A 60,676-nucleotide genomic window follows, 5' to 3' on the forward strand; every position below is an offset into this window, starting at 1 on the left:
ACATTCAGCATCACCTAAATCACTTTTCTTGCCCATTCTGATGTTCAGATTAAACTTCTGCTGGCTGTCTTGACCATTTCTAAATGCCTTAATGCATTGAGTTGCTGCCATGTGACTAGCTGTTTAGATATTTGAATGAAGGTGTACCTAATAAAGTGGCTGATGAGTGTATAAAGAACACTGAACTACATTTTGTGCACTGGAAGCTTTGTAAGTAATTTAAAACATTACTAACATGATTTGCAGCTTGGAATAATAAAACCCCTTGCAATGGCACGGGGCCAGCAGTAGGGGGCAATGTGTTTCACCTTACTCCACCATCTGCCTACAAGTCCTGACAGAGGGCACACATTACCCGGCAGCCACTTCCCCAGTGTATCGAAGCAAGATGGCAGCTGTTGTTGAGAATGTTGTCAAACTGTAAGTGTTGGACTTTTCTACTTACCTTACATGTGTGCAGGTGACACACACAGCCATCACATTGTAACGGCTGTACTATCGTACACCCGCTGTCGTTAGTTAGCTTAGCAGCATTCCAGCTGACTTAGTAAGGTTAGCCAGAGGTGTCGGACCGTCGTGTCTGTTCACATCCTGGAATGGAAGTGTAAGTTAGCAGACACGCAGCTGACGTTTCTGAAACATGAATCACGAGTCAATGTAGACGAACTTGTGTTCATTTAATCCTTCGTGTATTTTTAGCGGTGTGGCGGCCACTTGTGTTTTTGTGACCAAACGGACGCTGTGGTGCTAACGTCAGTTGAGTATGGCAGCTAGGTGTCTCGCACGCTAACAAGCTAAAGAGAGTGTAATTGTGCCTAACGTCGTTAGCGAAGGCTGGAGTGGCTGGAGCGACTAGTTTAAAATGAATGAAAATCCCTCGCTGAAGATTTGAACTCGAGAGCCCGGAGCCATAGCCGGTGTTTCCGATTCACATAAAAGAAACGCTTATAAAGTTTAACGTTTCAAAGACCAGAACACTGTATTGTGCTCTAACGTGCTTCCATTTCCGTCGTCTTACATCGTGTAGCCGTACAGCCCGATTCGGGGTTAATGTCACACGCCAGCTTTTACACGCATACGCCGTACCTCTACCTGCGATAACTGTAGCAGCACAAACATATAAAACTTACCCGACACACAACAAAATATTTTAATTTGCTTCCAAACTTAATTTCCTCGTGAAATAATATTGACAAAGAATGAAAGATGATGTAATCTTGAAACCAAGTCTGTGCTGCCAAAAACATATAAATGAACTGTTGTTTACATGCTAGATGTGTTGATTTGAATGAGCTGGTATCCTTTGTGTATGCACTATGCTATAGTTACATTGACAGAAATATATTCACCTGATTTCTTTTTTTAATTTCTGTCCCCTCATCCCACCCAAAGAGCCTCCTCCATCAGAAGTTTATTCCTGGTGAAGGGAGATTTAGTTCCCTTTCCACTGTCCCCAAGTGAATCCTCATAGGCAGTCATTGGCTTTCTCTTCATAATATATGAAGCTCTTTACAGTATCATGTGAGGAGCCTTTGAGATAACACTGGTGAAATGGGGCTATGTGAATATATATATATATTTTTTTTGCAACTCAACAGCTGTTTAATTTTTTCCCTTTGAAAGAATAATGCACATCCATCAGCATCACTCTACACATAATAAAACCAGAGCCACTCTGCTGCTCTGAGTATTTCTTCATTTCTGTGGTGTGTTTTTCATAAATCCATTTTCTTCTGCTTATCCTTATCATAGTCACAATTAGGGCTGGAACCTATCCCAGCTACCATAGGGCGAGATGCAGGGCCAACACAGAAAGACAGAAAACCGCATTCACATTCATACCTATGTAAAATTTTGACTCACCAATTAACCCAAACCCACTCTGTGCATGTCTCTGGACTGTGAGATGAAGCCAGAGAGAACCCACACAAACAGGGAGAGCATGCGAACTCTACACAGAAAATGGTGGCGTTTTTATATAAATAATCGGACATCATATACGCCACTACTAGAATATGTCAGTACTAGCCAACCCATGTGTGCATCTGCTGTGCTCTCACGCATTTGTGACGGCTTCTTTCTAGTTAATTCACCCTGCCTGAAATGATTTCTCTGGAACGAAAAGCAAGTGTTCATTTTCGGCTGGACCCCACAGAGCACAGACAGCTTTTTGCAATGTTATTATGGTCTTACAGCAAGTTAAATAATGAAGTCTTTAACTGGAGATTGAAATCTATGAAAAGCTTCTTTAAGGTCTAACACAATTACATGGTTTATTATCTCATCAGGACTGAACTGTTGCCCTCTGGGGGTTCCTGACAGCCTCAAGAGGTGCAGTTGTTGCATCACGAGGTTCTTTGTGCCACCCCCCCCCCCCCCTTTTTTTTTTTCTTTGACACTTGATAGCTTGAGGGAATTGTAAGATGTCTTCCTGTCTCAGTTTGAGTAGCTTCAGCCCTCAGCTTCTTTAAAAGGGATTAAGCAGGCAGCACTCTAACAGTATATTTATGCTATGAACACTGAACACTTGGCTGTGCCTGTGCTTCTACCAAAGCTCGTTGTTGTTGTTGTTGATGCACCAACAAAAGAGCACCTGCTGTTGCACTAAACATTTAGTCTGAAGCACAAAGACACTGCTTAGTAGGAGGCAGCAGAGCAAAAAAACACAAGCAGTTTTAAAATAAACTGAGACTGCACTTGTTTTGGAGCAGCAACAGCTGCTGATTTCTGTCTTGGAACCATAATAGACCTAATGACCAGCATCTGCCTCCGGTTTTGTTTCATCAGGCTGGGAGAGCAGTACTACAGAGATGCCATGGAGCAGTGTCACAACTACAATGCCAGGCTGTGCGCCGAGAGGAGCGTTCGGATGCCGTTCCTCGACTCGCAGACCGGCGTGGCTCAGAGCAACTGTTATATCTGGATGGAGAAAAGACACAGGGGACCAGGTGAGACACCATACATGAGCGTCGAACTGCTCACCTGCGCTAAACACGTTTAAAGTTGTAAGAGCTGGACAAAATGAGCAGGAGAGAAGTGATCCAGAGGAAACTGCACAGATGCTGTGAAGCATTTGTTATTAAGATGAGTAATTAAGTGATTAAGATGAATCATCATTTCCGCTGTTTATCAGAATTTGTCGAAGGAGCTACAAATAACCTCAACGCCTTCAAAACAAAGGACTAAATACACCATGCATTCATGTTTAAAATCACAAACAGAGCTTGTGTACTTAATGCAACTCCCTGGCAGCCAGGTGGTGCCTGCTCGTGTTTAAATGCGAAAATAACCGATTCTGAAAAGGACAGTCTAAGAAAATTCAAACGGAGCCTGTGGATTTTTTTTCCCCCTGCCAGTGTGTCAGAACTGTCTGATAACTGTGAACGCCTTCCTGTTCTGCCTTCCCTCAGGCATGGCTCCAGGACAGCTGTACACTTACCCAGCCAGGAGGTGGAGGAAGAAACGAAGATCTCATCCTCCAGAAGACCCCCGGCTTATCTTCCCTCCGGTTAAATCAGGTAGCACAGCAGCTCTGAGCAGCTTAGCTTATTCTCCTATTTTACTGTGTCAGCATTTAAGGTGGATATCAAAGACTTTGTGGGGATGAACATGTGGTGCTATCTTGTAACAGATATCCATCAATAATTAAATCCAACTTGAATTGTATCTGTGCTTACAGTTGTATGTATCAGTGTTGGTGTTGTTCCTGTTGACTAAGCAGGAGAAAACATGATATGTCGACTAGTTTAAAAGTCAGAAAAGACTCAAAATTGATACTAATCACGGGGCAAACAAGTATTTGAATGTCGTTGACATGTATGGCTCTTTGTGCCACGCATAACATAGCTTACACCTTATATCTGATTGGTTTGCTGAGTGCGGCTGACATTAGCAGTGCTAGCACCAGCAGTTTTCTGTCCTTGTGGTTTAACATCCTCGTGCTTGTGCAGAATGTGGTGACACACTGTTCAGAGGGCTGGTTTTGAGGCAGTTTACTCTGACATTGCGTACACACAACCGCTCATTTTCTAGATCAGTGCAGAAACTTGCTTCATGCTGATAGCTCACTGTATCATCTTGTTTCCCACTACACAGAGAAAGGGAGCTGCAAAATAGGCTGGTTTTACCTCAGTAGAATATCACTAATTATTTTAACCGACTAAAATGTCTGGCACCAACATTTTCAGGTATACTATATTGTGTTTTGCCTTTCCTGTTTTTCATAGAGATAGATTTAGGACTGAAGAAGGATGCTCTGTTGTCATCGGATGGCAGCAGCCTGGAGGCCCTGCTGAAGGGGGAGTCCTTGGACAAAAGGACATCCGCAGACCTCCGAGGCTCTGAGGAGGATTCCAACATGAGTGATTACACCGGAGGCCTGAACCCTGCCGCCCGGATCAGAAAGGTTCTTGTTTTGAGATTTGAAGTAAAGCTGCTGTAGATGGAAAAGTAAAATATAATACACCCTATTGTCATGCCTTCCTCATCCCTGCAACACAGAGAATCATCGAGCCTGACGACTTCCTGGACGACCTTGACGATGAAGACTATGAAGAAGACACGCCTAAAAGAAGAGGCAAAGGGAAAGGGAAGGTAAATAAAAGCTGTCGATCGATGCGGTTTCTCGATCCTAAGCATGCGTTTAAGGGCCCGTCTGAGTCTAATAATGTGCGCAGGGCCGAGGAGTGGGCAGCAGCAGGAAGAAGCTGGACACGGCAGCACTGGAGGACCGAGACAAGCCGTACGCCTGTGACAGTGAGTCCTGTTGGCTGAGAGTAGAGCATGTGAATACAGCTCCGAGTAGAAGGTCACCGCAGGTGTTCATAGCTGTAATGTTTATATTAGCTCGAGTCCTCATTAACTATCACATTTTAATTCACCCTCTTCTTTTTCTTTTCATGTGTTCCATCTTTTCTCTGTTCTTCGTTAGACTTCTTATATCTGATATTTACAAAGCTAGTCGATCTGTATTTTTGCCACTATGATGTCATACTTTAATTTACAGGTATTTCCATGTGCGGGGAGAAAAAAATGTCTTTCTCTTCTTTGGTGTTGTCAGACTGCTTGATGTGTTTTGTTTTGTTTTTTCCTCTTTTGTGCTCAGTAGGTCATTGCCGACTGACTTGACTGATCCTCTGTCGGTCTGAGTCTCTGTCTGTGCTTTCTCTTCTCCTTCTCTTCTCTTCTCTCTTTCAGACACTCTCAAACAAAAGCATATTTCAAAACCTTCTGAAAGAGGTATACTTCTCTTCATTCCTTTTCACTCCAGTCTGCCGTGTCTTTTGTCTTTGCTGCCTGTTTTTATTTTCTGTCTGTTACCAAGTAGATTTGCTCTTTGTGTAGTTCAGTTCATAAATTAAATGTTCTGTTACACACATCGTCCTGAATTGTAATTAACTACATTTGGAGAGCGTAAATGCCCTGTTATTATATGCTTTACCTAAAGTGTAGTTTGTAATCATATAATCAGCCACATATACGAGCCATCTCAGCTTACAGAAGATTAGCAGTGGCCTTTAAAAGTAACTTTTTCCACCCAATCTGGCCTTGAACCTCCTACAGATTTTGATAAGCTGAAAGCTAGATCCTCCTGATGATGTTTTCTTCCCCTTTTGTGAGTGTGTGTGCTGTTTTTTTCCCCCTTGTGTTATGTAAATTTTGACTGCATTTCTCCTCTTCACCACCTCTGCACCCTGTAAAATCTCATTCCATGTTCCATGTGTTCGCTTGATTTTTGAGTCACTTTAATGTCTGCTTGACTTTATGGGGAGTATTTTGTTTTCTCCCTCTCCCCCAACCCCACCCACACAAAAATAGTTTCTGTTTGGCTGTTAGCCTCTTGGTTAGATGCTTCCCGAAAGTCGAAGACCTAGGATTGCTGGACTTTTGAGGAAATGAAAATTAGAGAAAGTGTGGAAGTGAAAGAAGAAGTACTGTTTGACTGCTATGACAAACATCACACCCTCCCTGTGACAACGGCTTCACACAGTGGCATCTTTGTTCTCCTTTAAGTCAGTAAATCCTCCTTGCACAATCCCACTGGCTTTCTCAACTGTTAAAAGAATACCAGTTCAAATCAGAAACATGATGTTTTGCGAAATGGTGACATGCGTTTCTTAGTTTTGTTTCAGTGCAGTGAGGTCTCGAGTCAAAACACTGTCAATGCTTCTAAGACCCTTAAACTGAAGAAGTTAAAGCCAAGATCAGAGCAGTTCCAGCATATTAGCTGCAGCAGGAGTGGTCGAGATGCTGTCTTATTATTGTGCTTTACTGTAGATTTCGAGCAAAGAGGAAGCTTGTCTCAAGTAAACAAATAAATACATAAATAAAGCATGTTGTTCATCTTTCCTATTATTTCACCGCCAGTTTATCATGTCATTGTGCCAATTTTGATACTCAACAGAAAGCAGGAGACCTCAGGAACCTGGTGGGTTCTTAAGTGATTTCTCTTCTCCCTCCCCCATCATCACTTTACCACATAAAAAGTTGTTGACATGTATTGAGAGAAACCACCATACGAGAGTCGTAGCTTTCTGTCTCGCTGTGTCACTAGTCTGTTGTGTCAATTTTTTTCCTTTATTCACATAGTCAAAGGCATTGTGTCAGTTTAAAAAAATAGAAATACTAATAGTTGTGTCAATAATTGCAAAGTAACTGTTTTTCAGTTACAGCAGTTAAATATGTACATGATATGAGGCTACATTGTAAGTAGGACACTGCTGCAAGAGTCCTTTGATCATCTTAAGATACTTTTAAAGATGCTAATTATGATAATGTGAACAGTAGGAAGGGTTTCACCATCCTCATCAGCTTTAAGGTGTCCCATGATAGCACTGTAAAGAATAGTCCTTTTCTTCATGAGTCACCCTCACCTTCCTCCACTGACATGGTAGAAACACCTGATTTGACTGGTCTGTTCTTTGTTTTCATATCATACATGTCGTATTTTGTGGTTTTGGTGGCAGTCTGTGGGAAGCGCTACAAGAACCGTCCTGGCCTGAGCTACCACTACACCCACTCCCACCTGGCCGAGGAGGAGGGTGAGGATAAAGACGACATGGAAATGAACGAGCCCGCCCTGTCGCTGCCCGAGGAGCCAAAAAGTAAGCGACAGCGGCGCAATGTCGATTCGGAGGAGTCGTCAGTTGATTATCTGAGGTCACAGCGCCGGTGTAACTGAACACTGATATTGGTCTGCATGTTTTCATCTTCCCACACAGCTCCAAAGAAAGGTCCAGATGGGCTCGCGTTGCCTAATAATTACTGTGATTTCTGCCTGGGAGACTCCAAAACTAATCACAAGACCGGCCAATCAGAGGAGCTGGTGTCCTGCTCTGACTGTGGACGTTCAGGTAAATAAGAGTAGCGATATGAGAAAAGCCACGCAGCAAGTATTCTTGGAAAGATGTAACGTGTTTAAACGCTTTTCTTGACGCAGGCCACCCCTCCTGCCTGCAGTTCACTCCTGTAATGATGGCCGCCGTCAAGACGTACCGCTGGCAGTGCATAGAGTGCAAATGCTGCAACATGTGCGGCACATCGGAGAATGATGTGAGTCGTCTTTAGAGATTGTTTGGTTGTCTCTGGGTTAAAGTGAGATCTAGGTTGTTCGTGCAGAGAACTGGAGTGTTTTTGTTTTCCAGGATCAGCTTCTGTTCTGCGATGACTGCGATAGAGGCTATCACATGTACTGTCTCAACCCCCCCATGTCTGAACCTCCAGAGGGTAAGTCCACCCTTTTTCTTTTTTCCTACTTCCTAGAAAAGAATGAATCTGAAGCCCTTTTCACAGATGACCTGCAGCTGCATTTTCTAGACGTCACTCAAAGGTGGTGAATGTGAGATTACAAATGTCTGAGGCATTTATTTTGGACATGAGCTTGTCTTTAACCTGTCAGCAGCGTTGTGCAAAACGACTCCGTGATGTCGGATTGTGCCGATGTGTGAATAGAAGAGTGCGTTTACCACACAGGGTATTTCCAGTAATGCAAACGTGGATTATTTCCTGCTGTGTGCTGAATGTAGACAGGACAGCCGTGGAAAATGTCACATCCTGATTCTCTCATAATCACACATGTCCAAAGTTCATGTGTGAATCTTACTGAAATGTAGAAGCCCAGTTCAAAAATAGTTGACTGTTTCAGTGCCATGTAATATTTCAGTTAAGTATACGGTTTATATGATTTGCAAATCATTGCTTTCTATTTTTATTTACAATTTAGAGTGTGTGTGTGTGTGTGTGTGTGTGTGTGTGTGTGTGTGTGTGTGTGTGTGTGTGTGTGTGTGTGTGTGTGTGTGTGTGTGTACACAAAAACAGGCAGCACTCAGAGAGCACAAACCTCCGCCAAGGCAGCTCACTCTCTGGGCATTGTTTACTTTAGGGTAGCATGACAGATGTTTACTTTGATTACACAAACATTATGTAGGAGTAGGTAATGGATAATTGGTATTGATTTTTAAATAACTGAACATGGCAAAAATCCAACGAAGCTGATTTTTTTTTTTTAAGGTTGAGCAAAAGGACAAAATATCTGCAATCTCAGTCACGCACCTAGGGAGCCAAGTTTACAGAACCTGAACGAAAGCCTTTGGACAAAGCTGTAAAAAGTCTGCTTTTATATCGAGTTTTTGTCTCAGCAGCTTCTGAAAAGCTAGCTGTTGTGTCTCTGTGAGTCTTTCTTCATTGTTATTAAACAAAGAAAACAGCAAGTCTTTTGTAATTAAGGTACTATTTAATAAAAAAAAAATACATTTTATTATCTTATTCAGTGCCAAAACATTTTAGAGAATCAGCAGTGCATGCTGTCTCATTAATCATGTAGAGCAGCGGTCCCCAACCCCTGGGCCGGTCCGTAGGTCGTTTGGTACCGGGCTGCGAGAGTTGAGGCTCGGGTTTGAAATTTCTGGTTTTCAGGGTTTTATCGGTTTTTAAGGTTATTTTTTTTAAATCATTTTTATCATTAACATTGTTTCCCTGGGTCTTTTCAAGTGTGTTATCAATAAATCTTCTTTTTTTGGGGGGTACCGGTACTGGTTTTATTTTGTTGTATTTATTTGCGACACCTTAAAGGTCGGTGCGTGAAAATATTGTCGGACATAAACCGGTCCGTGGCACAAAAAAGGTTGGGACCGCTGATCTAGGGGCCTCTACTGTTCTCCTGTTTAAATGCAGTTTAACATCAGATTTTACCGCCTCTCTCTGTTATTTGGGTACTCAGGAAGCTGGAGCTGTCATCTATGTCTGGACCTTTTGAAAGACAAGGCATCTATATACCAGAACCAGAACGCCCCACCGTCGTGATGGCCGCTCTGGCCCGCACGCACTCATCACCCAGCCGTCCTGCAGCAGCGTCGTTTACCCTTCAAGATAAGATGACAGACTTCCCCGACAAGCTGACCTCAGAGAGAGTGTGTTCTGGACATGGATAAAGGGAAGGAATGGGAGGTATACCTTTACCAGACTGGCTTCAGTTACCATCAGATACGACTGTTACACAGTTCCAACCTCAGATTCAGTCCCACAGATTTTTATTTTCACCGCCTTGCCACATAAGCAATTTCAGCACCAATCATGATCGCAGATAGAAGCATAAATAGCCAAATAATCCCTTCATGTTCAGCTTTTTTTTCTTTTTTTAATTTTGTTGTTTTTTTTTTAACACATGCAAAGTTGCTAAAACCTTGTCAGTGTACTGATTTTATGATTAGAGCATAAATAGAGCTCATTGATTTCAAATAGCATGCCAATGCTCACTCATAGTGTAAAAAAAAAAAAGACATTTTATAATATTTATATATTTCTATAGTATAAATATATATATATATATATATATTAGTGTTGAGTGTGAACAAATTGGAAACAGAATGGTTATGATATGTTTTAGAGCCCATTTCATCCAGCACCAGGTGTTGTTTTATTGAACTGTATTTGGCTGGTCATTCGATAGAGTCAAAGGGATTTGCTGAGACTGTAAATAATTTTTCCATGTCATCCGCTGCCTGCGGCCACATAAAGGTACACAGAGAAACTGCTTGTCGAAGGTGGCTCCAAAGGCTGAAGGACTTCAGGGACGTTAGACTGAAGTCCAATGATGGACTCGTGTTTGTGCTGCACTCAGAGCTGCTGAAAGACCTACTAATGTGCTAGTTTCATTTGGCATTGGGGCCTTTTTGACCAACCTGTCGGCTCTTCTCCAAAGCAAACTTGATATTGTATCTCTCACCGGGCCGCACATCTGGCCTGTGTTAGACAGATGTGATAAAGTCGAGTCAAATACAAATCCCACTAGCATTATCAGCCCGATTAAAGGGATAATCGCTGTGTTCTAGCAGTTTGCTGATGATGCACCATATCCATCGTTCTGTTGATGTTGTGACACCACTAGATTTCTTTTTTTTTTCTTCTTCTTTTTTTTTTTTAATCTAAGGACAATGTGACCTCAATTATGGTCACTTGCTGACAATGTAAAAGCAATAGAAGAGCCCTTTTAAGGAGGCAGGGATGACAGGGACTCATGGCTGAGTCTGTTTAGGCTCTGTTGCGAGATAATGTGCGATACTGTAAATGTTCTTTATCAGAAAATGCTATTACAGATAGTGGACTGTGGCAAGAATTATGGATGGCTCCATACTGTAGAAAAGAGATTATAATGTGTATATGTATAATGTGGGGAGATGGCTCTTTCTGTCACTGCTTTCATAGTTTGATTATGCAATGGTTTCCTTCTGTGTCAAGGTGAGAGGAAGTCTGGCTGAACTGCTAAAAGCAGTAACTTTACCTCACACAGAAACAGTATTTAAAGGGTTGAAACATGCTGTAGATAGATGGCACAAAGACCGAGGGATAAATAGTCATGACAGCTGCAGCATCTGCTTCAATAACTGCATAATCTTACAGTTAAACAAGTGCATGTTCAGTAATTGTCAGCACTCGTCTTCTCCGTAGTTGTCTCAGAGTTAGGCCGGCAAAGGTGTTGGGAAGTGGTGTAATATAAATTAACCATGCTGTCATGTTTCAATAGCCAACTAACAATTACTAAAGCATTACACAAGTATAACTTGGTTTATTTTCTCATCATGTTTTAAACTTACTGTTCTATCTAGAGAGACGGTGGCTACTAGGATATTTTGCTGGTCGTTTTTTTTTTAAATTTTGTTTGTTGGTTTTTTGTTTTCTTTTTGTGTTTGTTTTTGTATTCATCAGTGATGTTTGCATACCTGATGTGTGGGACATTTCGGGACTCAAGCGGAAGTTGCTTTCTAGTTAATCCTGTGATCCAGGTCTGAACTGAGCCGCTCTCCTCCAAAGCTCCACAACAAGAAGCAAAGTCCATAATGTGATTAAGAGGATAACGGCGTTCAGCGGTTAAGCAGCCAACATCCAAACTAAACTGACATAAACAAGAAGCACGTGTTCGGCTTTTGTTGTCACAGACGGTTCTTGTGTCATTTTAATATCAGACTCGGGTTTTCTTGCTTCCAGCTTTGGGTGAGACGCGTTCAACTATAGTAATAACATATTTAACCCTTTCATGCATGCTGTCGGCGCTGGCTTTGTACCCATTTTTATTCCTGTGTTGCATGGTGTCCACATGTGTGGGCAGTGAGATTTTATTTTTAGAAAAAGAGGAAAAACTTTTAGCACAATTCCCATAATTTGTGCATGAAAGGGTTAAATCGAGGTCATAGGTTTACATAGTAGGGGAATTCTCATAGGGTGGATTTTGATTTGGATTGTGATGGAATGTTTTATTGTATGAAAATTTATCTTCAGGAAAATAAAAATACTAAGCACTATAGTCTCCTGTTATTTCTTTTCCTCTTACATCGTGACATTCACTGTGACGGATGGGGAAAAAGTAATGGAAGCTGGGAGAGTTGAAAATGACATTAGTGTTTATTTCAGCTTAAACATTTCTCCAGAATTCACCTTCAGTTTAGTTCTCAGTTAAATAAGTGAGCAAAATTGTGTTAATCACCTAGTTTGGCCGTGGCCCAATTTCTTTTCTGGTTTCCTCCATTAGACGCTGGTCACCACACTAAACCTTTTCCCTTCTAGACGTCCAGTGGGACTGACCACGTAAAGTGGCACCTTCATCATTTTGCAAATCACTGCTTCTTACAAAAAAATGTTAAGAAAATCAGTTGTTATTGCACTTTTTTTTTTATTGCACTCAAGATACAAGAACAGTCTTCTATGATCCAATACAATCTCTATAGCAGTAAATTTGTAGTCTAAAATATCTTCTATTTCCAACATCACAGCAGAATAACCAGAACATTGTTTTTTTTTTTTTTATCATTTTGCTTTTTTGTGGTGAAACCACAACAAGTACTGCAGCAAGTCGAGCTGTTCTGACGCTGCTTATTATGAGGTGTGTATCAGGAGCTTACAGCGGAGTGAAAAAAGACTCTGGTGTCACACACTGCTTTAACCTCCTAAGACCCGAGCTCTTTCATGTCATGCATTTTTAATTTTTCTTTGCTATTTGGGTTGATTGGGACCTAAAGAATGTAAAAACAAAGAATTACCAATTTTTTTTTTTTACCTAATTTTTGTTTTTGACAAAAATGAGATCCACATATGAGGGCATTTGTTTCAAATTTTGATAGAACAGTGGCAGTATAATGTTCTCGTAAGTGGATATCAGGCCCTTGTAGAGAAAAATTAAGTATTTTGGTCTAGACGTCCCAAAATGTGATGTCCACATATGTGGACGCCAGGTCCTAGGAGGTTAAGTAAACTGCTGGCAAAAGAACAAATTTTGATGGATGAAGGATGGAGATGATAGGAAAAAGTTGAATGCAATCATTACCTGATATTCTGTGCTCATATTGGCAATTAAACTTTAAGTATAGTGATACTCAGACTGTGGGGGCGGCCACTTTATGAGGCAAATTTTCACCCAACATTTTATCCCTGTTTGCCTGTAGTGGCTCTAAGATGAAGGCTTACCTATACCTTTTTCTATAATAATAATAATAATAATAATGGATTAAGATATTGAGTTGGGAAAACATTACAAACAACACTGACAGTCAAAATCAGAACCTTAGAGGAAATCATTATAAATATCACCTGTTTCTGTAATTTTAGTTACATATTTGTCCCTCCTGTGTGAAAAGAACAAAGATCTTCATCATGGCTCCTTTGAAAGTTTGAACCGCACAAAAAATTATAACATTAATGTTGGCCAGTGACATGTTATTTACTGATATGCCAACAAAAGTGAACAAGGCCAGTGTTGGCCAATGAATACGCAATAGCAGCTTAATATGTCAGCAATTATTATGATGATTAATTTCTATTTAAAAAAACAAAACAAGTTTCAGCATTGAGTAAACGTTTCCCTTTCATTGTGAGTGTTGCACAAAAACAGACCTCTGAACCTTGACTGCACGCCACCATTTTTGGAACCTGCTCATTAATTCGACAAAATATCAAAGCAAATCAATCTAAAACCGGACTTTGATAACATGCGAGACTGTTGCTGTGATCTGAAATATACAGTTAAGCCCATAAATATTTGGATAATTGACACTTTTTGTAATTTCACCTCTGATGTAAAATTCACTGTGGTGCTGTGAAAACGGTCTAGATGTGATTAAAATGCAGATTTTAGGCTTTGATTCAACGGGTTTTTACAGTTGTATTTATAAATATTAAAATGATTTGGACAGCATCATTTTAAATAGAAAGTTTGTTTTTAATACTTGGATGAAAACCCTTTGCAATCAATGGCTGGCTGAAGTCTACAGACGTGGTCGTGTACAGAGGCATAATTACAAAAACAATGTCATCATCCAAAATCATACACACCTAACTAGTTAAAAGGCAAAGTAAAAAGTCTAATAGTCAATTAAAGTTAATTAAAAATAAGCTTCATTTGCCTCCACTGCAGACAACCAACTAAACAACTTGGCACAGATAAAAGAAATTCACTGTTTTCTGCTCACAAATTTCAAAGTTCTCACTGAATTTAAACCTGTAAATGGGAGCGTCGACTTCTTTGCTCTCTTACGTGAAGCCCAGCCGTGTCAGTGAATCAGCCATGAAACAAAAGATTACCGCCTTAAAAAGGTCACTGAACGCACCGGCAGAGCGCGCATTCGTTTCCATTACAATAACTCACAATTAACTTTACATCATGTATTTAAAAAATATATTTAAAAACACCACAAAACTAGTCTCTGTAGGACATTCATTATTGTAAAACTATGTAAATTATTTAACATTTACAAACAGTAAAAAGTATTGTCGAATAGACAAAGATAATAATTGTACAGCCATTTGAAGGAAGAAAAAAAATCACCTGGATCCCTTTGCTGGAACATTTAAGATTTGAATTCACACAACAAGCTAAAAGAGGACAGTTTGTCCATCAGAAACCAACAATTACACTGTGTATCTGAGTATATATTGTTTAACACAAAGCGATTTTTGACACGATAAATACACAGCAGATGCGTCTCTGCGTGTGCGCGCTGTTTTGTGTCTGTCCTGATCGGCTGCTTTGCTGCACAATGTTCCACCAAAGTGACACGATCGCATAAAACGTACAAGAAATACAAACATCGATAGTCGTACCTAAACGTGACGTTTTACTAGTAACCTGCACATAAAGTCATTAAAATCTGTGACACTGATATTTTTATATATATTAGATTTCATAGTAATAAGACCTCAAAACGAAAAAAACAAAACAAAACGTAGTACTACTGCTACTCTTTTTACTTACAGTAAGCTGCAGCAACACGTGCTTAGAATCAGGCAAAATTGTCAAAATATTGTGAAACTGTGCATTTCATTTCGGCTGTATTAAAAACAGTCTGACGCATGTATGGTTTCCTGTGGTGCAGGACTAAAAAGTACCCACTTTCTCGTTTGACGTGCTCTGCTGTAACTCAGTGCCAGCTGCTACATTTGAATGCATGTAAATATTTTCACACAAACGTCAGCTACATTCAGAAAATACGAGGCTATTCGAAAATCTCTATTCGTAATCTCTTCGCAGCACGGACAAAATGACTTGAAATGACCAGCTTAAATTGTGCCAAATATGATGCGAAACTCCTGTGATGTGATTGAAAAGTTATTTCTTGTTGGTAAGATTCAAAACTGCAGTGGTTTCCCTGTTTTTTATTCGCCTGCTTATGTTTGGACGCCTTCTCTACTTTTAACATTAGGCCTAAAAATGTCCTTTTTTGATAAAGCATATAGCTAGGGCTGGATCACATGACCCTGAAGCCTCCCTTAGTTATGATGCAATACACCTAGACTGCTGGGAGGGGGGGCTTCCCATGATGCACCGAGTCTTTATTCCCAACTCACCTTTTTTCATTCTCTATGTGCTTACACACCACTCGGCATTTAATCAGTAATTATTAATCTCTGCCTCTTCTACAGTGACTTTATTATTCTGTGTCCCTCCCCCTTACCCCTCACTGGCAGATGGCCGCCCCTCCCTGAACCAAGTTCTGCTGGAGGTTCCTCCCTAATGAAAGGGAGTTTTTCCTTCCCACTATCGCCATGGCCTTGCTCATATGAGGGGGTCACCTGATTATTGAGGTTTTCTCCCTATTATTGTGGGGAAAGAAACATATCTTATTCCGTATTATAAAGACATTTTTCTGTACTGTATACAGAGTAGGATTTGTACTGTTGATGCATCATTTTTGCCCTCCATCCAAGCTGTGTAAACCTTTCTCAGCCGCTTTGATTTTTGTAGTCAGAAATTAAAAATACTGAATTCCTGTGTGAAAATATGTGGATTCAGTATTAGACACAGGTCAGTAAAATGAACCCTCGCAGAAACCATTTGTCCTTGTTGCGATGGTGAAGTCAGCTAGGTAGTGATGTTGTCATGAATTAGCTTGGCTGAATTACCACTGAAAATCTAAATAAATGAAAAAAGTAGAACATGTAAATTTACTGTATTACTATTGCTCTAAAATGAATGGAGAACAGGGCGATCTGAAATCTATCCAGCAGAAATGGGAAAGATTTCAGATTTTTCTGCTCTTAGGGTCGCTAACATGTATCTCCAAATAAATCTTGGTTGGTGCTGGACTGGATCAGCTGGGGGAGGTGATTGGTTGTTAGCCCTTTCACTGTGCCTGTAGGAGTCTCATTAAGAGTAGAGGGTTTTTGAAGAGATGCACTTAGAGTGCACCAACCAAAGCTCCAGATCAATGGCAGTTTGGCAGCATTTCCACTTTGACAAGTTCTGCTCTTATACACCTCTATATTTCAGAGAAAAGTATTTACGTCTCTGCGTTTTCTTGACAGATTTAGTTCTGAGTTTATTTTCAGACTAAATACAGACATAAAAAAACTGTACTAAGAGCTTAAGAGATTAATACTTTGCTATAAGTTATATTGGAGTTTTTGGTTGTTTTTTAAAATTTTATTTCAAATTAGAGATGAACGAATATTTCATGACTCAGAGTCCTGGACTATAATCCAGGATTAAGGGCTTGAGTTTTTAGTTTTACAAAGACAGTTCACTTCTTAGCAGGAGTAACTTGTACAAATCTAAACCTTTTCATTGTTCTATAATTATTAATATAGCTATAGCTAACTTTTGTACTTATTGTCCTTATGTAAAATTTGCAAGTCAGCTAAGCCTACTAACTGGACTGAATTATTTTCATACACTGTTTGAGAAAATAAAATGAGTGAACACTTAATCGTCCCAGTATGACACAGAGTCATAAACATAAACCACTGTGAATCTGCATTGGTGCAAATGAAAGTAACAAGTGCAGTGGAGATGAATGGCTACCCCCCATGATGGCTTTTTTAGTTTTGCTTTTTCTAGTTTTTTCTAGTTTTGCTTTTCTGCTAGACTCCTTGTTAGTAGTGGTAGCATGTGATGGTACCTGAAGCCCATTCAGGCTACATGGGGCTGGTCTGTGAGAACAGGTCCCGCTAAAGGAGACCAGGGCCACCTGTTTCAGACAGCTTGGTCAGAAACATGCAAGAGTAACCCATTGGAGGTCATTTGCAGCGCTCTAGAAGTACTCTTCTTCCTCATTGTATACAGGAGAAGACAGCAGTCTTGCAGCAGGATTGATGAGTTTTGTAGTGCTCTCTCTCATGTAACAGCCCACTTCCTTCTTTACAAAAGCACCAAACGATGTGTTATCCTGCTGAAGCTGGAAAACCCGTAAACCTTGAATGCAACTGCAACTACTGTGACAAGGAAGCTGGCAAAAGGCGAATCTAGAGAAAAATCAGTCCGGAGAGAGTCAGGAGAGAGTGCCGGTCTTTGGGGGTCATCATCTTCTTGTCACTTTCATTTGCACCAAAGCAGGTGAAATGTATTCGCAGTGATTCCTAACTGGACAGAGCAACAGACCAGAAGTTTAAATGATTTTGTGTTACACTGTGATGAGCCAGTGTTGTTCTCAGACATGTAACAATGACTAGTTTGCAACTGAAGGACTTCGGCCAAAGCTGTCCTAAACCCCAGAGGAACTTTCATTTAGGCAACCAGCACCTTAAAGTAATGCAGAGTAGTAGCCTAATTACACCCAGACCCTTTCTACCTTCATGATCGAGCAGTGATTGAGTATTTTGTATTCAGCTATAAATGGCTTATACTCATATAGCATTTTATGTTTTAATGAGCAAAGTTGTCTTTCTGTCACACGTACACTGCTTTGTAGCATTTAGCATTATGAAGTCTGACCTTATCTGATTTGGTTGTTTTTTTTCCTTTTAATATTACAGTTTTAATCTTTGTAAATCATGTGGCAATAATGTCAATACACTTGTCCATGTTTACGAATGGTCATCTGCAAACACAGTCCCTCTCACATGAACTCACTCATTGCTAATTTAAAAAAAACCCTGGGCTGACTTTTCTGAGTTAACCATGTCAGATTTATTAGGATAACTGAAGCCAGATAAGAAAACATCCCTTTTAAGCTGGACTTGCTTCAGAACCGAGGCCTTTGGTGCACCTCATCTCCAAACCAATTTAAAATGTTTTTAAAGCAAATTAGCAAATTAGTCCACAGCTGACAAATTTAGCTGCCACATGACCTAATCATGAGCCTCATCCATCACCTGACAGCAGAACAGCCAATCATCAGTCTAGCACCAACCATAAAGCTTTTGTAATAGCATGTTAGCGGGAAAGGAAAGCAGAGTGGCTGCTGTAATACTTACACAGAAAAACAAAAATTTAGCTCAGCTCTCTGTACAATTATCATCAAAATATTGGCCATTAAATAACCACACCACTGTGCAACAACAGCACTTCAACATTTTTAAGTTACATAACTTGTGTGTGTTTTTTTTTAATATTACTAAAGGCCCAACAGATCTGCTGCCTCCATCTGCCACATTTCTACATTTTCTGCTAGATCACCCAATTTAATACCTAAAGACAACTTTTAAACACTCCACTGTACGAGAAGGACAAAAAAAAGCTAAAACTTTTTGTGTAGTTGCATGTGTACAGTATCACTCTAAAAAGTCCCACTGAGGTGCAGAGGAATCAATAAGAGGAACACAACAATGCCATCACGTTTTTTTTCTCCCTTTTTTTGGCTTCAGGAAAGAGGACGTGTGGTAGAAAGGTAGATACTCAGCATGGTGTCTGAGCTTGGGTTGGCCTCTGACCTGTAGGCCTCACATCTGCCCAAAGAGGATAGAGCAGAGCAGGAAGATGGCATAGAGAAACATGAGACCCAGACCCAGCCGACGGTCCAGTCTCCAGCGGTTCAGATGAACACTCAGCACCTGCAAGCAGACGCAGAGCATGCAGACATGCTGATCAGGGACAGAATCGCCTAGAGTCCATTTATTTTAAATAAAATTGGCTTTAATGTATCTACCTTTTTAGTTTAGTAAAAAATACATAACTGGACAGCTTTCTATTTATATACGTTTCAACCCCAAGGGGGCAGTGCAACATGTTGCAAGCTTTGCTCTCCACCACATCCCGAGGGAAACATCTGGTTCATTAGCTGCAAGCTGCTCCACATGTTTGCCAACTTTGTTAGTGTGGCAACTGGTGCCGAGCACCCAATGCACGGCTGATTTAATAGAGTTATTTTGTAGCCTAACAAACACACACTGGTGAGTGTATATTAAGTTTGCAGCAATGTTGCAAACCAAAACACTCAAAGAGCCCCAAACCTGGCTGAATGATCTAATAGCATTATTGATTTGTATGACTTTAAATCTGGTTGATATAGAAATGTTCTGGGTGGGATTTTTTTTTAAAACCCAACTTTGGCAGAGCTCTCTGCTGTACACTTTATACTGGTTACACCTTTCTGAACATCAACACCCATATATCTGCACAACCTTTGGTATTTAGTATTTACTTACTGTCAGAAACACAGACGCCAGCAGCAGGATGACAGAATATACAAGTCCTTTATTATTTATGGATATCTGTGGGAAAGAAAAACATCAGTTTTATAACCATCAAGCAAAAGTGAGAAGCTGAAAACCTCCGCTCTGATAACTCGCACAGAAAAATTAGTAACCCGGGAAAATTAGAAAGGAGAAGTTTAAATAGATGTTATATAAAAATGAATGTAAGCATTACTGTTGATCCGTGGTCCACCACAAGTGTACGCAAAGCCCAGGGGAAACCCAAACCCAGCAGGATGTCAAAGATATTGCTGCCTACGGAGTTGGACACTGCCATGTCCCCCATGCCTGAGTAAAGACAGGAATAGTGACAGAGAAATGCTTAAGTACTTGCCTCACAAAGAGACATAAAAATGAAAGCGGGAGAGTTCACGCTGGACACATTTACCTTGTCGAGCTACAATCAGACTCGCCATGCAGTCAGGCACGCTTGTCCCTGCCGCCAGGAAGGTTATGCCCATGATGTAGTCTGGGATGTCTAGTGTGAAGCTGATGATGGTGACCTGATAGAAACATATAGAAAATATCAGGATAAAGTTATCTTACTGGGCTATAAAACCTTCAAACTGGCTTAGTTTTTTGTTTTGTTTTTTAATTTACAAACCAACACGCAGATGTACATCACATCACTTTCAGCAGGTGTCTGAGAATACAAGAGATACTGTAGACAGAAGACCAGCTCTTACCATCCACACCATGAGGTAGGAGAAGACAGCGATCCATAAAGTGGAGGCCACAAAGGTGACCATGAACCAGCGGTGCCAGCGTGGCAGAATGCAGTTAGGCACAGTGCAGTAGAGCAATAGGCCCAGAGGCCATGTGATCACCCACTTTACCCGCGCACACCAGCCATCTGTGATGAGACAGCATTTGGACTGTGTCAGCAATCAAGGGGTTAACGTGATAGAGGAGTAAGATCAGTTTAAGGCAACAATAAACTGACAAATTCTAGCTATATTTATTGAAGGCTGCTCAGAGGCCAGCGAAAGCACAAGTAATCCCTGTGATTACTCTTGGGGCTTCATGATATCCTTAATATGATTATCTAAGGTGCACAGCTCTCTGTCCACCCCATCTGGCGTTTAAACCTCCTGTTTTTAAGGGGCAGCCAATCAGAAGAAAGTTGATTTAGAGGCAGGGTGGCCTTAAACAGGCAGGAGGTAAGTGGATAAACTCAGGGTCTGCACAGAGATGAATAAGGATTATTTTTAACCTTGAATCGTGCAGCGCTTCTCTAGTAGAGCAAAAGACTATGGAGTAAGAAATGAGCATTATAGCACAATCGTCAATCAGCTAATCAATCAAATCAATCAAATCATTATATCGAACTTAGAAGCAACAAGTGTTATTACACATTAAAAAATGAACAGAAAATCAGCGAGAGCCATCATATTCACATGGAAAACTCTCTTTTTTATTGCTGAAGCATATAGTTAAGGGTCTCCCTTAGTTATGCTGCAGTAGGCCTAGGCTGCTAGGGGCTTCCCATGGTGCACTGCGCATTTCTTTTTCACTCACTATGTGTTTATACACCACTCTGCATTTAATTATTAGTTATCATTAATTTCTGGCTCTCCTCCACAGCGTGTCCTTGTCCTGTCTTCCTTCCCTCACCCTCAACAGTCAGCTCAGATGGCCACCCCGACCTGAGCCTGGCTCTACTGGAGGTCTCTACCTGTTAAAAGGGAGTTTATCCTTCCCACTGTTGCCAAAGTGCTTGCTCATAGTGGATCGTCTGACTCTATATTATTGTTACTATGTTACTAATAATACTGTGTTATCATTGTAGGGTCTTTAGCTTACAATATAAAGTGACGCAACTGTTGTCGTGATTTGGTGTTAACGGAATTGAACATTTGCTTTTTGAAAAGGAGGAGGAAGCAAATGTTTATGAAGTCCTACCCCTATCTAGCTCATCTTATATATCTGTTTTGATTATACAGTCTAAAATATACATTCCTCACCTGGAATGCGCACTGGACTGAAAATCCCATCTTCATCTTCATCTTCTTCTTCTTGCTGGCACACCTCGGCCCCTGGCTTGTCTCCTGACTCTGTGTCGACCATCCCGGGTCTCCCGCCTCCGTTCTCCAGACTGCAGGAGGCTGTCCTCTTCAGACTGTTGCTGGTGGACCCCCCTCTTGACCCGGGTCCGGCCTCAACGTCCCGTTGATTTTTTGAAATACGGAGCAGTCTCTGTCTCTGCCGTCGAAAAAGATCATTTAGAATTTTTTTTTCTTGTGTGTGAGTGTGTCACAGTATGTGAGCATTAAATACCTCACTGATGAGCATGCGTCCGGCCATGGAGAGCCTGGTGCGGGGTGAGAAGTGGGGGGTAATCATAATCCGCAGGCCGGCCTCTGAGAATGACAGTTTGTGAGGGTTGAGGATGAGAAGCTCATCTACCATGACGACTGGAGAAGCCTCCTGACCATGGGCTTGGCCTGTGTATGAGATGTTGGCAATGAAAAGCACAACATATAAAACTACTTCATTCACACTCGACACACGAATCATTTAAAAAAACAAAACAAAAACAAACCTTTGTTGAGAAGCACCATAGATGTGTTGCACGCCGAGGTGTCTTCTCCCAACTTGTTGTCTCGCCGTTCTTCTGATCGGAGGCAGCACGGCCTGATGCTCCTCAACCGACGTGTCACAAACACAAAAATCTGGGAGTTGAACCTGTGACAGAGCAAACCACCATCATACACCATCCAAGTATTCTTACAACTCACACACATGGAGCTTTACTGACTGATGAGGAGGTTTTGTCTTCAGGAAACTTACTTCATGATGATAATGTAGATTCCATACATCGTCATTAGCAGTAAGGACTCCCACCTGCACAATGAGCAGAACGTTTATGTAAGTCTGCTGCGCAGACCTTCACAAAATCAGTGTGAAGGCAGGCATGTGAATGTGAATATATAGAAATAATATCAAAATTCCAGAGGAATGGCTAAATGGTTCTTATAGAGCGCTTTTCTACTCGAGCAGTCAAAGCGCTTTATACAACATTCCTCATTCACCTACCATGTGCCTTCTACCCAACTTTCACACTCCGATGAATGTATTCGGAACAACCTGGGGTTCAGTATCCTCCCCAAAGACTGGAGCAGCCAGGGATTCAACCATCAGCCTTCCAATTAGTAGAGGACCTAAGGCTAAGATTGAGCTCGTAATGCTGCACACTGCATTTTTCTGGGGGGCTATTCCATCTGTATTTCAAATGTGAACAATAACGTGACTATTTTTTTTTTTTATTCATATTGGGAAAATGATGGAGCAAACACCTTTACAAATACTTCATATAATATTTATGGAAACTTTGAAAAAGAGAGATTTCTTACCCGAGGAGGACTATCACACTATTTTCAGATGAAAATGTTGTGTGTGTTTTATTCAAGCTTTAATATCCCTGAAATCCTTCACTTGTTTTAAACTCTTTAAAAAAAATCTCAAGCTGTAATAAATGTTTCTACAGACCTCAAAAACCGCTGTCAGAGATGCCACATACAGATTTCAAACTTTCTATGTTAACTACACTCCAGGGAGTCCATATTATCAGAGCCACAGTCTTAGATATTAAGTGATATTAAAAACCGAGGACCAAATTCAAGCAGTTGAGCCATTTTTTATGATGGAATTTAAATATCCCTGCTGAATAAAATGCTATGAAAGCATCTATAATCACTCCTACTTTCATCCCCATCCCCAAGTTCTTCTTCTTCTTCTTTTTTTTTTTTTTTTTTTTTTAGAAAACTAATGACAGTATTGACCTCAAACTCTCCAGAATTCCTAATAAGAAGTGTGCCTTACCTGGAATTTTTGTTTTCCTCAGCGTGAAAAGTCTCTTGATAAATTGAGAATGACCCCAGATCGCTTTGTTTAGTTAGGATAATTTGATTAAACAGAAACAGCTGTTTATTTAACTTTAAATCTATCCAGCTCTCTTGACCACACTTCCTCCTCTTCACTGCTTGGTTTGTGTTCTTCTTTGGTCACCTTTTATTCACAGTTTCACTCTGTCACAGTGTAGCAGTTCAGTCTTTGGTAGCTTACAAAAGAAATTTATTTATTTATTAAATCTTTTTTTAAAGATAGAAATGTGGGACACATTTATCTTTTATGTTTCCCCCTTTTGTTTGAATATTTATAACTTTAATTTATTTATTTATTTATTCATAAATGTATAAACTTATTTATTTATGAGAATTTTGCAAATTTAAATGTTTAACTGTAAATTCAGGCTTTTATTCATTTCCAACACTGCTCATAATGAAAGTCACCTTTGTCTTCTGAACCTCTGAATTACCAGAAACCACCAAAAACATGGCTTTAAAGTCCATTATCATTCAGATTTTACCTACAGACTGTCATTTGAACTCAGTAACATAGGAGCGCTCTAAACCAACTTCTTATAGTCTCTTATAGTTTGTGGTTGAGTAGTCAGTTTTGCTCAGAGAGATTCCAAACTCAGTGAGGTATCCCAGAAGCATCTGGACAGGGGCCATGACAGTAGCAGATCTTCTAAATACTAAGAAGGGGTACTTCAGTGCTTCCTGTAATGCCTCCTTTAGCAGAGGAGACACTTGGGCATCATTTATTAAATTGCAATCCAAAGTGATGGAGTGTGCAAACAAACATCCAACCTATTTTCCATTTCCATTGCCATACTCTGCTGATATGTCCCAATGCATGCTCACTAATCCAGGGAAAGAAACCCTGATAAAGTTAATTCTGTTCACGTGACTGCAGCTTCTGCTTCTTAGTTGAGCGATGAAAAGTTTCTCCCACTGAAAACATTAAATCTGGATAAAGTGAATTAACTTTCTCGAAACTAATAAAAATGTTTTCAATCTGAACCTTCAACAGGTTCTTAAACCCACACATGAGCTATGAACATTACAACATGAAGGTGGAGAAGATCGTAACTTGGATAAAAAAAAATGTGTACAAAATAAAGTACAAGAACATATAAGTAGAGAAGACGAGCAACTAATCTCAGTTTTATAAGCACTGCATTTCACTTTATATATAAAAATTTGAATATAAATCCTTTAAAAAATGCATTTAAAAAGCCTGCCATTAGTCATCCTGACACTGCATTTCTCTTTTGCTAAGTCCTTATGAATTCCCCTTCATATCTTTCCTTGACCTCATGGCTTTTTCCCATAAAGGTCAAAGAGAAGTGAAGTGTTTTGTGAATGATTTTTTATATAGGGATATAAATGTAGTTGAAATATATATAAAAACATCAACACAAAACAAGGCAGTTCAGAAACACTGACACAGAGTGAGTCATACAAAGCAATTTGTAAAATAAGCAGCTAAACGTCTAGTACACACTGTCCAGTTCACTTCAGGTTATGCATGTTTTCTCTAGTTATGTGCGATACCACTGATTTCCTTTCCAATCCGATACCAAGTAAAATTCAGGGTGGTATCGACGATACTGATCCGATACCGATACTTTGTACAAAAACTTAATGTTTCATTGTATTTCATAATACAATATATAATTGCATTATGTAATTGTAATAATAATATAGCTTCATAATGATTACAGGACATCAGACTACTTTTTCTCATTGCTTAATAATGCAGAATAATCATATAGAAATAAAAAACCTGAAGTTGTGCGCTATTTGAGCATGTTGCCTGCCTGCAGCACTAAAGGACTCCGCGAGGGACGTCTGTCTCGCCCTAGCAGCACCTGTCCCTCTTCTCCTCTTCAGTTCGCCTCAACATAAGCTCATCATATTCTGTGATATGATTTACTCTGAGGTGTTTGACGAGGTTAGTGGTCTTGCCACATGTATCGCAAACCGCGTCTTGGCTGTTTGTGGAGGTAACGTCCACACATGACTCCGTTTACGCTCAGCCATTGTTGTGAGTGCACACGCCAGGGGCTGCGACACATTTATACAGCCGAATGATATAGTTTCTTTCCACTGCGTTCCTTTTAATGGGAAAAACTACAAATTTACCCCAGAGTACTAAAATATTGATATTTTAATATGAGAATCGATTCTAGAACATAAATTACTGGTATCGGAAGAATCGATATTTCAATATCGATTCGCACACCATTAGTTTTCTCTTTGTCTTTGAATATGAATTCACTGAAACTGTCCCATTGCTCCTTGGCCATCTCTATTTTTTACAGCTAAGCCTTCACAACATCACTTCTCAACATCACTGCCACATTTTCACTGTCACAGTTTGAGATTCTTTCCAAAACCTGAGAATTAGTCAGGCACAAATCCCTAAACCGACCCTCAATAGGCCCGCTGCATACTTATTCAGCTGTGGCATGACACCACTGTCTCCAAGGAGACACAGTGTTGGTGATCTAGGCAAATCACACTTCAACCATTGGCCCATACAATCGTAAAGATGTCTTCAAAACAGAAAAACTTTAGCACACTCGCATGCATGCACATAAGTGCCTCTTTTTGTCTTACATTCCCAGCATATAGCATCCTTAATTAAACCCAGTTTGTTTAATTGAGAAGGACAACAGTTAATTATTTTATATTTGATAAAGTTACTTCTACTTTCCCTGATTTACGAATAAATAAAGCTATGACTGACAACAGTGAAATGGACACAGAGAGCACAATAAGTTCAGTGTGCTGCAGTCTGCTCTGTCCTTTCTGAACTACTTTGAGCACTAGGATGCCAGTGAACAAGTTCAAATACAATCCGTACCAACAAACAGGACTGACAATAAAAGACGCCGCTGCAAACAGCGGTGAGGTGAAATACACCAAGATTGCCTCGGTTTGGGACTCAATAAACAGCCTGCTATATATCACAAAGGAATTCAGCGCCACAGTGGACATTAGATCCTTGAATAAATCTACCCTTTCAATAAAATCCCAACACGGCGAACAATGGAAAGCTCTTTTACTTTAAAGGTCTCGGGAAGAGAAGTGAAGAAGGCATCCAGAGCGGGAAAAAAACAGCCGTAAAGGAAGAGTTACACAAAAGAAATCAATCTAACAACCAGTCTCAAATCAATCTTACAACTAAGCTGCAAATGACTGAAATGAGTGCCACTGATGGCATAAACCTCCAAAAGAAATCAATCAAAATTAATTTACTAACATTTTCCTTTCCTGCCTCTGATTAGAAATATTTGTTCAGATGTTACTATTTTTCAAGAATAAATCAGAAACATATTTACCATGGTCCGCTATCACAGCTAGAACGCTGCCATTATTAATAATAAAAAGTAATACAAATCACTTGAGGAATGAGGTTGTGACATCATTTAGAGCATGAAAGAATGCGCTTTAAATTCATTTTTTGTGACATTTACAATTCTCGTCATCAGTAAACCACAAACGAGGAATAAAATCATGTCAACAGGAACGTCAGCTCCTGTTGCAATCCAACCCATTTAATCCGATTCCTGACAGACTTTAACCACGCCGAGTCTCAAAGGTCAAACTAAGCTCATTTATACAAGCAGTGAAAACAGTGTAAAGTACTGGCTCACACACAAAAACAGGGAGTTGAAAATTTCTTAAAACAACCTTTAAAAATGAAAAAGCTGTGTGGACTCACCAGACGACTGTGGCATCATAGATCACCTAAGGAGAAAGAAAAGACGGTTTAAAAGCAAAAAGGATGACAGGGAGCCCAGAGGAACTACTCTTTATTGTTTGAATGTGTATCTCACCATGATGAGAGTCAGTACTGACAGGATGTAGTAGGAGGAATCTCTAAAGAGAGACCACCATGTCAGAACCACCGTCTGTGGAGAACAGATACCAGTGTTACAATATTTTATTATTCATTATTCAGAGCTGCGCATGAACAGGTTTCTTCTATTGCAACATCTTCTATTAAATTTTATTAATAACATTTGCCAATTTTCCATTTCAAAGCCAGATTAAATGAAGGTTCTTTACACCAGTTTGATAAGTTGCTTTGTCCTGAGATGACCACGCTCACACTAAACCCTTCTGTTTGGCAGTGGAGTGGAAAAAACTGTGGAAGACCGAGCCTTTAAAGCAGTCTGAAGTCGGGGATTACTTTCACATAAACTGAACTCATTTGAAACTTTAATAATGTTTAACAAACACATCACCACTGTAGCAATATCTAAAAGCATAACAGTTTCCCTTTAAACAAGCATGGAAAAAGAGAAGTTACACCACATGTGACAAACATCTGGCAGTAAGATGTGAGTAAGAGTCACAAGTTTAATCTACCTGGCCTGCAAAGATTCCACTCAAACCAATTATGACCAGGATGTTGAAGACAGCTGAGCCCACGATTGTGCCGACGCCAACGTCCCCTTTAGTGATGAAGACACCTGAAAAAGTGCAGAGGATTTGTCTGACGTCAGATAAAATCTGTCTGTAATTCTGTGTTTTTAGGGGCTATTTATGCTTGTAAACCCCAGATGAGAATCGACAAGCTAAAATATGATCTACTAAGAAAAATCATTGTGCCGCTTTAAACTGGACTCTGCTGACATCTCCTGGATATGTCCGGTACCTACTTAGATCAGGACCTTTGAAACCACGAGAGCATTGAAGAGAGCCAATCCTCTCCCAAAAGCTTTGCTTTATTTTGAAAGTTAAGCAATTCTTTTACCCATGCTCCACTTCACCAGGTTTTGGCACTGTCTGCTGACAAACATCACTTTTTCTCATTTAATCTGATGACAAGCAGTGAAAACAAGTGTTGACATGCTCTCCCTGAATGGAAAGAGCTGCTACTTGGTTAAGACTAGCTGGGTTACTAACCAATGAGAGAGGTGAAAAGCTCTGGAGCTGAGCTTCCAGCAGCCATAAATGTGGCCCCGGCTACATCTTCACTGAGCTGAAGGTTCTGGAAAATTAAATTTAAAAACAGTTTGAATAGTCCGATAATAATATTTTAAAATAATAAATTTATATCTGAAGGCCAGCTGGGGCTGGTTTTCCTCACCTCAGATATTTTCTCAAGGGAAGGAACAAAGTAGTCATCACAGACAATTGCCAGAGCGTAGAACATGTAGATGGCCTGGAAGAGAGGGACCCATACACACTTTGCCTTTACATAACATAAACCAGCTATATATGTCGTCCTGTTGTGTGCGTTTATTCTGTAATGATGTCAGGTGTCAGCATTATGACTCAGGGTTATAAATGGAGAGGAAAAATGTGTAGATTTGAGGCAACATTGCAAGAAATACTCACACAGAGTGCATGGAGACACACAGCCCCATTCTTCCTCTGCTCCTTGGTGAAGATGTCCTCTGGAAACTCATGGATGGCTGCAAGGTACACACATTTTATTAAATAAATGCCAACTAAAAACTGAAACCTGCAAACAAAACAAAAAACAGAAAGAAAAACCCCCAGAAGACTCTATTTTTATTAATCATCATTTGTAAACACGTTTTAAATGAATATATAATTTTTATCATCATCATCATCATCACCAATTTCAGGTGAGATCTCTGACAGACAAGCTACAAACTGCAGCATCACAAAGACGCAGTGTTCGTTTTGCAGTGACAAATGAGACAGGAAGTGAGGTGGAAGTGAAACTGGCAGCTGCTTCCTGTCCTCCCTCGAGTTTAAAGAAAAAAAAGGGAAAAAAAAGAACTGTTAATGACAGCTTAGCTCCCCTCTGTTCCCTCGACACTGCGAAAGAAAGCCTTGAGTGTGTGGTACAGCTCCAATTTACAACTCTGAGCCGAGCTGGATGAATGTAAACTACTGGGGAGCGTGAAGCTATTAATAGCCCTTCTGCTCTGTGAGACAACAGCGGGTCGACAAGCACACAATAAGCACAGCGTAGCCGCCACGATACACGCTGCACCTCGGCTGCATGGAAACCGAACAACAGATTGCATGGATTAAAAGAGGGTCCCCTGTGATCAGGGATATGAGATTTGATCTTTGACTCTGCTGCGGTAGAGATCGAGAGGAGGAGGAGGCCATATGGTCCCGAGGAGGGGGACAGAAATTTGTTCAGTTTGAAAAAATAAATGTTTGTGCAGTGACGTTTCCGCATTTTTGCTGTTGTGCCACGAACTGCTTCTTGTGCATCGTTTTTAAGAGTCGAGATGAGTTTGTGGACGGGCTGAGGTAAAAAAGCTCCTTTGTGGTCCAGCTGTTACTGCGGGGCACAGCTCGTCCAATAAACTGTCAAGGCTTAGCACGTAAACTTTCTGTCACCCAATCTCACAAATGAAAGAGGCTGGATTTGAAGCAGCTCCTCATGCACCTTCTCAAGCGGCCTGTCAGCTGTCGGACATGTGTGCTGTATTTCGTCCGCCTTCTTTACTCTGGAGGACTTCTAACACAAAAACTCTCAGGTTAGGATGGAAACGAAGGGGCTTCAACATGTAGCTCAGATGGACCCTTTGAGGGGTTGCTCTGGTGAAGGTAGTTACTATGGCAACCTGCTCCCTGGGGGCAGCTTTTTTTGATGGGTGGCAGGAGGAAGCCATAGGCAAGGCAACTGAGTGAGCAGTGAGAAAAGGGGAGGTGAATATGTGTTTCCCATGGTTAGGGTTTATGAAAAAAGGAAAGAAAAAAAAAAGTGACAGCAGCTCTGGACTGTAATGTCTAAAAATATTTATTTTTCCTAACAAACCCTCAGGAGAGGTCTGAGAGAGCGAGGGGGGGGGGCACGGCACACAGATACACAGAGACACAAACAGTCTACTGGCTTCCTCAAGGTTGCTGAATGTGCTTTTGCCAAGAGTCTTACACTGTGGTCTCACAGTGCAAGGCCACAAACGGAAACACCAGAGGGTCGAAGATGATCGCACATCTGCAACTTTCCCAATCAGGGGATTTGAGCCAGCTGCGCCGTCAGAGCAGTAAAGTCACAAGTTTACTAATCACTCGGGAACATGTGGACAGCAGTGCTGGTGTGTGGTTACTCTGAGAATATATATAGTCTATATATCATTTCTCTGGGCTCAGTGTTTTTTATTGCCAGAATCACAAGAAGCTCCCACAGCTCATTCACCTCTGATCCAGTTCTGTCTGTCACAGTGTTCACAGCAGCTCACTTATCTTTGTTGCACTCCTCCACAAGCAGTACTGCTAAAGAAGAGACTCTCTTCAGATCTGTTCAGTTCGCTGTGTGGTTGCTGGTAAAGTGACAGACTGTCAGAAACACGAGTATGCATTGTACTGCTGACAGGAAGGACTTCTTCACAGCCTGAACTAGCACAACCAAACAGCTTTCGTAATACTTTACAGCTAAGTAGGGTATAAATTTAACTTATTCCTTTTTGCTAAACAGAAATGTAGTGGGTTGGTAGTTTGTTACATTTTGTTGGCATATTAGATCCAAAGGGTTTTTAAAAGCGGGGTATTAAACACGGTGTAAATATGTCAAATCTGAAAATACTGTCAATAGCCATGTCTTTAGGGATAAAATGTTCTATAAATCAAACTGACTGATATCTAGACAAACTCTTTTAGCTAAAACCTTCAGAATACAAACATGAATGAAACTGTAAAGTCTGGTACATAAACATAGTATAAAAAGTAAGGAGATTTGTGTTTGGCTGATTATTTCTTTGTTGTAAAAATGCATCTTGGTAATAAATCTTATACGGTTGGGAAGTTTATTTCCTCTTAAACAGAGCCACATTTGTGGGTTGAGCAGCAGAGTTGAGCATGTGGGTTTTGCCCATAAAAAACTCACCAAACCTTCAGCTTATTCCGCTATTGACACTTCTTTTGAGCTTTTGGTACCACAGGTGCTGACAATCAGGCTCCAATCAAGTGTCTGATTGTCAGCACCTGTGAGCATGGACTCTGTGGTTAGTTGGTGTCTTGCTCCAAGCATACTATGTCTGACTGTTTTAAAAAAGGGCCTGTGCCACAGGGGAACTTCAAGCTGGTGAAGATTCTTAAATAAACATGACACCAATTAAGAGTCAACAGCAGAATAAGCAGTTTGGCACTGACAGAGAAGATTTGCCAAGTTTTTCATGGGCGTAACCCTCACGCTCAACTCTGCTGCTCAACCCATAAATGCATTTTCCTTACAAAAGTGGCTCAATTTAAAGGGAAATGAACAGGCGTTCCAACGGTATGATATTTATTGCCAAGGAGCATTGCTACAACAAAGAAATAACCCTGCAACAAATTTCCTTACTATTTGTGCCTCACAAAGATGTTTCTAAAGTACAAAAAAATATACATTTTTACCGGAAAAAAGTCATTACCATATTACTAACATTAATAAATAACTATTTGATTTAGGATGTTTTCATAAAGTGAGGTATCTCCTTGAGTATGCATCTATTTCTATAAAATCCAAGCGATAAATTGTAAAATAAAAACTTAAATGTGTATTTTGGACATTTTCTTTCCACTAGCCCAAAAGAGGATGCATCAAGAAACAAATCATTCCCAAATATTAACAGGGATCAATACATTCTATAAAAAAATAAATATATGTTGTACTGGATACAATTTAATGACAAAAATGTGTTTAATCGCCAAACGTGTTTCAAAGATCTGTGGCAATTAGAAATTTCAGATGACGAGTATCATTTAGATTATGTGCAAATTAAAAACTGCTCATATCAACAAAACATTTCTCTACTTTCAGATGCACAAATGCAAATGATATGCTATGGGTGGACAATTCAAATTTCAGTATAAATACAAATACATAGATTTAAAAACATAAAACACAACTGAGGATTTAGATGAGCTATGTACGCTGACAGAACTCAAATTCAAGCCTAACAATAACTTAATGACATGCTGGTCATTCAAGTCCTAAAACCTTTTTTTCCAAAGGATTTTTTCCCCTGTTATATACACCACAGATGAGCAGCAACTTCAGACTTTGGGTTTGGGCATCTACATGGATCTTACTTTTACTAACCAGCAAAACACCCAAATGGTGCTCCCTGATGGCAGCAGCCTTCTCTCGTAGGACAATGTGCCCCATCACACTACAAACTGCTGACAGAGCAGGGCGGCACCAGCAGAGTCAGATCATTTTTTTGGGATGGCCACTGGGGTGGAAAAGAAATATATGTTCTCTTTTGTCGTTTTTTCCCACTACCAAGAATATCATCATTAGCCAGGTCTATGAGTGTGTGTCTAACCTCCTGGCCACACATGGCTGGCACAGAACCCCAAAGAACTGGTAGATCTGGTATCCCACCCGCCCCACCCCCAGAGGTTCCCGTAGCTAATCTGGCTGAACACTATAAAACTGGTGGTTTTAATCTTGTGGCTGACAGGTGTACGCTCTGATTGTGTGCCATGAATCTACTCATCAATCTTTGTGTGCTCTAGACTATCCAGCAGATGTGAGATTTATGTTGACCTTAAAGTGACAGTTGCTGTTGTATTTTTTGCTTTGTTGAAGTTTGTCAGAGTGAGATTGGTATAAAAGGAAAATAGTAATCATTTGTAGCCGAAAAAAAGTCGCTAAAGAAAAAGGTCAGCACATATATTTTAAAGATTAACTCTAAAGCACAATAAAAACCAGGTGGTATAGTTTAGCATGTTTGTAAAGAAACAAGTGCAAGTTGACCCTAATGTGTCTGCTTTCATCCTCAACGCACTGAATATCTACAGCATAAAACTTTATTAGCTTTTAGTTGAGTTCTCCACAAGACTTATAGCCATTATAAAAGAATGTTTCCATTTCAAACTGAATGGACGAATCAACCAGTTGCTACTTTACAGCATAATGACATCAGATGACAACCTTAGTCTATTTTTAAATCTGCAGTGTGAGAGGACAGATTGTTTCTTGAATGTGTATTTTATCTCGCTCCAGATCAAAAACAGGTCATGCTGCAGATTAGATCTTGAAGCATAAAGTCAGTGCCGAGCAAATTCTGCACAAGGTTTTAAAACGCAAATCTCCATGGAGCTTCAGCGGAGTCGATGGATGGACAGTGGGCGGTATAGGATAATGTTATCGATCTGTAAGTCTGCAGGGCGTCCTGGAGTCAAGCTACGGTATTGACAAGCATATCGAGTAAAGTCATATCATGCACCAACCAGACTGGCGCTGGCATATAGTCTCTTGCTCGCTCTCTCTCTCACACACACACACACACACACAAACAAAGAGAGAGCGAGAGAGAGAACTCTGCAAAACAGCTGCATTTTTCATGAGGAATCAGAAAAATAAATATTTTATCCAGGTGTGTAGTGTAAATTCAATTATGCATTTGTTCTTTGATTCCCTTTCCTTTGAGGCAGATTGAATGCAAAGCTGATGAAACAGCAGCAGCCCTTCAAGCTCCAACAACCACCTTTCGCATCAATAAACACTGAACATCATTTTACGCTGTTCTGATAGCAGAGAACAAAAGAAAACTGTGGGGTGTACGTTCACTCAATAAAACTACAACACGATACATCATTAGCAAGACAATAAATTCAAAGGAGAAACACAAAACGTCAAATTAATCACTAATTTTAAAAGTCCATGGCATAGAGATGGTGGCCTTTGCTTCTCTACAGTAAAAGTAAAAGGTATTCACATTGTGGTACTCAAACCATCAAAAAGTGTTTGAGAAACTGCAGCAAAGACTAAAATGTAAAACCTTTACGTAAGCAGTTTCATATATGAACCATTTTCTTTCCGCACTACTATACCAGCCAACCACATCACTGTGAAGAACTCAGCATCTATCTATGGGAGGCATGTGTTTGTGACAGGATGCAAAGACGGCTCTAGAGTGCAAGCAATTTGGCCGCATATGCGACCTAATTTCTCAATGATGCGACTAAAAAAAATCCTAGGTCGCACCTAGTCTCCGCAACTCTGAAAGTCTCCGTGTGGTCAACAACAGACACACATTGTACCCATATCGTGGTCTAAACAAATCAGAGATAGTCAGGGGTGGGACCTCTCTGATTGGCCGCGGTCCAGATAGTCTTGTAGTCTTACATTAGTGTTCGTTTGTAAGTGGAGGTGGATAGAGAGAGGTGAGTAGCTTGAATAAAGCGATATCGATTCATTAAATCCTGAATCAACTTTTAAATATAAATGTATTTTGCCAGAAACGCCAGAATCTCAGGTTAAAGCTCACAAAACTATTTCAACAACCACCAAACAGCAAAAACAGCAAATGAGAGCGGGTAAACGGATTCTGCAGACGTAAAAACAAAGCGCTGACTCGACGCATCAGAATTAGTGAGATGTCAGCTTTCTCACCCGATGGCACGTACGCGGACATGCCGTCGGGGCTGCAAGCTGAAAGCTCACAGATTCTGATGCGTCGGGTCCTCGCTTTGTGTTTACATCTTTTTTTGCGCTACATTCTGATGCTGCAGGTTTTGTCACTCCAACCAAAATTCACTGAACCAGCAGCAAAAGAAGATCTAAACTACGCTTCACATTTGAGAAACATCGTCATGAATTCCCTCTTACTTATGCTGTTTTGCTTCCACCACAATAAAAATCACACTTCCTGCACAGCTCTTACTCTCTCTCAGTGTACTTCAAGAACAGTTTCCCATCTAAAATCTCGGTTTTCTGCATTATTTCTTCGCTTATTACACACAAGTCATGTACAGTGCTGTCGGCCGCTGTTTTCTTTTTTGTTTTTTGTTTTCCAAAAATGACCTCCGACAAGAAAGCCTCATTTCTGCGGTTATCTGGTATAAAAAGCCAGGCCAGGGAAATCTCCTTCATGGTTTGCTGTGTTTTATCCTCAGTTACTTTGACACAAAGGCATCTGCAGTGATGCTCTGATGAAGTCTCACGTGTATCAGTAGTAATAAATGATCAGAATTATAATATTTCTGACTGTCTGAGGCAAAATTGAATCAAATCAGGACCTTGTGAATTGGAATTGAATGGATTATAGAAATCAGTGACGATATCCAGCCCTAGTGAGTAGCCTAGGCCCGACAGAAGTGGGCCTAGGCTAGCTGTGGGTAATGTGAAAAGATGAAAAGAACGATTGATAACTTTTTCATTAAGTTAAGGCCTGATCAGTCTGAAATTCATAGCCAGTGCTCTGACACGGAGTCATCAACCTCTGAACGCTGAAAAAGCACAGTGTATCCAGAAAACACATTATATACCGCATTAAATGCACTGCCCACGTGTCCCCTCTCCCCACTGCCTTTGAGCGGCAGGCAGCAGCAAACAGGTCGTCAGAGGAGGCAGAGATGATGATTAAGTTTAATACTGTCTACAATATTGCCAAAGACTGCCAAAGCACTTTAAGCACAAGCACCTTTTGAGTAACTTATCTTTCTTTTAGAGCTGTGCTCCAAATAAAGAACTTTGTGTTGACAAGATTGTTAGTTAATCATTTACAAATCAATGTTGTCTGTAAGGACAGCAATTTAAAAAAAAAAGTGAACATGTAAAACAGTAGGGTTAAGCAATGCAGTTGATAAATTTGGGTGCACCTAACTTTTGTGCTGGTGCACCTAAGAAAAAAAGTTAGGCACACAAGTGCAACCGTGGCAAAAGATTAGTCTAGAGCCCTGTGAGTTCCTCTGAGCTGAGCAACACTGTTAGCTCACTGCACACTTCCTATGGTTGGTGATTGTAGCTCAGTACAAAGACACAAAGCTGCTACCAACAAGGACTGAGTGTTTGATTTTTTTTAGGTACTAGGTAGGTACTGATTTTATGAAAGGAAATGTAATACCTTTTCTTGACATTAGGGAAGTAAGTAAACAAGCAAATAAGTAAGTATGTCACTATATGTAATATGTAAGTAAGAAAATAACCCTTTAAAGCCAAGTACACCATATTTGATACATGGGTTTTTTGTGTGTTTCTGAGACTTCATGACACTTCTATCATCAATGTGGTTTTTTTCTTCCCCAAAAACCAACATACATTGTACGTGTACACACTACGTTTTACAGTACGTCAAAAAATGCCTGATGTAGCAAATATACTACAAATGAAAACTCATTCATATATATTTTTTAAACTAGAATTAAAAAAATTAGAATTATTATTTCCTGGTTCAGGCTTCAAAGGGTTAAGTATGTATTTCAGCAAGTATGCAAGCATCCATTTATGTATGTAAGTAGGCTTTTAAATATGTAAGTATGCATCTAACTATGTATGTATCTGTGTAAGTAAGCATGTAAGTAAGCTATTAATCCATTATATATGCCAGTAAGTATGTAAGTAATTAAGTATGTATATAAGTAAGCAGTTGTGGGTGTAATTAAGTACAATCGAATATACTTACACAGTATTCATGTGAGAATGTATATATATGCCTGTAAGTATCTACCAAGTTTAAATATATTTAATAGTAAGGAGACAACTTTCTTGCAGTCAACATCTCCAAAACTGAGCAACTTCAAGAGCACTCCAGATGGATAAATGGCTCTGCAGACTTGAAGGGATACATGCAAATTTGATTTGAGACATAAACAGCTCCTTTTAAAGGAGAGTGTGATAAACATACTTTCAGCCCTAAAACGCTGAGTATTTAATGGACAGAAGATGAACTGGAACAAGGAACCATATCTGCTGTTTTGCAAAGCTTCTTCTCCAGTTTCATTAGCGACTGTATAATGTAAGCGCCCTGATAACAGTCCAGGACCATTCGAAGACAATTTGAGTTGAAATATCTGCCAGTTTTTCTTTCTCAACACTTCCTCCCTCTTGAAAAAAAAAAACTCTCCAAAAATGGCTGTGGAAAAATACTATTCTAAGCCGACTGTTGCTTGCCAAAACAAACATAACAAACCTCGACAACAACGCACCCTGAGCCATTTACTTCATTTACTTCATTTACATCGTTTGGATTCTTTGAACCCTAAACCCCCACCCGAGGCCAGCTGTCTATTTTTAGCTCTTTGCACTTTTAATGCTTGAAAGACTGAATTGTCTGGGTTTCAAAATTTAGCATTCAGTTGCCTAGCAACCACAGTCTCCTCGAGGCTTGTCAGCTGAAGCCGGATCACACTGTCTCCATCTTGCTAAGAAGCAGAGGGATGAAAAGAGAGCCAGAGGGCTGAACGTTACTGTGCAATCCCCGAGATAATATCCCCCGAGGTCCAGGGCAAGGTTTTTAATCACACTCCAGATTATGCAATCGCTGTCAAGCGGCCGGCTGAGAAGGAGGACTGCAACCTGAGGCTCGGGTCGTGCTCACTGCTGTGCCTTATACTACCTGTCCAGCCTTTTTACATCTTCATGTCTCCAGTCTATTAGCACAGCCAAGTACCTTCCCCATGTGCACTTGTGCCTTTGTAAGAGATAATGAGGGAGATCTGTTTGCAGCCAGAAACTCAATAAAGGTCATGTGTCATCAGATTAAAAAACCCCCAAAATAGTTACAAAGACCAAACTGAGGACTGGGGTGGAGATACACTGAGTCTCATTATTTTATCTCAGGAGTGCGAAGTATGAGCACCTCTACTGTAACATCAGAGACGAGGGTGTGTGGCAGACTGAGGGACAGTGAGCTACCTGTATCTTACCTGTATATCCGTTTTCATCATCACGCCACAGGAAAAAAAAATCAATTTTAATGGTTTAAAAAAAACTTGAATGAATTTAATTTTTTTTTCTTATATGTAAAATGATGGGTGCGTGTCCACTGGGGGCGTTGATTAATTCTGACAGCCTGGGATGAAGGCATGGTGAACTATCAATCTGGAGGCTATAAATACTGACGGGTATATTTAAGATGAGATTTTGCACTTATTGTGGATTTGCAGAGACATTATAAAATAAATAGACGATGACTGGTGGTATTGTTTTTATCTTAAATTATTGTTTCAAAATAATTTCCCAAATTGCTGCTTAGAGGTGTTTCAACATGGCTTCAGAGGAGCAGTCTTGCCCCTGGTCAGCACAGGTTTTGTGCAGATGTCATTGCCCGAGGAGCGTTTGAACTTCTCGGGCAAGGAGAGAAGAAATTTCACAACTGTAACTGTGGCATCCTATTACAGCACCACGCTCAAATTCAGTGAGCTCTTTACAACAACTCGTTCTTCTGCAAATGTTTGTGAAGGCAGACTGCACAACCAGGTGCTTGACCCTATACACCTGTGGCAATGACAGATGAATTCAAAGATGAAGAGGTGTTGCCCAATACTCATGTCCCTGTACTGTGTTTATTTATTTTTAAGCTGCACATCCAGATTAGGCAGAACAGTTTTTGGGTGGCATTTAGTGAGGAGTGTGGTCTTGGCAGGCCATTTGCATGGAATATTATTAGCATAACTTGCCCAAAGACCAAGCTTGAAATTTTGTTCTCAGCTTCCAACAATAACTGTTCAGTTTGCATGCAATACAGGATTGTGACTGACAGCCTAATATTAGAACAGCCATAGAGGGAATGCAAATGATACAGAGATACTGAATTGTATTCTGTCAGAAGGGCAACAGATTTTTCATTGAGCAGCCGTGTTATTTTATCTACTCTGTGCTATTCTCCCTGCACAACAATGAAGAGATTTCCTCTCCGATCTGAATTTTTAATAATAAAAGTGTCAGCTGTGATGAATGCAGCTCATGTCAGCCAGCCAGCTAATCAGCCTGAGAACCAGAGAAGCAGAAGTCCCATTACGGCTGCTCAGCGGCTGCATGTCTCAGTAATAATTTCATGAAGGGCAGTTTGAATCCATCCGAAGCGTTCAGGGCCGACCAAAGCTAAGGAAGCAAAGAAAGTAACTGGGCATTTGTTAGAGACAGACTACCTCAGAAAATCTAATCGGATCTTCACTCTGCCGGTCTTCTTATGGGCTTCATCCATCTCCTCTTTTCAGTGCACGAGCTTGACACGCAAACTACACACTCATGACAACAAACACAATGCCTACTCTGTGTGACCTTTCAGTTCACCTGCAGGGGAGGAAGCACATCTCTAGTAGACTTCTTTTTTTTACCTGCGTACACATACACACACACACACACACACACACACGCACACACACAAATACATAAGAACTCCCGTCAGGCAATAACTGCTGAACCACACTATAAATCAGATCAGAGACTGTGCCTATAAATAACCAAACAAAATCCATAACCCCAAATAAATTTGGCTTTTGCAGTAATACACAGCCTTCACTTTGGGTTGCTTCCTTGAAGTCCTCTTCTGACCTCCTGTGACTTCAACACAGGGTTCAAACTTGCACCTGAAAGATCAGGGAGTATCCATACCAAAAGAGGGGGTCACACTTTCAACACAGAGCACAACTGTAACATCCCAAGAGGTCTGGGAGAACATTTGTCTCAAATGACTTGAACTGTGCTGCGTAAAATCATGTGCTGGCACACAGCTCATTGAAAAGCCATGTTTTTGTTTGAACAAATTACAATAAATGCCAACAACCTGTACTTCCTACAAGTTTTGGCTCTCTGCTACTTCATCTTAGGAGATCCAGTTGCCAATACAAATATGCACCTGCAGGTGGAAAAGTGGGAATTCCAGGGAGCAGGAGAATCAGAGGTGGCCACTGTTCAGGTGGGGCGGGCGCCCTCATACACAATCAGACAGCATAGCTTGCTCTCTATATTCCTAACTAATGACTGCCTCAGTGTATAAAACTGTTTTATTTCAGTTTTATGGAAATGTAAAAATTCACTGTTATAGAGCATATAGGTTTTTTTTTAAGGCATTATCTACGTGGAATAAGTGGAAGGAAGTGCAGACAGTGTTGTGGAGCTTGCTGGTGTGTCCTGGAGAAACAAGTGGCATCTATTTAGGAAAAGAATGGTGACTCACCTGCTCGGGGCTGATCCAGATCCAGGCTCTGGTTGTCTGACTTCTCCTGCATTAACCTTCGTGTCCATTGTAGCGTCTCACCATTCACGCCTGGCTGAAACCCCAAAGACTCTGTCTCTGTTGCAAAACAACACGAGCCATTTTAGTGCAAAAGCAGCCAAATGAACAGGCCTCACAGGACTCCAGATTCAGAAGGTGCTTTGATTTAGAGTGAATACCAAAAACTATTCTCACTACTGTTTTGCACTGCATGTGGATGGATTGTTTCTTTAATTAACCAACGACAGGACAAACTGCTTACTGATCTTTTCAAGCAAAAATGTCAAACACTTGCTGGTTTACATCTATCAGCTGTAACAATTACTGGATTTTTTAAAAAACCAAATTAAAACTAAATAATCAGAGGTCATAACGAAAATAATTAGCTGAATTAAAATACCTGTCGCAATTTCTCAGAGCTGTGTGTGCTGCCTAAAAACTGTTCATTTTTACCAACACCATCATCACGAGTTCGGAAGCTGGACGAGAAATCTTACTGTAATTTCCAATGTGAGGGTTTTTTGGGGGGTCTAGCAAAAAACAAACAAATAAAAAAATCAGACTGTAGCATTGTGTTTCTGTCTGTGGGAGATAACAGCATGTTCACTATTTCTCAGCCATCAGTGCTGAAATCTTTACAGTGTCTATTTCTGTTGTGTATTTTATTCCTCAACAGTTGAAATGTGTGGGTTTCCTTTTATAGCTTTGGCAGAGCGACAGCTGAATAAGTCCCATCAGATAAATCTGCCTCTACAATCTATATATATGGAAAATATATATATAAATATATATACAGATCTCCTTCTCCACCACCCACTGAGAGCTTTCCACCACAGGCTGAGAAGATAGCGAGGGAGTTATTACGCTCTCTACTACACGCCGTCCTTTTATTATGAGGCCTCTCGGCGTCTGCCTCTGATGCATTTCGTGATTGCCGGGTGCTGTCGTGTCCCTTTGTACCTTACAGCTCAATGAGCCCATTTCACGAGGGCAGCGGTCGAGGCTGAGAAGAGACGTGAAGGCTTTCATGTTGAGGTATCAAGAGGAGCTCGCCTCGTGTGAAATTCAAATAGGTTTCTGCCACAGATGGCTCTGTACCGCGTTTCACACGTCTGACTGGGACACATCTATAAATGCCTAAACCAACATTTTAGCTCATTAAAAAAAGGAGACATAAATATGTGATATTTATTCCTCTAATCTCAACATGCTATGATCTGCACACAGCATGGCTGTTTGACTAACTGTATCATATATCTGGGTTTTGAAGAGTAGATATTTTAAAAGCAGTTTACAGTTGAACTAATTAATTTGTCTGTTTATTAATCTAAACACTGTCACACCTCCTTACCAGAAAGTAAATATCAGTTTTATCTTTAACACTGAATAAGCAATAGCTTCCAGTGTGGGGAAAAATACACTCACTCGTCACTTTATTAGAAACACCTCGCTAGTATTGGGTTGGATTCCCTTTTGTCTTCATAAATAGATTCAACAAGGTGTTGGAAACATTCCTCGGAGATTTTGGCCACACAGCTGCTTATTCATTGCTTGCTCCTCCACATCCCAAAGGTGCTATATTGGATTAATATCTGGTGACTGTGGAGGCCATTTGAGTACACTGAACTCATTGTCACGTTCAGGAAACCACTTTGAGATTATCTGAGCTTAGTGACACAGTGCATTATTTTGCTGGAAGAATACAGGATGATACACAAGGGTGATTACCCAGGTTAGATAAACCTTGAAGAAAAACCTAGAATTTTACATAGGTTTATATTATAGGAAAAAAGACGTACATGGTCAATAATTCTTTATAAAAGTATGCTTTTAAAATCATCAAATCAATAATAATTAATTAAGCAAGCTTCAAAATCTACCCTGCAAAGTAGTTCACTAGGGCATCACATGAAACGCACATCATAAAACAATCAGGTCTAACAAAAGTGTCACGAGTTATGGAGTGTAGGAGTGCTGAGGTACCAAATGCAAACAAATGAACTAAAAATAGACCTTTTATTAGGCTGGTGTAATGTCCAGTAACTAAAGAAATCTTATATACACTGTACGTGATGGTACACAGGAGGGTACGCTGTGGTCATAAAGGGATGGACGTGTGCAGCAACAGTACTCTGGTAGGCTGTGGTGTTTAAACAATAAGAAGCGGGCCCAGAGTGTGATAGGAAAATATTCCCCACTACATTACACCACAACCAGCAGCACGAACTGTTGATACAAGGCAGGATAGATCCATGTTTTCATGTTTACCCTACCATCTGAATGTGGCAGCAGAAAATTGAGACTCATCAGACCATGCAACACTTTTCTAATCTTCTGCTGTCCAATTTTGGTGAGCCTGTGTGTGAGTTGTAGCCTTAGTGTTTTTGTTTGTAGCTGACATGAGTGGCATGTGCTGTGGTCTTTTACCGTAGCCCAGCTGCTTCAAGGTTTAATGTGTTGCGTGTTCAGAGATGCTCTTCTGCATACTTTGGTTGTAACAAGCAGTTATTTGAGTTAATCTGGTCATTCTCCTCTGACCTCTGAGATCAACAGGGTATTTTAGCCCAGAGAACTGCAGCTCGCTGGATACTTTCTCTTTTTCAAAGGATTCTAAGTACACTGAGTTGGTGTCATGTGATTGGCCAACAAGCAGTTGAATGGGTGAACCTAACAAAGCGGCCAATGAGCGTATATAACTTTAAATATAAGCATTCATATAACTAAAAGCAAATGTATTTATAGCTCTAATTAAATCAAACAAACACTGATTAAAAAATTATTTAGCTTCTGAATTTATCACTTTAGATTTTCACATTCCAACTACATGGACAGTTTTCAATGCACTATATTGTAAAGTTTTGAGGTGCTAAACCTCAATATTCCAGTGTTTCATTTTTTTTAAACGTTTTTTTAAAGATAACCCTGAAGTTACAAGTTTAGTAACAGAAATTACACATGCACACACTTTCCACGCATTAAGAACGCAGTGTTTACTTTCACGCTGACCTTTCAACAGAAGGTGCTTTTTACCTTAATGATCAATGGTGTTAAATTTGGACAACTTTACTGTTACAGTAGATAAGACTGTCTGCTAGAGGCCCTAACATTTACATGTAAATAAAGGAAGGAGGAACCAGACTGATCAGTGATGAAAGTTGATGGAACAAGAAATGAGGTGTTTGAATGGAAATACCTTAATCCTGCTGAGAAATGGCCCAGTATAAACACATAACCTTTAAATACATAATTTTGGTCATAACTCACTGTATGGCAGTGCAGACTGTGGGAAGGTCCAAGCAAGTTATGTCAGCATAATTTATGATTTCTTTTGTTTATTTTTGTTTTTAGTCTTAATGTGATGAAGAAATCAAATATTCTGAATCTTTTTGTAACTTGTGCTAAACTGGGATTAATGGTCTAACTACCATACAAACCTTTAAAGCTTCTTTTTTCCTCCCTTTGTCTGACTTGAAACAACAATGTGTTATTTAAGATACAGATGAACAAGGCCCTACGCTATCTTCTTTTCCTCTCTGAAAATCTAGTAGTATCGCCTTCTTTGGCGGAAACAAGACATTTGATGCCATCAATCACACAATGACTGACAGGCTGGCTTCCTGAGATCTAACCCCAAACACCTTCACTGCTTCCACAAGGCCAGACAGACAGCAGTCTGCAGTAGTAAATGTGCCTGACAGTGAAATCCTCAAAAGGTAGCAATACAGGTAAAACGTCTGGAGGGGGGGGACTGCAGTCCAATCTTCTCATGGAAACACTGTTATCTACACAGAAACACTGCAATGTTTCCACGTAGATAACGCTGTAGTCCTCTGGGTCTCTTTGACATTCACACTGCACATTTAGTAAGTGTCCTGTGTCGCTAAACAAAGAGCTGATAAACATTAAATTTGACCTGAATTATACCTCAGCCACATTTGATTAACATCTGAGTGCAGACAACACCAAATCGAAAATTTTAAAAAAGTATGGAGACATTTTAGAGTCGGACAGTTAGGAACAAATCATGGATGATCACAGCTTCACAGTATTTTTTATAACAGAAGAACACGTGCCAAACCTTTCTAAGTACCTCAACGACAGGACGTGTGCACAATGTTCCTATCCTAAAATGTCACTGTTATTTTGTGTGAGCAGCAACATTACTATCTGTGTTTACACTGTAGTACTGCTACCTTTACTTACGTAAAAGATCCAAATACTTGAGCTGTTCAATCTTTTGAGATCTACATACGTGGATGTGTCACTCTAATCTTCATGCAGATGTTTAAGGAAAAGCATGAAGATTTCATGTGGAGGGACTCCTGAGCATTTTGTCAGGTTTATGCAGCTTTAAAAAAAATTGATTGGTTGATTCTCAGTGCTCTCATCAGCCGTGGGTTCATCTGTGCGGTAGATGCCCAGCAACACGGGCAAAATGTGTTTCACTTTATAGAAACTTGGTACTATTAAAAGTTCTCATATATGCTGAATTTTATCAGGTAGACACAAACACAGCTCCAAATGATCCCAAAGTTGCCTCATGTCTGCTGGTTATATAAATTAGCAGTATTGGTACAGCCGTGTGTGTACTTTGCTTACATATTATGTTTACTGCTGCAAAGTTGACAGAAAAATGTGAAAAAGATTAATGTTCACTAAACCTGCTAAGCTTTTTTACATCTTCCCAGAAACTGAGATGAGCTCCCATGTTGGAAGTGTCATGCTCATGTGGTAATATTGGTGTCTGAAGTCTGTCTGAAGGGTGTTTCTTGTGTTTTGCATTGCTTAAAAACAATACATATTTTACCATTAATCTTTTTCTTTGGCAAAAATCACACTAAACATGATTTTGCACAGAAACATTTGACAATAGTTTGCTTTGGATTGTAATGCATTCTCCCAATCCTTAATGTAAAGCTTCTCTTTTCCCCACCCCAGTATCAGACTGATAGTAACAGAGCTACACATCCATAAATGGTTATAGGAGCAGTGGTATTCAGGATGCTACAGTATGTGTAATATTTTCCAACTATTGTGAGAGTAACCTGCCTGTCATCATTACAAACAGCAGGACACATGCTTTGCCCAGCGCTTTGTGCTTTTATATGTTTTTAAGTTGAGCAGCCTTGGTCTCAGTTCGGAAACCCTCTTCAGAGCTGATGGGCACACTCATAATTTAAAGGTGAAGTATAAATATTAATGACACGGCTCATTCAGAAGGACACTCTTCCACCAAGGATGTCCTGTGCTACTGGGATGAAGCCCAAAGGTAAAAAAAAAACTCTAGTCATGGAACAAAAAGTTCACCTATTCAAATCTTTATCTGCACAAAGGGTGGCGGAGGGGTGCGACGCAGTTGGTGCTGCTGGTGCTGATGAGTGTGCGTGACAGTGAGTGATCACATCAGCAAAGGCGATGAGGGGATGATGATGATGAGCTGGAGGAGGACAAGGGTGAGGGGGTGGGGTGATGCCTTTAGGTGCAATGCTGTTAGATGAGAATAACGCATCTAACTTAGCGGCTACTGATGCAATTGGAAGTGTCGCATAATCTTAGAGGGGTTGTGTTTTAAGGAGACGGAAGCACATAAAGATGGAGGTGTGTGTGTATACACAAATTATAAAGCCAATTACTTATGTGACATTTCCTTCACTACATGTCCTTTTATAGATGTAAGTTTATTTTACCCTGGAGGCTGCAGGCATCAGTCCTAGGGAGTATGAGTTATGTCACATGTTGCCAAAAGAAACAAATCGAGACAAATTAGATTAATTTAACTATTAATTAACAACACTTAGCAACATTTTATTTTGTCCACTGAAAGCCATGTTCGCTGCTTTCGGGTAACTGCCTGGGAACAGGAGGACACTAACAGGGCAGGCGGTCTATTTGGGGATAAGGCAAATATGCCCCGAAAAATTAAACATGCGCTGTTGTATACAGTAATTCTTCAGAGATGAAGATGTAATATAAATTGAACGCCCAACCCATAAATGACCTTATCCGCAGTGATTGGATTTAAACATGCCACAGTTTGTCACTGCTTTATGTAATCATCAAACTGTCACCTTCCCTCAGGGTGAACAGACCCTGCTGCAGATTTCAACTTGACAATCCAGTGCGCACCTGCCTGCTCTCCTACTTATTCATCACCATTAAGTGTTGGAATAATGTACATGTATTTCTACACACGTGCATCTGCAGCTGTGCCACAGGTATACATATGTAATACATACATCTTTATTTTTTCTCGAAGACAAACACATGAATTATGCAGCGTTTCTACTAGTTTCATGTGGCTCTAGTTGAGAGAAGCACTACCTTTATACACATCTAAGTGCGTGTGTGTGCGTTTTTAAACAATTTCCTTCTGGTTTCTCCTCCTCACTGCCAGGATGCAGAGAATTAATCATCATATATCTTTATATAAGAACGAGGTTATAATAATTCAGCATCTAAGTGGGCACAGCAGCGGCATTTCTCATTCTTGAGAGCCAACACACATGCGTGGAAAGTCAGATTCACTATACTGCGAATGTGAAGAGAAAGAATGTGTTTTACATTTTATTTCAATCTTACGAGATATCCTACAGCTGATATTTGTACGGATTTATGGAGTAGACGCACGTAGGCGCGCTCAGCCTCTGTGTCTATATTAAGGTCTCACCTGGTGCCTGGATGACCTGCGCGAGCCAAATGACGGCGACCAGCCCGACTCCACAGCAGCAGAACCGCTGGAAGGGCCGCCGGTGCCTCGCTGCTGCTTTCATTCCTCAGCCGGCCGCATATCCACCAGAAACATCTGTTGCTCTCTTTTACTTGTTTTACACTTTTACACCGCAAGCAGCTCCGAACCAGTAGTAGCAGGAACGACTTCTCTGACAAGTTGTGTCAAAAAAAGAAAAAGAAAATCCCCGCAAACGACAAACCCGTTTTTTAAAATCCCCCCCCTCCAGGCTCAGAGGAGACGTTTTGCTGGTAAACTCCTCCAAAGGTCCGGGTCGCACATAGCGAGGAGAGGCGCGAAAAAGCTCTCTGCCTTCATGTGTACAGTGTGAAAGGTCGACAGCAGATCCCACAGTGAGCTGCAGCAACAGGAGGCGACATGCTCTGAGCCCTGTGTGCCTTCACTCTGCCTGTCTACTCACGCTGTGGGCTTCCCCCGTGCGGCCACCAGGCGACGACAAACGCAGATGATGTCGAGCACATGACATGTGGTTGATATCTCCACTTTTCCGAGCTGCAAGCTGTGGCTTATTAAAGCAAAAACACTGCAAGGTGTGACGGACACCTCTCCAGAAGAACTGTATGATTTAACGTCCCCTGGGGCAATGCTCGGTCTACACCTGATTGGCTGAGCGCACCTGATTCACCTAATTACGGGGGTGCAAAGCGGGGAATGATGGAAACTGGAGCCGAATGCGTTACAGTATTTTAAATAATCGCTTTCACATCCAGGGAACCTTGAAGCGGCTCTAAATATTTTCTTTCTTGTACTTGTTTATAATTTGAAATGTGCAAAAAAACCAAAAAACCCAACAACCTTGAAACAGAAGATAACCTGACCTTAGTGCATAATATATGTGAAACACTCCATAATGCCTCCATGCATTATTATTATTGTTTTTTTTATTATTATCCTTTATTTATCCAGGTAAAAAGTCTAATTGAAATTAAAATCTCTTTTTAAAGAGAGACCTGGCAAAGAGAGCAGCAGAAGTTACAACAAATTTAACACATTATAATAATAACAAGTGAAGAAACAAACACATCACATATTCAGTACATTCAATTATTTTTCCTTAAAGGTACGGTGTGGAAAATTTCGCCACTAGATGTCAGTAGATTGCAGATTGCAGTCAACTGAATTCTGTTTTCCTCTCAGTTCAGTTACATAATCTTATCTACTGTAGTCGCTCTAGGAAAAACAAATCTGGTGAATGTAGGCTTTAGGTCTGCTGTTTATTCAGCCAGTGTCCATGTCTATTTACGCTAGGAGGATGTAAATCATTGTGAAAGGAGTCCGATACAACTCAATTAGTCAAATAAGTTCCCTTCTGATCAGTGGCAGCAATACTGAGGTCAGTTGTTGAGGACATCCTTTTCTGTTAGTAAGCGCTGCAGTTTTTGCTGCTGTTAGCTGCTGTTAGCCTTCTTTGAAGTGGATATAACATTTTCAGACTTGGATACTTAGTGAATAAACTCTCTTAAGATGTGAGAATATAATCAAACTGTTTATTAGAGGGAAAGTGTCCTTTTTATGACACTCAAGCCTAACATTAGTTGTTAGGCTAACTTATACAAGTTAGCATTTAGTTCTAACTTATAACCAGCTGTTGTTATTATCTAGCCAGCTCATTGTCAGCTGTCCAGATACATCAAGGTTGCAAGCAACTGCAACAATATTGGGAATGAATAAGCATGTTTATGCACATTTTTGTGTATTAGAGCTCTGTCTTCAGCTCAGGAGATGAGGCTTGAAGTGAGGAGGAAAAGGATAAAGTGGAAGTGAAGGAGGAGAGAGAGGAGTGGTGGAGGAGGAGAAAAACATAATGAGAAAGAGAAAACATACACGTATGAACATATATACTTTGAAGGAGCTATTTGTGAAATTTAAATTAAACATTTAATTCAATTCAGTTTTATTTATATTACACCAAATCACAACAATTGCCTTAAGGAGCTTTTGTAAGGTAAAGACCCTAAAATAACAGAGAGAACATAATGAAAACACCAACAATCAGATGATCCCTTATGAGCAAATGCTTTGGTGACAGTGGGAAGGAAAACCTCCCTTATAACAGGAAGAAACCTCCAGCAGAAACAGGCTCAGGGACGGATGGCCATCTGTTGCAACTAGTTGGGGATGAGGTAGACAGAACACAGACACACTATGGAAGAGAACCAGAGATTAACAACTACTCATGATTAAATGCAAAGTGGTGTATAAACACATAGTGAGTGGGGAAAAAAGGTGAGTAAAGAAAAACCTCCCCAGCACCTTAGCCCCATTGCAGCATACCTAAGGGGGGACAGGTTCACCTGATCCAGACATAACTATAAGCTTGATCAAAAAGGAAAGTTTTAAGTCTAATCTTATAAGTAGAGAGGGTGTCTGCCTTCCGAATCCCAAATGGGAGGTGGTTCAACAAAAGAGGGACCTGAAAGCTGAAGGCTCTGCCTCCCATTCTACCCGAGGAACCGCAAGTAAACCTGCAGTCTCAGAGCAAAGTGCTCTATTGCAGCGATACAATACAATGAGGTCTTTAAGATAGGATGGGGTCTGATTACTCAAGACCTTGTATGTGATTAGAAGGAGTTTTCATTCAATTCTGGATTTAACAGGGAAACAACGAAGGGAAATATGCTCTCTCTTTCTAGTCACTGTTAGTACTCTTGCTCCAGCATTTTAGATCAACTCAAGGCTTTTCAGGGAGTTTGAAGGAGATCTTAATTATAATGAATTACAGTAGTCCAGCCTAGAAGTAATAAATGCATGAAGTAGTTTTTCAACATTATTCTGAGACAGGATTTAATTTTAGAGATACAGTAGTGCTCAAATGAAAGACAGCAGTCCTTCCTACATATTTGTTTAATATGTACACAACATATCATGGTCAAAAATGACTCCAAGATTCCTCACAGTGTTACTGGAGGTCAAGGTAATGCTATCCAGACCATATTTCTAAGATTTTTAGGGCCAAGTACAATAAACTCAGTTTTATCTGAATTTAGAAGCTAAGCTAACTAATTAGTGTGTGTTATCCAGTGTTGGGCAAGTTACTTTGAAAAATTAATTAATTATAGTTACTAGTTACATCTTCAAAAAAGTAACTGAGTTAGTAACTGAGTTACAAGATTTGAAAAGTAATTAATTACTTGAAAAGTAACTATAGCGTTACTTTAAAAAAATGTTTAACCCTCTGGGGTCCAGGGTATAATTGGCCATTTTTAACTACTTTTGATTTTCCCTCTACATTTCACCTTTAAAAACTATTTACTTTGCCTTGTTTGGTATCATTCTTTTCAGCACAACCTCACATGTCTGAATTTACAGTTATGTTTTCATTTTGACATACTGTCTTAACACAATTGATCTAAAATCAGACAAAAAAACACAACATCCGATTAGAAAAAGTGATATTTTTACTGTAACAACCACAAACATGTTTGTTAAGTCATATTTCATAACTTTAAATGCAAATATAAATTGTCAATTTTAAAATCATATGCACAAGTTTTGCAAACAACAAAGTTATCTGTAGCCATTTACCTTTTACTTTTTTAATAACCACTTCAAACTATTTACATAACAATCAGGTGTTCTGCATTCAATAAGATGCCGCACAAATTATTTGTGCCACTCCAAAAAAATAATTTCTGTCCACTTTAAAGGAGAACATCACAGCCTTATACCTGCAGGTCTGGCAGCAGGTGTATCACTCATCCTGTTTTTTACCTGGAGACAGCAGTCACCTCATTGTTCTGACACACAACACAAAACTATCCACAACACTACACACTAACTACACAAGACAACACATTAACTACACACTCCAAACACGCTAAACGTCACAAATATCTCACATCTCAAAACTCGCTCTCTCTCTTTTCCTGCTGTCTTTCTTTCTCTCTCTCTCTCTCTCGCCGTCACTCCTAAAACTTCCCCCTCTTCCTAAACAACCAAATGTCATGTTGCCATATCATTTTTGATTGGTCGACATGGTGCATTTTTCCACTAACACGAACGGGCTGCTTTTTGTTTTGTTTTTTTCATTTTTTGGTCATAAGCAGAGAGTGCTTGCTAGCGCTGTCCTTAGACAGTAAATGTGACGAAACTATTGAGGAAAAAACACCACGTATATATTGTTTATCATGACTCTGGTTTTACGTGGCCTATCAACACAATTTAAAAACTGGTATATATCACCTTGTTGCTTTGTCATCTTAAAATGGTCGAGTGATTGGCTTACCACGACTACTTTATTCTTCCTCAGTCAAACAGCAGCACTCATGCGATTGTTTTCCCCCCTTAGCTCCAGGTGTTGTGCCAAAAAGTGATCGTCGGACAGAAAGTGATTGCCCTCCGCGGGAGCGCGCGCTGCTGCTTAAAGCTGTAGCGCCCAGATTACTTACCTGCGGTAAGCTGAACACAGCTTCAACCGTCTGTTTGTTGAAAAATAGTAACGCGACCGCACCGCGTTTTCTTGTTAGTAACAGTAACGGCGTTGTAACGATAGAAATAGTAATTAGCTAGATTACTCGTTACTGGAAAAAAGTAACGCCGTTAGTAACGCCGTTATTCCCATCACTGGTGTTATCTGTCTTCATGGATAGATAAAGTTGGGTGTCATCTGCATAGCAGAGTATGCTATGCCTTCTAATGATAGCGGTAAGCATGTATAATCTAAACAGGATTGTTCCTAGCCTGGAACCCTGTGGAACTCCATAATTAACCTTAGTGTGTGAGGAAGACTCCTCATTTACGTGAAAAAAGTAGACTCTATTAGATAGATTCAGATTAGATTAGATATGATTTATCTTAAATACTTGCATCATGCCTTACAGCATTTTTTTTAAATATTAAATAACCTCTTCAAATGACTTACACTACCTTTAATATGCCTCAATAGAAGTAATAACCTGGCAAAAAGCACAAAGCTACTTTCAACTGGTCCCTTGACACAAAGGGGTCATCACAGAGCTACCGCTCTGCATGTTTGATTTGACAGTTGGGTTTTATTTGGTGTTGTCCTTTTTTGTTGTTGTTTGTTTTTGTGTCAGATGTCCTACTTGACTCACACCAGCTAATGCTCAAACCACTGCACAATCTATCAAAAAAAATCTCTCATGCATGATATTAAGTTATTTGTAAACAGAAAACACATTTCTGTTTACCAGTAGAAGCTGCAGTCAGGTTTTGGAAATGTGATTTTTAGATATTAGATTGAAAAATATCACACTGAAGATTTGACCAAGAGGGTAACACAAAATGCAATAAATATGTAGTGTAATGGTTCTATTGTGGCCAAAAAGGACTGGAGTAATTACAGTGCAGAACACAGAGCAGTTGCAAGACTCAGACTCACAAGAACACTTATAAAATAGGTAATTTATTTTCTATAGTACCCCATTCATTATTTTAGTTGACCACAGCCTTTTAACCCCTTACCCACAAGCATCAGCAGTCTGGCACAACTAGTGCAGAAACAGCCAGCAGGGGGCAACTCTGTCATTGCACAAAATAGGTCATGTTGTATTTAAGTCTGTAGGAAAGTTCACCTTATATATGACCTCAGTAAATGCTTATCTTATGACCTTATGCTCTCAATCCCTTATTTCACATCTTCTATAATACAACACAATGCTCATTTTGTAAACTATGTTCCCATTTAGAATACAATTGGAAATTAAAGAATGCTTTCGATGCTCATGCTATAGTATCACCATGCAGAGCGGTCGGCTTTCAGATTCACCCCTCACTTATGCTGTCTGGTTTAAAAAATAAAATAGAAAGATAGCTATGGTCAAAATGCCAAACTCAAGTCCAGATGACCAGTGGTTAACATCACATCCATCATTTATATAATCAGGTTTGAACCTGATGAGTTTTCTCTGATTACTCCAGCTTCCTCCTGGCCAGATAAATGCAATTTTAGGTTAACTCATGGCTTGAAATTGATGCTAAAGTGATGTGGTTGTTTCAAGGTACCCTCTGTCAAGTGGGATAGCCCTTCCCCCCACGGGATAAGATATTAAAAAATGGATGGATAGAAAACTTTTTAAAGACAGATGTGGTGTTTTTTTCCACTGCCATTAAAGTTTTCTTTAAATAAAACATCAGAATGTTTCTTATGAGAACACAACGTGTTTATATCCAAGGCTAGCAAATGTTTTCATTTCCCTCCTTGTAAAACATTTAGGTATGCCAAAAGCCCAAACAAACAATGACAGGAGCAGACCAGAGACCATGTTGTGAGTTGACCACACCAGCCAGAACAACACCCATCATGGAAAATATTAAGTTTATACCCTAGGTGAACATTGCACAAGAAGAAACATTTCAAATAACAGAACAAGATGGTAACAATCCCATGAACTCTGAAGGTCCTCCACACAAGATCAGCTCTCCACGAGTTGCCAGCAGATGTTAAATGGTAAAAATCATTAGTTGTGTCCCTCAGCGTCACTGGGTGTTTTGTTCTTTTCTTTTTTGGCCTTTCGGTAAAATTGTAAAAAGCATAAAGACATAAAACTAAAAGCAAAGATTTGAGTTTGCAAAACAAAGCAAGGTGAGAATGGTTTCATGCATATGATTATGTTAATTAAGAAGTGTATTGGAGTGTGTGTGGGTGTTCTCACTGTATCATCTTATGCTGTTTTTGTATCCATACCAGTGCCATGTAGTGATGCATCTGGCCAGCTCACTAACAACAGCATCCAGATAAAGGTAGTGAGGTACTGGAGACCTCACTGAATGAAGTATAATTAGCTGCAGTCATTTACTCTATTTGCTAATCTCCCCATAAAGTTTGTTGTTCTTAATTAATTAAGCTGCATTGTGCTGTGCAGATGTTGCCTTCCTTGTGTCCACTTCCTGCCAACTGCAAGCGGCAGGAGGAGATTTCGAAGCTTCATTTCTCCAGCGAGCTCGCTCTCACAGGAAATGTCCACCCTGACAAGTCACATAATATAGTTTTGTTATTATTAGCACAAGTAAGCCAAAAGAGTCACGTGGCTCGTTTGCAACACCAAAAAACTCGAGTCAAGTGATAAATTTTATTTCAGGACTCTCAACTTCAGATTCAGATTTTCTGCTTTGACGAAAATTGAATTTGAAAAAGAAAACATATTTAACTTCTCTCTTTTCTTCCCTATTTTCTCATTCCCAGTTCTTGAAGTAATGCAAAATAAAAATGACAGAAGTGTGCATGGATCATCTGTATGCAGAAACAAAGGCTACTTGTCACATGGAGACCTTCCAGAAACAGGGTGAAGATGAAGAAACACTCCTGCAGTCCGGTCTGCTAGTAATCCACCCTGCCAGGTTTCCAGAAAGCACACAAACCCTTTTGCGTAAAATGTGGATGGACTGTATGATAGAAGCGGTCTGGCTAATGTCTTCTTTTAAAAAATTAAGACCTTAAAAAAAAAGACCCATTTTCACTTCAGGAGAATGAAAAAAAAAGGTGAAGCAGCCTCATTCAACACCAGAGAGCCTGCAGCGCCCTGGTGTTTTTCATTTGTAATGTTTAACTCCAGAGTTTATGGCAGGCTGGCAGGACTCGGATTAGTTTATCACTGACTTGTAGGTGTTGTTTTATGAAGTATATCACTTATTAACAGACTGCTTGCTTTACAAAACTACTGCATTTGTCCGTAAGTGTGCATTAGATCAAAAGAAGAATGCAGTGCACAACCTGAGTAAATCTAGTATTTTAAATTGTTAAGATTTAGATTTTATTTTAGATATATCCCTAAAATATGTGTTTTCACTTATTGTCCAAGTGAAATCCAACCGAGTAAGAGTATTTTTCCAAAACACAAATCCTCCGTTTAACCTTAGACTGGCCCGCATTAGCCTGCCTATTTAAACTGTTGGGTGTATTTTTAAATACATTTTAAACACATTTTAGGAAAACCGTCTATTTTTTTGTTTTTATAGATGGGTAGCAAATCACCAAATCTACTGAATGTGACTCATCTATTGTGAGTTTAGTTTAACTAATGGCAGGAAGTCTACACGGGCATTGCAAACTTACAGCAGGTTTCATGTAGTTGTTGTGGCCTGGCCATTTAAAATCCAATATACAGCATACACACATTCACTCTCCCTCTCCCTCTCCCTCTCACACACACACACACACACACACACACACACACACACACACACACACACACACACACACACACACACACACACACACACACACACACACACTCTGTATTTACAGAACACGGATGAGTCAAACTGGCGCTAAGCCCTTGAGCTGTTTGTGACACGTAGCCCCTTGTGAAGACTCCTGCTCTCCAACCCCAAATAAAGACATAGACCAGCGCATTGTTGTCATCAGTTCTCCTCCTGGTGTCAGGGCAGGGAAGATTAAGTGTTTTGCTCAGGCTGGTGTTTAGGAAAGCCTTCCAGAGGACAAAGTCCTGGGAAATGTTTGTATCATGTTGTCGTGCTGTATTATGATTGTGGAGCAAGCTGTGGAAAATGTATGTCTTAGCTCACGCTGCATCAGTTCTGGGAGACGGGAATGTGCAGCAAATCAGGATTAAAGCTGTAATGTGTCACCTAAATGCATGATAGTTACATCCTGAATTAAATAAATAAAGATACAAGGTTTTATGGGGAATGTTTTTGGTGTTGTGTAAGGAACTGGTAACATGTTGAGCAGCTGATTATGAGAAGCGCTGTGAAGAGTGCAGCAGGGAGTCCAGGCATGATAATTTTGGCTCATTAATCAGCTCGGCACTTTGATCACAACAGAAGTATTAAAAATGTTCCTTGGAAATGTGGAAAACACACTCGTGGTTGCCAGACGATCTCCTGTCTGTTCCTCTAATGCTGTGTGATTTCTGGTTTTTGGTGATGTGTCAGAAATTATTGAATGGACTGCCATAAAACCGATTCAACGAATAAAAATGCAAAGGTATGGGGGTGATCATCAGCCTCATCTGCACTTGAGTGTTCATTACGAGGTGCTGCCTTGCTAAACTAACATGGTGAACTTGGGAAACATTACACCTCCTTAGCAATAACATGCTCGTCTGCTTGGATGTGCTGTTTCTCCTTCGCGAGGAAGGAAAGTTATGGGAAAGTGCGAATGTGGTCTCGTTATTTCAAAACATGAGCCAGATTAAACTCAATATGTGGTGTAGTTTACACTGTCAGCATTTTCAGTTCCCCTGTGGGATGTTTGATGACAGAGAGCATCTCGACAAACAAAACTGCAGCCTGACTTGCCAACTGATATTGTTATGGTGGAGTTTTGAACTGTCAGGGCCAGAGCCTGTCACCGCACGGTGCTTGCTCAGCTGATCCAAGTGACAACCAGGAAGTTAAGCTGTCTGTTTCTTGGATGCATTTTCAAGTTGGTCAAGTGTCACGGTCACAGATCTTCCACATGCTAAAATACTTCAATGCCAACGTGTCTATGGTTTTCCACGGTTCTCAGGAGGATATAGGACAAACAATAAGTAAAAAAAAATGTGATGCATATTGAGGGAAACAAATGCCTAAAAACGAGGCACGTGTTTAACTCATTGATTTCGCTAACCGACTGTTTAGTCTATTTAAGATCTCAATCCTAATAAACGTTATTGGTCATGTGACCTTTCACAGGCGATTTAAGATGGTGCTGCTTGGTTTTTTATTGTCTGATGAATAGCAGAAGTGCTTCAAATGTCACCAGATACAACAATTAAGGAATCTGGAGTTCTGCAATGTGCAAACCATTCGTTCGTTTTCTTTGCCCCATTTTTTCAGCTCTGCACCTGACCCACAGGATGAAGAGAGTGTGTAAGGATTCTTTTTTGTTCTCAGTAATAAATAATAAACAATAAATAAACACTGGCCTGTGTCCTTTCACTAAACTGTGCAATATGCAACCTGTGCAGTCTATAAGCACATATGTTATATACATGTATATATCTATTTATTTATATTTTTAGTACAATTTGATGCTATATTTATTAGAAACTCTTTTTTGTTATTGTGAATAGATTAAAAGTTTGATAAAACTCTCATACTGATTCTGGTTATTGCCTATTGATGTGAGACATTTTGATTTAAATGGTTTTAGTGTAAAATGCGAAGTGATAGTGTTTTAAATCATGCTTTTCCAGAACAAGGATGGATTCACTCCTCAACTATTACCTGCAACACTGTAGACAGCAGATATAGAAGAACCCAACATTATTATGGATGCAAAAGTACTGCTTCTGAATACACAGATAGATTTATAACACAAAGATTTATCAAGAACCTTTCATAAATGTTCTATTGTGTTAGCTATTTTATAGTAGCTTTGTGGTTTGGCATGTTGGCTGGAAGCAGCCATCGGAAGATGGTACACTGTGGTCCCTAAGAGATGGACATGATCAGCAACAATACCCAAATGGGCTGTGTTGTTTAAATGATCAGTTAGTACTAAGGTGGCCAAAGTGCGCCAATAAAATATCCCCCACACAATTACATCATCCTCATGAACCAATGATATGAGACAGGATGGATCAATGCTTTCATGTCGTTTACACTAAAATCTGACCCGACCCTCTGAATGTCACAGCAGAACATGAGACTCATTAGACCAGGCGAGTTTTTTCCATTCTTCAATTGTCCAATTTTGGTGAGCTGTTCTTAGTTGACAGGAGTAGGACACGGTGCAGTCTCCTGCTGCTGTAGCCATCTGCTTCAAGGTTTAATGCGTTGTGTATTCACAGATGCTCTTCTGCATACGTTCAATGTAACAAGTGGTTATTTTAACGAATGTTGCTTGTCTACCTGCTTCCTTATGTGATTTCTAGCATCCCCACAAGGCCCAGAAAACCGCAGCTTACTGGATATTTTCTCTTTTTGGATCTGTTCTCTGTAAACGTGTGGGAAAATCCCAACAGATCAGCAGTTTCTAAAACACTCAGACCAGCTTATCTGGCATTCTAAATTCATAGTCACTTAAATAGCTTTCTTCCTCATTCTGATGCTCAGTTTGATATTCAGCAGGTCGTCTGGACCACATCTAAATGCCCAAGCACACCGAGTTGCTGCCATGTGATTGTCTGGTTAGATATTTGTGTTAACAACAGGTGTACCTAATGAACTGGCTAACGAGTGTATTTCTTCCTGCCTTATCATCATACTTTTACGTGTTTTTAGTAATCTGATTTGGTCTCTTTCACCTCTGTGTGACTCTGCTCATCATGTTGCTACCAAACTCTGGGCTGCTTTCACCTGTTCCTGACTTCATCACAGTCGTTCTGTTCTTGGACAAATTCATCCATCAAACTTTCTATAGTCGCTAAAGTCTAGATCTTCACCAAAAACTGGATGATTATTCCTTTAAAGGCTCTAGAGTTTAGAAACGCCAGCCAAAAATGTGAACTTTTGTGCTACAGCTCAAACGGCATTGAAGTTAAAAAGGGTAGTCTTTTCTCACAATTTAGTTTTTAAAAGAGTGACCTGCCTGCTCCGTGATCCACAAAATCCCTGAGTCCAGATTTGAAAAATCCAAGCCAACACAGAATAATTCACATGACTTCTCCTTGTAATCTGCTTTCAGGGTATTTGATGTCATATCAGGTTAAGCAGACGGTGACCGTTGTCTCTCCCAACATTTATCCCTTTGAAATTATTAAAGTGCATTTTTAAAAATCACACAATCATCTCTAATAGGTTAATCAGACCCAGCTCATCAAATTCACTGTGTTGATTTCAACGCATCATCAGCCGTCATTTTAAGCACCTTTTTCCTTTTTATTGACTTTTAAAAATCATATATATATTTATATGTCGCTTCTCTTAACAATCTGTGGTACTCGTCGAGCTGTGGTAAGCTTCAGTGATGCTTGAGATTAACAACACACATCTATTATTATTATCCGATCTTCAGATCACGTGGCACCCAAATGACTTTTCCTCAACCAGCGGGATGAGACCAGATGTTGTCGTGGTCTCTTAGAAAATCCTTCATCTGGCACAAAAAAATAAAAATGAAATAAAATGGAAATAAAACAAAAGTGCAACCAAAGTCAAAGAAATGAAAACTCTAAGCTGGGTTAGCATACATTACTTTTTTTTTTAAGGTAGGCACAAAGTCAGAGAAATAAGCCTTCACATTAACACCAGTATGACCAGTTGGACCATCCTTTCTGATTTACACATTAAGGCGTACCTAATGGTGTTTTTTTTAAGACCTTATCAAATATGAAAGAGCTATAGCTGAAAAAGCTCGAACAATAACAAGACCCATAGTTACATTAAAGAGTTTCAGATAGCATTTTGTCATCTTATATCATAGTTGCTGGTTGTCTACAAAAGAAAGTCAAACTTAGAAGCAAGCCCACTTCCTTTCTGCCTTGTTTCACATTTTCATCCTCACGACTTTCCTCCAGTTAAAACAGCTACAAGAAAATCCACATTTGCACTGATTAATAAGTTACATTTTATAGATACACACATACAGAGGGGAGCTCAGAAGGTGCTTGGCACATTCTCATGCTTCACCAACCTCTCCTACAATCTAAATAACTATACAAGATACAGTAAAACGGGTCTTCTCGCGGCCCTCGAGGCTTCAGCATGAAGAGGAGATCAAACGGGAGCCCGCCGGCCACGATTAATACTCGTCTGCATTGGTTATTGGTCATCGTCCTGCAAAAAGGAAGGCATACACAACCCAATGCACTAACATGGAGCGGTTCAGTTGTACATACAGTATCTTCGCATACTGATAAAGTTTTCGATTCATAATTTAATCTGTATATACTGTATCTTAATATGCTGGTACCAGGTATTCACAGTGACTCTAAAATAAAATTACAAGAGGAAGTTTGTACAAGAAACAACGGATTCTAGGCGTCCAGCGAACGTTTGGCATTCCCATTTTTTTTTCCTTGGAGTTCAGAGTTCAGAGTTTGGAGATTAGTTTGTGTGGGGTTTTGGGAGAGCTGCCTGGGCTTTTCGTTGGCACTGAGGAGAAGCAGTCCAAAACTCCTCTGAACGCACTTTGTTCGTCAGCAGTGGACACAGAAAGGTGAGGTAAGGTGGCGTCAGGGGGATGAGATCTCACCACCTCCTTATATTGAACAAGACGTTACCTGGGCAGCCTAAATAAAGTACAGTATGTGCCCCACCGAGGGTTGATTTTTACAAAAACAAAAAAAAAAAAGGGAAAAAAAGTGCAAGAATGACACAGAAACACACACACACACACACACAAACACACACCAGGGTGGAAAGGTAAGACTTCACCTATCGTCCTTACTGCCACCACTCATGAGCAGTAGTAAACAATTACCCCCAAAATAGTCACGGTAGACATCCGCCAAACACAAAACGTATTTAAATACAATATTCTGTATTTCACTATCAGTTCAAAGGTGCTTTTATTCGGACACCTAAAGCTATTTTGCCAGCTGAAATAAAAAGCTGCCTTTTGGCATTCAGTGGTTCAGGCCAGCAGGAGGAGATCTTCTACAGTATGGCTGCTACAATAGTGAGGTTAGAAGATAACAGCTACAGGCAATCATGGAAGGAAGCCGGAGCAGTTCTTTCCTGCTGTAGTCTGTGTCTTCAGGAGAGGTATAACCCTTATTCAGCGTCCCTTTAACACTCTTTTTTTTTCCCCACATGTACTTCAGACAGACAAGCATGCTCAGTTCATTTTTTTTAAGCATTTCCAGTTTACGGCTTTTTCTTTCTTTCGTTTTTTAAAAGTCTCTCCCTAAAAAAGAGAATTTCTTAAATACAGTACTACTGAGAAGTGAAGAGGGCAGGGAGTGTGATGTCCTTACGTAATGGACTCTGAAGCGAGTCAGTTACAGTCATTACATCTT

The 60,676-nt window shown here is 40.1% G+C and overlaps 2 protein-coding genes across 5 annotated transcripts; one reads left to right on the forward strand and one right to left on the reverse strand.

Moving 5' to 3' along the window:
- Positions 1 to 370: 370 nt before the first annotated feature.
- Positions 371 to 11,793, forward strand: dpf2 (double PHD fingers 2). 4 transcript variants are annotated; one of them, XM_063485803.1, is made up of 13 exons: positions 371 to 420; positions 2,788 to 2,948; positions 3,411 to 3,518; positions 4,227 to 4,405; positions 4,501 to 4,593; positions 4,677 to 4,755; positions 5,197 to 5,238; positions 6,404 to 6,427; positions 6,966 to 7,103; positions 7,221 to 7,352; positions 7,439 to 7,551; positions 7,644 to 7,725; positions 9,218 to 11,793. In XM_063485803.1, the coding sequence occupies exons 1-13, from the start codon at positions 389 to 391 to the stop codon at positions 9,298 to 9,300; spliced, it is 1,266 nt and encodes a 421-aa protein (XP_063341873.1). In that variant the 5' UTR covers positions 371 to 388; the 3' UTR covers positions 9,301 to 11,793. The 4 variants fall into 4 exon arrangements, with proteins under 4 accessions (XP_063341873.1, XP_063341874.1, XP_063341875.1 ...); XM_063485804.1 differs by lacking the exon at positions 6,404 to 6,427; XM_063485805.1 differs by lacking the exon at positions 5,197 to 5,238.
- Positions 11,794 to 11,914: 121 nt separating this feature from the next.
- Positions 11,915 to 47,267, reverse strand: LOC134635847 (sodium/potassium/calcium exchanger 3). Its single transcript, XM_063485437.1, has 17 exons — positions 46,785 to 47,267; positions 40,079 to 40,195; positions 28,596 to 28,672; positions 28,345 to 28,419; positions 28,161 to 28,245; positions 27,621 to 27,724; positions 27,086 to 27,160; positions 26,971 to 26,996; positions 22,183 to 22,236; positions 21,935 to 22,077; positions 21,670 to 21,836; positions 21,357 to 21,594; positions 20,079 to 20,245; positions 19,781 to 19,895; positions 19,568 to 19,680; positions 19,345 to 19,410; positions 11,915 to 18,750 (listed from the first exon to the last, which is right to left on the reverse strand). Exons 1-17 carry the CDS (start codon positions 46,885 to 46,887, stop codon positions 18,640 to 18,642), a joined length of 1,836 nt encoding a protein of 611 aa, XP_063341507.1. The 5' UTR covers positions 46,888 to 47,267; the 3' UTR covers positions 11,915 to 18,639.
- Between the last annotated feature and the right edge of the window lie 13,409 nt (positions 47,268 to 60,676).

Source organism: Pelmatolapia mariae, linkage group LG10_11, assembly GCF_036321145.2.
Source record: "Pelmatolapia mariae isolate MD_Pm_ZW linkage group LG10_11, Pm_UMD_F_2, whole genome shotgun sequence".
NCBI classification, from domain to species: Eukaryota; Metazoa; Chordata; class Actinopteri; order Cichliformes; family Cichlidae; genus Pelmatolapia; species Pelmatolapia mariae.

Bases quoted from the DNA above. Each gene is read 5' to 3' on its own strand.
- dpf2 (XM_063485803.1), top strand. From the start codon at position 389: ATGGCAGCTGTTGTTGAGAATGTTGTCAAACT. The intron at 3,519-4,226 runs GTAGCACAGCAG...TGTTTTTCATAG, and splicing joins CTTCCCTCCGGTTAAATCAG to AGATAGATTTAGGACTGAAG. The intron at 7,726-9,217 runs GTAAGTCCACCC...TTGGGTACTCAG, and splicing joins CATGTCTGAACCTCCAGAGG to GAAGCTGGAGCTGTCATCTA.
- LOC134635847 (XM_063485437.1), bottom strand. From the start codon at position 46,887: ATGAAAGCAGCAGCGAGGCACCGGCGGCCCTTCCAGCGGTTCTGCTGC. The intron at 28,246-28,344 runs GTGAGGAAAACC...TTAATTTTCCAG, and splicing joins CCCTTGAGAAAATATCTGAG to AACCTTCAGCTCAGTGAAGA. The intron at 27,725-28,160 runs GTTAGTAACCCA...GCACTTTTTCAG, and splicing joins GCTTTTCACCTCTCTCATTG to GTGTCTTCATCACTAAAGGG.